General features: G+C 41.8%; 1 protein-coding gene and 4 long non-coding RNA genes across 8 annotated transcripts; 2 read left to right on the forward strand and 3 right to left on the reverse strand.

Annotated features, from left to right (window-relative positions):
- Positions 1 to 13,591: 13,591 nt before the first annotated feature.
- Positions 13,592 to 28,280, reverse strand: LOC119119523. 3 transcript variants are annotated; one of them, XR_005097318.1, is made up of 4 exons: positions 27,593 to 28,280; positions 14,679 to 14,767; positions 14,348 to 14,580; positions 13,592 to 13,950 (listed from the first exon to the last, which is right to left on the reverse strand). It is a non-coding gene; the product is annotated as an uncharacterized LOC119119523 (long non-coding RNA). The 3 variants fall into 3 exon arrangements; XR_005097317.1 differs by lacking the exon at positions 27,593 to 28,280 and having other exon boundaries at positions 14,348 to 14,381; positions 14,473 to 14,580; positions 14,679 to 14,990; XR_005097316.1 differs by lacking the exon at positions 27,593 to 28,280 and having other exon boundaries at positions 14,679 to 14,990.
- LOC119119530 lies at positions 20,541 to 21,484 on the reverse strand. Its single transcript, XR_005097325.1, has 3 exons — positions 21,463 to 21,484; positions 20,932 to 20,950; positions 20,541 to 20,830 (listed from the first exon to the last, which is right to left on the reverse strand). It is a non-coding gene; the product is annotated as an uncharacterized LOC119119530 (long non-coding RNA).
- Positions 21,794 to 22,131, reverse strand: LOC119119533. Its single transcript, XR_005097328.1, has 2 exons — positions 21,890 to 22,131; positions 21,794 to 21,827 (listed from the first exon to the last, which is right to left on the reverse strand). It is a non-coding gene; the product is annotated as an uncharacterized LOC119119533 (long non-coding RNA).
- A 3,675-nt stretch (positions 28,281 to 31,955) lies between the features above and the next one.
- Positions 31,956 to 43,886, forward strand: rps21 (ribosomal protein S21). 2 transcript variants are annotated; one of them, XM_037245951.1, is made up of 6 exons: positions 31,956 to 32,108; positions 34,056 to 34,135; positions 36,079 to 36,142; positions 43,566 to 43,637; positions 43,720 to 43,775; positions 43,842 to 43,886. In XM_037245951.1, the coding sequence occupies exons 2-6, from the start codon at positions 34,086 to 34,088 to the stop codon at positions 43,849 to 43,851; spliced, it is 252 nt and encodes an 83-aa protein (XP_037101846.1). In that variant the 5' UTR covers positions 31,956 to 32,108; positions 34,056 to 34,085; the 3' UTR covers positions 43,852 to 43,886. The 2 variants fall into 2 exon arrangements, with proteins under 2 accessions (XP_037101846.1, XP_037101847.1); XM_037245952.1 differs by having other exon boundaries at positions 43,720 to 43,886.
- Positions 43,887 to 67,634: 23,748 nt separating this feature from the next.
- LOC119119550 lies at positions 67,635 to 70,349 on the forward strand. The gene is made up of 2 exons (XR_005097344.1): positions 67,635 to 68,599; positions 69,546 to 70,349. It is a non-coding gene; the product is annotated as an uncharacterized LOC119119550 (long non-coding RNA).
- The last annotated feature ends 1,740 nt before the right edge of the window (positions 70,350 to 72,089 follow it).

The raw sequence follows: 72,089 nt of genomic DNA on the forward strand, positions 1-72,089 counted from the left end.
TAACAAATGGTATAAAAAAATCCAGGACTTTCTTAGCAATAACTGGATACTTGTTCATTTGTCGACACCAAAACGTTGGGAGCGTTGTTGTTCTGAAGAGTTGCTGTTGAACCTGGCTCTGCTGAATTTCAATGATTTCGTCGAGGAATTCATCATTGACATCTGCTGTTTCAACAGCAAACGTGAACGGCTGTCTCACCCATGCTGGATATGACTCTATTGTAGAGAAATATCCGTCGAGAGACTTTGCTGGCTCATCTAAGTGCGTGGCAATTGTTTGCTTCAGTTCCGTGGATACAGAAATATCTCCGATTCCAGATACATCTTCGATCTTACTTGCACAGTCGTCCAGAAGCGGGAAGTTTGCGAAGTTATTGTTCTCTGTTCGTCGTTTCCATAACGGTAGCTTTTTTTGAAAAGATTCAAGATTCAAGAGTTTTTTATTCGCCATGTTTGAGCGTGCCAAACAAGGAATTTGACTTCGGTAAATCACAGCCTCTGTTCAACATTTAGGTGACTAACAACACTCAGGACATGTGAAAAATGGCAAATATTCTCAAACATCCCCTGATCTTAAACTCCCAAGAGGGCAAGGAAGAACTCAAAACTCCAGCTAGGGGAACTGAGAAACCTTGAGAAGAGACCACAGATGGGAAGGTCCCTTATCCAGGATGACCAGGCTGCAATGGATGCAGAGAGGACACAAAGTACAAACAGTGTAGACAAATTCAAAAAAGGTGTGGAGAGCAGGATGTTATTGCACAGTAATGACTCTGAGACTCTAAGAGTGGTGTGAGTTCATCAGAGCAACAGCCTGGGGGAAGAAGCTGTCTCTGTGTCTGCTGGTTTTGGCGTACCGAGCTCTATAACGCCGTCCGGAGGGGAGTAGTTCAAACAGACTGCAACCTGGGTGAGAAGGGTCTGTAGAGATGTTCCTTGCACGTTTCCTGGTCCTGGAGAGGTACAAGTCTTGGGTGGATGGGAGGTTGATTCCAATTATCTTTTCTGCAGTCCTGATTGTCCGTTGCAGTCAGCCAACTCCTATCGAGAATCCAATGGGAATGCTAACGGTTAGCATATACGAACGAACTCAAAAGATACAGGTCTAATTTTGGTCATTAACCTATGTTTACATCAGACACAGTCTTAGTAGTAATCTTATACAGCAGTTGGACATAAACTACTTACAGGCATATGTCTTCCTAGCCGTAAGATAGAGAACAGGAAAATTGTGACGGCAGTTTCTCCATACATTCCGAACTGTTTAACTACGGTAACAATTTAGGGACAAAATGCGCATAGCGTTGCTATGACAACACTAGAGATCCCTGTCTAACCAGAGTTAACTACAGAACATCACAAGTATAATGCCAAGAAGAGTATGGTCTTGATATGTAGAACCAAGTATGATCTGGAACTCAAGTTTCCTGCTTTTTACCTGTCTGGTCAAACTATGTGTGTGTCTAAAAGTACAAAATATCTTGGGCACATTATTACAGATACCTTAGATGATGATGATGATGATATGTCTAGACATAGGAGAATGTTCTATGTCCAAGCAAATATGCTGGTTCGTAAATTTCACCACTATACTACTGATGTTAAAGTAAACCTGTTTAGAGCTTACTGTACCCCTCTCTACACAGCCCCACTATGGGTGAAGTTCAAGAAGGAAAGTTTGCGTAAGTTGAAAGTTGCCTACAATGACTGCCTTAGGATACTGTTGGGCAAGCCGAGGAGCAGAAGAGCCAGTGGGCTCTTCTGTGATCTGGGTCTCACTACATATATGGCTCTGCTGAGGAACTTGACATTCAAATTTATGTGCAGGCTGGACCGCTCACCGAATGGTCTGATTAGACAGATGACAGACCCTGGATGTAGTTCTATAAGTGGGCCAAGAGCCTGTAATAAAGTTTATTATTAAAAGCTGCAGGGTTCAATATTTGAGAAAAAAGTAGCGGCTTATAGTCCGAAATTTACGGTACATCATTTTATCTGAGGTGAGCGAAAATGTAGGGTCTATCTAGTTGCTAAAAGTCTCGAGGCAAGAGACTGAAGCCCGATACACACAACTAAAAACAATGGTTTTCTTTTTTTTGTAACAGATTTCAATTGAAATGCACGCCAAAATATTTTCGATAGCGGTTGACATTCTCTTAATGATTTTATATTGATGAGAGCTCTCAATAAATAGAGCAACACTTCCTCCCGATTTATCTGGTCTATTAATATATTGTAATTCATAACCATCCAAAACGAAATCAGTCCCTCTCTCCTCATCCATTTATGTTTCTGTCGCAGCTATTATGTTGAAATGTTTAGCGAACTGGTGAAGATATCCTTTAATATGGGTAAAATTAGCATACATGTTTCTGCTGTTGAAATGCATTAGACATTTTCCCTTCTATGTTTATGCTTTGATTAAGTTCATTACTAGAGTAGTATGCACATTTATTTTCAGAGAAAAAAAGTTGATATCAGGGTCTATGTTGTGTTCAAAGTCATTAGGGTTCCTCCATCCATCATCCATCCATTTTCTTCCGCTTATCCAGGGTCGGGTCGCGGGGGCAACAGCTTAAGGAGGGACTCCCAGACTTCCCTCTCCCCAGCCACTTCATCCAGCTCATTCCAGGGGATCCCAAGGCGTTCCCAGGCCAGCTGAGAGACATAGTCTCTCCAGCGCATCCTGGGTCGTCCACGGGGTCTCCTACTGGTGGGACATGCCCGGAACACCTCCCCAGGGAGGCGTCCAGGAGGCATCCTGATGAGATGCCCGAGCCACCTCATCTGGCTCCTCTCAACGTGGAGGAGCAGCGGCTCTACTCCGAGTCTCTCCCGGATGACCGAGCTTCTCACCTTATCTCTAAGGGAGAGCCTGGACACCCTGCGGAGGAAACTCATTTCGGCCGCTTGTATCCGGGATCTCGTTCTTTCGGTCATTAGGGTTCCTAGATGCGGCAATCTTTAGATCCAGTTTATGTTCTGACTGCTGAATGTTTGTTGAGAAGGAGATACATCTTTCAAATTCTACTTTGAAACTCTGACCGTTTTAAAGCTTAAGGTCATTAATTCTGAAGATATGAAAATATGAATTTTTAACTTGTGATTTCTCAGTGGCGTTTTCCCCTTATTTCCGGTCTTTAAGGGGAAAATAATGAGTTTGTGTGTGTGTCTGTGTGTGTGTGTGTGTGTGCGTGTGTGTGCAGACAGTAAATTCATGTACCGTATTTTCCGCCCTAAAAGGCGCACCGGGTTATAAGGCGCACCTTCAATGAACGGCCCATTTTAAAACTTTGTCCATATATAAGGCGCACCGGATTATAAGGCGCATAAAATAGAAGCTATACTGCATCAAACTGAGGTTGACTAGGGTTGCGGTATGCATCCACTAGCCAATAACCAACGAGCCCTCTGTAAACAATCGCGTTTCTCAAACGATCTCCTATAAAATGATCAGAACTGACTAAAGTTCGATCTAACGCATTGGTACTACTTACCTATGTTTCCCTTCCATATCGATCCGTAGATTTACTCGAAACATTAACAGAGCAGCCTATTTTGACATGAAATAGCCTGGTACGTATAGCAGCTATCGCAATAGCATTAGTCATCCGCAAAGTCTCACGAGCCTCAGCTCGCAATCTCCCATGAGCCTCAGCAAAGTGTAAACAATCGCGTTTCTCAAACGATCTCCTATAAAATGATCGGAACTGACTAAAGTTCGATCTAACGCATTGGTACTACTTACCTATGTTTCCCTTCCAAATCGATCCGTAGATTTACTCGAAACATTAACAGAGCAGCCTATTTTGACATGAAATAGCCTGGTACGTATAGCAGCTATCGCAATAGCATTAGCCATCCGCAAAGTCTCACGAGCCTCAGCTCGCAATCTCCCATGAGCCTCAGCAAAGTGTAAACAATCGCGTTTCTCAAACGATCTCCTATAAAATGATCGGAACTGACTAAAGTTCGATCTAACGCATTGGTACTACTTACCTATGTTTCCCTTCCATATCGATCCGTAGATTTACTCGAAACATTAACAGAGCAGCCTATTTTGACATGAAATAGCCTGGTACGTATAGCAGCTATCGCAATAGCATTAGCCATCCGCAAAGTCTCACGAGCCTCAGCTCGCAATCTCCCATGAGCCTCAGCAAAGTGTAAACAATCGCGTTTCTCAAACGATCTCCTATAAAATGATCGGAACTGACTAAAGTTCGATCTAACGCATTGGTACTACTTACCTATGTTTCCCTTCCATATCGATCCGTAGATTTACTCGAAACATTAACAGAGCAGCCTATTTTTAAATGAAATAGCCTCGCGGGTACAACAGCTATTCGGTGACGCCCCCTGACTACAGTTGCCGTAATGTTGGGAAGCGATGCGACCTTGTAATTTACTAGTCGTACTAAAACGTACTGAAACATTTTGGCAGAGCACTGTGTACAACCAGTATGGATCAACAAATTCATCAATTGATCCATATATAAGGCGCACTGGCCTATAAGGCGCACTGTCGGCTTTTGAGAAAATTTTAGGTTTTTAGGTGCGCCTTTTAGGGCGGAAAATACGGTATATAAACACTCATAAGTAGATGTAAACAATCATGGCGGAGCTCGGATCAGACGTGGCAGAAAAGCACACTTGGAGTGAGGGAGACAGACTGCTTCATTCCTGTGGTGAGTGACATGACTATGTGTTTTATTTCTTGTAGAACGCGGCAAGCGGAAATGACACCTAATTCCAATTGTCTCAAAAACTGGGAATTTTGACCTCAACCCGAATATTGACTGCATGTAAACTAAGTGGCACAGTGGGTTGCCCCCGTAACTTTGGATCTTGTTTTTTTTCTGTGCTGAGACTTTTGCAACCCTGAAGTTTTCATCTCCAAGTTGTAATCACTGTCAAACATGGAAACACTGCTTGGAAGCCAAACTCACCTTTTAAACCAGTGGTGTCAAATATACGGCCCACGGGCCGGAACCGGCCCGCAAGGAGGTTCGATCAGGCCCGCGTTCGATCAGGCCCGCGGGATAATTTAAAAGTGAAAAAATGCATGAAATACACGGGATTAATATTTTTAATAATATGCAATTCATGGATTATCCGCTGGCGAAGAAGGCCCAGCGCCGCCTGTACTTCCTTCGGAAACTCAGGCGAGCGGGGGCTCCTCCGGCCGTCATGACTACTTTTTACCGCGGCACCATTGAGAGCGTCCTCTCCAGCTGTATTGCTGTCTGGGGTGGCAGCTGCACTGACCAAGACTTGAAGGCCCTGCAGCGCGTAGTGAAAACGGCTAGTAAGACTATTGGTGCTTCTCTCCCCTCCTTGAAGGACATTTACACCTCCCAACTCACCCGCAAGGCGACCAAGATTGTGAGTGATGTGAGTCACCCCGCTCACTCTTTGTTTGAACTTCTGCCCTCTGGGAGGCGGTACAGGAGCCTGCGCTCCCGCACCACCAGACTTTCCAACAGCTTCGTACTCCAGGCTGTTAGGATCCTGAACTCGCTCCCCCTTTCAGCGTAGCGTCCTGTTCTTGCTGTATGCACACTGGCTCGGTTTTGCCCCTCATATCTAATGGGTTGTTGGTCTGTTATTTGTTCATCGCTCATTTTATTTTATTTTATTTATTATTTGTTATTTATGGTTTGGGCATTCTTGTTTTTGTTTTGTGTCGCCTACTTGTATGTCTCGTCACCGTGGGATGGAGGAAACGGAATTTCGGTTTCTTTGTGTGTCTTGACATATGAAGGGATTGACAATAAAGCTGACTTTGACTTTGACTTTTGACTTTGACTATGGGGCACACTGTTTTGATCAGAGTAGAAGACAACATTGTTTTGATCAGAGAAGACAGACCCAACACAGCAGACGGTAACAATGCGCCCATTGCTGCTTGCTACGATGTTGTTTCTACCCTGGTCTCTACCCCCCCACACATTCGCCAAAACGTCATTAACCAAACGGAGAAAAGTAGATACGGAGTGTAGAATTTTCAATGAAAAATGGACCACGTCCTATTTATTTATAGATAAGCACGGAAAACCTTTGTGCTTGGTGTGTTTGCAACAAGTTTGGTAGTGAAGGAATATAATATTCAACGCCACTACGAGACTCTTCACAGCAAAAAATATGACGGCTTATCTGAGAAGAGATAAGATCAACGAATTGCAGGCAGGTCTGAGGAAACAGCAGTCAACTTTCATCCAGAGCCGACAAGTCAGTGAAAGAGCAGTAAAAGCCAGCTACCTGATTGCCAGCGAAATAGTAGCATTAGCATCAAAGCCGTATTCCGATGGTGACTTTGTTAAACGATGCATGATGAACGTGGCTGAACTTGTACGTCCCGAGAAGCGACAAGCTTTTGCTAATTACATTAGCCTGACGAGGAATACTATAGTAGAGAGGATTTCGGACCTATCAGCAGATTTAGACAGCCAATTGAAACAGAGAGAGTCAAGTCATTTGTTGCATTTCCTGTTGGAATTGACGAGAGCACCGACATCACAGACGTGGCACAACTGGCCTTCATTATTTGTGGAGTTGATGAGACATTGACTGTTACTGAAGAGTTTCTTGAGTTGGTGCCAATGATGGACACCACAACAGCCGAAGACATGCCGATTTGAAGGGCAAATTTGCCTTTGTAGGTCTGGACAAATTTTATCAGTATCTACTACCAGGGTACCCCAAATTAACAGCCCTGGCTGCTAAAGGTTTGTGCATGTTTGGGACAACCTACCTTCGTGAACAAATTTTCTCAGTAATGAATATCAATAAAACAAAAATGCGTTCAAGGCTCACAAACAAGCACTTAAATGACATTCTGAAAGTGACAGCTAGTCAGGACATGGCACCTGGTATTGATGCACTTGTACAGGCCAAAAGATGCCAAGTATCAGGAACAAAAACAAGTCCAACTAGTCTAATGCCTTTAAAATGCTGCCTTAGATACTGTTTGCGTTGAAAAAATACAGCTCTGTGAAGATGAATCCTTACTGTGGTGATTAAAAAAGTGTGCAGTTTAATGTTAGTCAGCAACTTCACTACAAAAAAGTATGGTGGATTTCTACTGTTCATGCAACTCCACGAATGTTCAATATGTATTGTATGTGTATGTGTGTTTCATGTATGAAGTTTCCACATTTACAGGACATGCGAATACTTTCTTCTTTACACACTTAATAGCACTCTTCTTAGTTTGTAAGGTGTAGGCAGGGAGTAAATTTAGATTTTATATGCACATGTGTAAATGGTTTAAAAATTCCTTTCTTTATAAATCTCGTTTAATCTTAAAGTGCATTACTGTTAATGTTTTAAGTTATGTTAATGTTAATGAAATGCTATTAATGTTTTGTAAAATGAATGTTAATTAAATTTCAACATTTTCCTAATGTTCTTGTGCGTCTTTACACACACAAAAAAAAGGAAAGACATTATATTTTGGTTATTTATAGCAGAGTACGGTATAATTTCAATGGTCCGGCCTACTTGACATCAACCGAGGCCATATGTGGCCCCCAATGTGAAATGAGTTTGACACCCCTGTTTTAAACCCTCCTTTAAAACTTTTTTTTCAAACGCTAAGTCACACATCCTGACATTTAATTTTTTTGTACTCATTTTTTTTAATCACGATTAAAAATCAGAACTCTATGTGAAAGCCCAACCCTTCTATGAAACCTGAATTGCTTTACAACCCAAGATCACACATTGAACAGCTGAATTTTTCGACTCAATTTTGAGACAGCTGTCAAATATCATGATCACCTGGAGAAAGAATGCCTTTGAAACCTTAACGCTCCATTGAAAGCTTCACTGATTATGAACCAGAGTTGTCTCATGGCTCAGTGGGTCACACTTTGAACTTTGAACCCTGTGTGGAAGTCAAACCCACATTTGAAACCATGACTGCTTTAAAACCTGAGATCACACATCCTGAGAGCAGAATTTTTGTCATCTATTTTTGGTTTCTCTCATTCTAACTTTCAGTCAGCATATTTTGTAAAGAAATGAGTTTGAAGTTCGGTTTTAAACATAGGCAGATCATTTCAAACACTTGGTAATTGATTCCAGAAGTGCACAGAAAGAGAACCCCCTGCTGCCTGCTATTGTTATGAGTTTGAGCAAAAGGGAGGACGCCAGCATCTTGTGAGTGAAGGGTACAGCAAGGACAGTAGGGATGATTAGCTCAGAGAGATAAGAGATGGCTTGACGATTAAGTGATTTGTAGACATAGACTCAACTTTATTTATCCCTTAGGATTGCTCCCCAAGGAAATTCTGGTTCCAGTAGCTTACACAGAAATAGTACAAAAGAGAATATTTATTGTACATGAGTAACAAACGAAGAGAGTAATAAATAAAGCGCAGAGCAATAAAGTGTTGAGTATGAAATAAATAATAACAATAATAATAAATAATAACTGTGAAGTAATAAATAAAGTGTTGAAGACTGCTGCTTCAAGAGTGTCTATGGATTTGAGGAAGTATTCTACCAACCAACTCGCAACATCCCAAGTCAAGGTCAGCAGCATTCCATCTCTACACAAGGTTAATGATGCCCCTTCTGAGACGTCGTATGGTGGATGAGAATTTAATGAAAGCCGTCTAAAAGTTATTTTTCATGGCCTCACCGAGCTCCTCCCATGCCCTAATTTTCTGCCTTGGCGACCACCAAAGCTAAATTCTGCTTGGTCTGCCAGTACCACCAGCTGCCTTCGGAGTCTCACAAGCCAAAAAGGCCCGACAGCTTCTTCTTCTTAACGGCATCGCTTACCGCTGGTGTCCACCCACAGGTTCAGGGAATTGCTTCCAGTAGAGGCAGATTCCATGTTACAACCACAGCTCCGGTCAGCCGCCGTGACAACGGAGGGGAACATGGTTCACTTGGACTAAATGTTTCCAGCCTTCCTTGTGACGTGAGTCAAGGTCTCCGGAGATGGGAGTTGAAACTCCTTCTGACAGGGGATTCTTCTAGATCAGGGGTGTCCAAACTACGGCCCGCGGGCCAACTGCGGCCCGTGGTCCATTTTTTATTGGCCCGCAGCAAGTTTTAAAAATATAATTGAATACGGCCCTCACATGAAACTTGCACTGGACTGTGTTGTAATTCTTAGTTTCAACACTAGGTGGAGCGCCAGTTTTCAACAAGGCAGGTTTTCCACTAAATAAAATAAATAAAAGAAAACATTTGCCACGAGAAAAATGGGAGAACCAAAGAAACGCAAGATAGCAAGTGAGTGCAGAACATTTCAGAAACGGTGGGAAAATGAATATTTCTTCATAGAAGTCAAGGGGAAATGTGTCTGTTTGATTTGCCAAGAAAGTGTTGCAGTGATGAAAGACTATAATGTGCGAAGACACTATGAAACCAAACATCAGACCTACACGTCCTACACTGGTGCTGAGCGAGAAGAGAAAGTTAGGCAAATGGCAGCTTGCCTGCTAGCTCAACAGCAGTATTTTCTCCGTGCTAACAAAACACAAGAAACCGCCACAATAGCAAGCTATAAGGTAGCTCAGCTCATAGCGAGGCACAGGAAACCTTTCTCAGACGGTGACTTCATAAAACAGTGCCTCACCACAGTCGCAGAAACAGTGTGCCCAGAAAAGATGCAGGAATTTAACAACGTGAGCATGTCCAGAAACACAGTTGTGCGGCGAATCGAAGATCTGTCAGCTAATTTAGAACATCAAGTGTCACATAAAGCTTGCGCTTTTGACTTTTACTCAATTGCATGTGATGAGAGCACAGATGCTACAGACACCGCACAGCTGCTGATTTTTCTGCGAGGAGTAGACGATAACTTTTGCGTTACGGAGGAGCTGCTTGATCTTAGGAGTCTAAAGGGCACAACAACGGGAAAGGACATGTTTGAAGCTGCGTCAGATGCACTTGACAAGATGGATCTTAAATGGGACAAGCTGTGTGGAGTTACAACGGATGGGGCTCCGGGTATGACAGGCGAGCGCAAAGGAATGGCCTCTATGGTGTGCGCCAGGGTGCGAGAGAGTGGAGGTGATGCTGCTAAAATGCACTGTATCATCCACCAAGAAGCCCTCTGTGCCAAGACAGTCCAGCTTGGCGATGTGATGAATACAGTTGTGAAAACGGTGAACATAATTCGAGCACGAGGGCTCTATCATAGAGAATTTCAAGCTTTCCTATCTGATGTCGATGCTGAATACGGGGACGTACTTTATCATTGTGATGTGCGCTGGCTCAGCCGTGGCTCCATGCTGCAGCGGTTTTATTCCCTGAGATCAGAAATTGATCAGTTTTTGAAAGAGAAGGACAAACCTCTCCGTGAACTGAGTGACCCTCTGTGGTTGGCAGACCTGGCATTTCTAGTTGATCTTACTGGTCATCTTAACACACTGAGCAAGAGCCTGCAAGCCAAAGACCAGCTTGTGCCACAGCTGTATGCGCACATGAAAGCATTCTGCGCGAAGCTCCGTCTCTTTGAGTCACAACTGCACAACTTCAATGTTGCGCACTTCCCCACGCTGTCCGAAATCAAGTGTGGTTTTCCAAAGAGCAACCTCTCTGCTAAAAAGGAGAAATATGTGTCTGTGGTCACATCTCTTAAGAAAGAATTCAGTCAGCGTTTCCAAGATTTCTCTATCATTGAGAAAGAAATCAAGCTGTTCTCGACTCCCTTCCTGATGGATGCAGAAAAAGTGGAAGAAAGTCTCCAATTGGAACTTATCGAAATGCAGTGTGATGATTCTCTGAAGAATCAACATCAGCTTCTCTCCCTACCCGACTTCTACCAGAGCTTGGAAAAGGCCAAGTTTCCTCTGATGCGACGTCACGCAAAAAGGATGATGAGTCTGTTCGGCTCGACATACATATGTGAGCAAACGTTTTCTCTGTTAACTCTGAACAAAAGCAGATTGAGAACCAAAATGACCGACAGCCATCTGCGTGATGTCCTTAGCATCTCAACCACCAAACTCACTCCTGACCTGCCAGCGATCCTTCAGTCCAAAGCGCAGCATCACTGCTCCCACTAAGTGCAACGCTGTTCCTATTAAAGGTGAGTTAAAAAAGATATTTTACAGTATTCATGTGTTCACAAGCTCAATTATTTAATAACTTATTTGCATAAATATCTTATTTTCTCCCTTTATACAGGGCTATGAAGAGGGATCACCATCCTGACTAAGAGGCAATCTAAGACTGCTGTTTTGAAAATGAGCTGCCAATCCTTTTTGAAACAAATATAAATAAAAATCCATTAATGGAAAGTTGTGATGTAGGTTTTTTTTTCCTTTAAGCATATTCAATTATTAAGCATAATTTACCTACCGTAATTTTCGGACTATAAGTCGCGGTTTTTTTCATAGTTTGGGTGGGGGGGCGACTTATACTCAGGAGCGACTTATATATGTTTTTTTTCACAAATTTTTACTTGATCATTAACACATCACTTACTTACAAGTATAGTTGACCACTTCACATGTTATTTTTAGTATAGTTGATCACTTCACATGCTTTGATATCTTTATCTTGAACATATTCAAAACATGAAAAATAGAGAGAAAAAATCAAATAAAGTAATTAACACTTTAAAGCGCCATATCCTCTGGACATGTCCTCTGTCACCAGGATGACATAAAGGACGAGAAATTTGATCGATGGATTTAATGATTTGGAGTGACACAAATGGTATGATAATATTGTTGTTTATGTGATAGTTATTTAAAATATTGTTTATATATCGTTGTATGGGCCTGTGGAATAATTTGAACTGCGGCGCGGCACACGGCATTGTTGACAAAGGACGATCGATGGATTTAATGAATTGGAGTGACACAGATGGTTTTATAAACGTGTTATTTATGTAATAGTTTTATTTAAATAACTGAATGTTACGTCAGGCCCGTTCTCAGCTCCTCGTTTGTGTTTGTCACGTTAGCATACCGTATCGTTTAGCCTGTTGTTGCTCGTTCATGTCTGTTCTTGGTGTTGGATTTTGTCGAATAAATTGCCCCCCAAAATGCGACTTATACTCCGGAGCGACTTATATATGTTTTTTTTTCACATTTTTGGGCATTTTATGGCTGGTGCGACTTATACTCCGGTGCGACTTATAGTCCGAAAATTACGGTACATTTGAAATTTGATTTTGTTAACTTTAATACACTAGAAAACCTCATCTCTAGTGAGTGGCCCAGCCTTTCATATATTTTTCTGCATGTGGCCCTCCATGAAAAAGGTTTGGACACCCCTGTTCTAGATGTTCACAGGAGGCCCTCACAATATAGTATTTGGGTCTGCCAGAGTAGACTAACATCTTCAAAAACATGGGAGCCAACAAAACACAACACCTCAAAAGTCAAAGTCAAAGTCTGCTTTATTGTCGTCAAACATCTGTCGTTAGTTTGCTGCCAGCCTCTCTAGGGAGTAGCAACAAATGAAGGGAGTTTCCCCTGGAGAAATCAGCTCCCCAGCTAACTAGCTTATCTACAGGATGCAAGGTACATAATGTAGCTGATCCCAGCCGGCAACAAGATTTTACTACGTACAACACCAATAGGCACAATGACCTATCCTGATTCTATTAGATAAGCGAAAATTCATCATCAATTGAACTGTGCATGTTGTGCATATTCCCAGCCATATTGGTTCATTCCTTTGCCACATACATTGTAACGTTTATGCAGTAGAGACAGCAAATAATGTGAAAATGTCGTAGAGCAATCAAGGTATTGGAGTTAGGCGTGCTTAGTGAGTGAGCGGCATTATGAGACTGTGGTGGGTACACAATTCAGGTGAGTGTATTATTAAATCATCATCAGTGATTTATAGTATCAATTGTGTGAAGAAATACCAATGTTGAATTCTTTAGATTAGGGTTCCCCAACCCCCGGTCCACGGACCAGTACCGGTCCGTGGGTCACTTGGTACCGGGCCGCCAAGCCGCACAGAAAAATAAAAAAAATTTCATCGATGATCGATTAATTCAGGTCAAGACGCTCGTCCCGGTCACGTGACATGTTTCCCCAGTCGAGCCCGCGAAGCAAGCAAATATGAGCAAGAAACAGAGGTGTTTGGAAAGCTTCTTCGGAAAGGGAAAAAAGCCCAATGAGGAGCCGGAAGAAGAAGAGGCTACGACTTCTAAGAAAAGGAAAGCTGCTTTTAAAAGAACATTTCTGGAGTCCTACTTAAAATATGGATTTATCGCCACAGGTGACTCTGACGCGCCAAGCCCACTGCATAATATGTGGCGACAGGCTAGCTAACAAGGCAATGAAGCCTTCAAAACTGCTTCGGCACATGGAGACCAAGCATCCTGTATTAAAAGACAAACCTTAACCACTTCGGGTGTCATTGTCTCCGATTACGCCAGGATGGGACCGGCTCGTTTCTGAGAAACAAGCTCAGTGCTCCCACTAATTCAACGTAATAGTGAGTTTTATTTTCATGTCCTTTATACTTGTTTTTATGCCAGTCGTATCATTTTATTTCACCGTATTTATATATTTATTATGAATGTATTATTTATTCATATAAATGTATTATTTATATGTATAAAGGCCGGTCCGCGAAAATATTTCTGACACGTAACCAGTCCGTGGCGCAAAAAAGGTTGGAGACCACTGCTTTAAATGATAAATAAAGACATTAAAATGATAAAGAAACAATGGAGTGATTTTGTTAGATTGACTGATGGGAGCAGGATGTCGAGCAGGGACTCCACGGCAGGGGCTCCTCCACGGCATGACCACAAGCTCAATCTTGCAACAGGAAGCTGTCAGCCTGACTTGACTTTTGTAGGTGAGAGGAGGCTCGTAGGGAGACTTGTTACCGAGGTGCATGAAGCTGTGAGGCAATCTTGGTGAACCGGAAAGGATGTGGTGACAGTCATGCTTAAATAGGCGATGGCAGGGTCTTATTGGTTTCTAAGATGCACGTGTTGATGTGCAGTTTCTGAAAGAAAGAAAGAAAGAAAGAAAGAAAGAAAGAAAGAAAGAAAGAAAGAAAGAAAGAAAGAAAGAAAGAAAGAACGAAAGAACGAAAGAACGAAAGAACGAAAGAAAGAAAGAAAGAAAGAACGAAAGAACGAAAGAACGAAAGAACGAAAGAAAGAAAGAAAGAAAGAAAGAAAGAAAGAAAGAACGAACGAACGAACGAAAGAAAGAAAGAAAGAAAGAAAGAAAGAAAGAAAGAAAGAAAGAAAGAAAGAAACAAACAAAGAAACAAACAAAGAAACAAACAAACAAAAACAAACAAAAAGAAAGAAAGAAAGTGTCATTCTGTCCTTGCGGACTAAGGCTGAGCTGTGTTTTGGTGCACACAAAAGATGCTTGCCTATATATGTAGTTACTTATCCCCTCACTTCTTCTGTAGTCAGGAAGAAGCTAAACAAAGATAATGAACCAGTTGATACAGAACGGTCTTTGTCCTGAAGTATAGCACAAGGCAGGGTTAGTGTATGTTGTTCGTACTCACCAGTGGGCATGCTCCAACATGCTCTGGTGGTCCACGCCGCAGGCACGGAAGCTGTAAACTTGAGTGGCTGCATTGCACAGACAGGTGAGCTCACTCATCCCTGCAAGGCTTCAGAGAAAGGAGGGGAGGCAGCAATTACTTGAGGAGGAGGACATGTTGGAATGCAAACGCTCAATGATGACAGCAGAGTACAATGGGAAAAGCACCTACTTCTCACTGCTGCCCAGTCATTCCTGCTCAAAGCAGATGTCACAGCTGGAAACAACCACTCCGTTTGGACAGAGGTATCCCCGTCCTAACATCAGAAGACTATGCACATGTCACTGGGTGTCTGCCAATCATAGCTCCGTTTCATGAAGCAACTGTGGAGCTTTCGGAGCAGAAAAGTGTCTGGCTCGAAGGTTATTCGTCTCCTGAAGATAATAGAGAAGATGGTCCAAGAAGGGTCCAAGAGGGGCATTAATCCTATCGCTAGAGAGCTCGGAGAGCATTTTATTAAACATGTAAAGGAAAAGCTGCACATATAGAGGCTTTGCAGCTGACGTCATCAGCCGCGCACATTAGCCTGGCGGCCATCTTGCCGGTCAACATTTCAGTGCCGGTCAACGACTCACACACGCTTTCTTGTTACATCTGCTGCTATTTGAGCTTGAAAATGCCGGAAACCTGCTGTGCTGTTGGATGTAGCAATAGACGAGGCGATAAACCAAATCTTAGCTTCTATAGATTTCCGGCAAACATCAAAAACGCGATAAATGGATCGCGGCGATTCGTCGTGAACGATGGAAACCTACGATTTACACAAGGATATGCAATGAGCACTTCATATCAGGTATGTAAACAAACTATTCACCCCTGATTTGTTTCACAAAATGTGAAATAATACAATATGGGATGATACAAATATGATTGTTGAAAATGCTGGGTGCATTTTTAGAAAGGCAGCAAGAGCAGCAAGGCAGGGAATGGGATGATTTCTTCAGTTCTCCCCCCCGCCCCTCCGTTTTTATTTTTTGTTTATTTTTTCATGATGCTTCATCTGATTGGCTTGAAAACTTTATCAATGTAAATATTGAACTTCATATTGGAATTGAACAATTAATTCTCATGAGTGAATGCATTAGGACATTTCAAAAGAAATTATTATGAACCTTGTGAAACAATTTTTTTTTAATGAAGCATTTTTGAACAAGAGGCTTTTTGTTACTTCATTACGAAACAAACTGAACTGGGTATATCCCCTTCAACAACGTGCTTAATTATTTATGGTAGTCATTATGAATAATGTGATTGTTTAATTGTTTCAGGTGCAAAAAGCGAAGATCCACTATCCCCAGACTATGTGCCAAGTATATTTGAGCATACCCAGTCACCTCACAAACGAAAACTCAAATGTTCATTGAAGATCTTTGAGAGAAGACAAAATCTCAAGCAGCGCAAGAGAGACCGCGAGAGGGCATTGGCAGCAGCAGCAGCACTTGTCAATATTTCCCAGTCTGTCCCTTGTGAAAATGATCTACCCGCTGGTGAAGATGTGGTGCACGCTGAGATTCGAAAAGAAGGCATGGTGACTACTGCCACACAGACGGATATCACTGGGGAAGCAATGGATTCCCTCACTGCAGAGTGTAAAAATCTGCGTGCAGAACTTGATGAACTGAAGGACAGTTTGAAACGCTGTACATGGAATGAAGAATCTTTCAAGGGTAATGATGACAAAGTAACGTTTTTGACTGGTCTGCCATCATACATGATTATGATGACAACGTTTAATTTTATTGCACCTCATCTTAGTCAAAATATGAAGTTGAGTCCTTTTAGTCAATTTCTTGTGACATTACTCAGACTGAGGCTGAATCTGTGCCTTCAGTACTTGGCTTACACATATGATGTTTCCACTGCTAGTATTTCCAGGAGTTTCAGAAATGTAATCCATGTCATGCATAGTATACTGGTTCCAACCCTAGTGGTTTGGCCTGAGCGTGAGCAGTTTAGACTGAGTTTACCAATGTCCTTTCGTTCTAAATTCAGCAAGTGTGCATGCGTCATTGATTGTTTCGAGATATTCATCGAGCGGCCGAGTGATCTGAAAGCCAGGGCCCAAACTTATTCAAACTACAAGTCTCACAATACAATGAAATATCTGATTGGCATTACTCCACAAGGTACCATATCATTTATCTCCAAGGGCTGGGGTGGTCGTGCCAGTGACAAGTTTGTTGTCGAACAAAGCGATTTTCTGACCCATCTACTGCCAGGCGATCTGATCTTGGCTGACAGGGGATTCGATGTCGGTGACACGCACGCACGCACGCACGCACGCACGCACGCACGCACGCACGCACGCACGCACGCACGCACGCACGCACGCACGCACGCACGCACGCACGCACGCACGCACGCACGCACGCACGCACGCACGCACGCACGCACGCACGCACGCACGCACGCACGCACGCACGCACGCACGCACGCACACCCCTCTGCTCAGCCAAATTTATTGTGTGACATTATTATGTCACGCACCAACATGATAATGACAAATTGACTCCTACAGTACTAAAACCACAGACCAAAGACCACATTTTCAACAATGAACATTGTGTGCATTGTCTCACACAGACAAACTCTCAGTTCAACAAATTCCACAAACAAAAACATAAGTTTTTTCACTTACTATGTGTGGCGGGACAGACCATTCGTTTTAGTTTGTCGTTTTCAGGAGACAAGATTTCAATAACGTCACTGAGGCATATTTTAACGAACTCCACTTCATTGTATGGCTTTTTAGCCCGTGCAATGTTCCAAGCCAGTTGAAACAATGCAAGTGTGACAGTCTCTGAGTGCTTCGTAATTTTTTTGAAAAACTGTACCTATTTTTCTGCCTGACTTTTCAAAGTCTCCAAACTTGTGCTTGCGAAATTCAGTCCCTTTTGCAAAGTCCTTATCGATATTGGCATGAAGTGAGCTGAAGTGGCGCTGACCATTTGAAGCTTTTAAATGCGCCAATGACGTCCGACATATCAGGCAGAATGGCTTGCCATAGCGTTCAACAAAAAACAACTTTAAGCTTTTCTGGACCTAATGGGCCCCCGTAGTCACAGTCGCCATTCATTAAAAAGCCAGCAAAACCAATCGCTCTGTTTGTCCCTCCTCCTTTGCGGGATTTCACCTCACGCGCATGCGCGTTTGACCAAAATACCATATTGAACTCAAGCGAAGCAAATACGCACGAAAAATAAACACAAATGTTGATATGAACGTAAAAGAGCCGCATGAAACCAGCCAAAGAGCCGCATGCGGCTCGCGAGCCGCGGGTTGGCCACCGCTGCACTAGATGTCGAGGGTACCAGAGGATTAGCTGCTGTCCGTATCCATGTAGAGAGAGTTATTGGACTCGCAAGACAAAAGTATACCATGATGGAAAATATCATACCCATCTCTTTATTGTCATCTGATGACAGTGGTTTCACTACATTAGATAAAATTGTACAAGTGTCATGCGCACTTACAAATTTATCTGACCCAATTGTACCATTTGAGTAATGATGTTGCATCCATATTTTTTCTGTAATAAATACCAGGAAAGAATCTTACAGAAACAACTTTTTGTGTTTTATTTCCAACTTCTTACAGTTAGGGCAAAACCATCGTTGTGGGACTCGTTTTATGCCAAGACATTTCATGTGGAATGCTTTGATGCTGCAGTTCTCGGATTTACAAACCAACATATCCTCAGTGGGAGGGTTACGGCAGTAGCAAACAGACTCTTCCGAAGCGGATGCAGTGGTAGCAACAGATTGGCCTACCGTGTACACTTTAGCTAATAGCTCTGGCATAATACAACGGAGATAGAAATTGTCCATCTTGGCCAGTTCGTTTGCCAGGAAGGAATCATCAGGAATGATGCGCTGAATAAACAGTAGATTCTCCTTCCATACGACAAAGTCACAGTACTTCCTGCCAGTACAATACAGTTGTGATTGTACTTGGTAATAATACTGGTGGTCTTCACGTAGCACGTAATTGCCGTTCGATTTCTGCTCCAAACAGAACGCCTTGGACTCACCAGCAACCTCTTCCACTCCTTTATCTTTGATGCAGAAGGGACACTTAATTTCGAGGCACCCTTTGCCACAGCAGTCACACGAGAGTAGCCCATCCGGTGATGCGCCAAAATATGGACAGCCGGCAGACATGTGGAATCCGGTTTCGTCAACGTTTAGGCCAGTGTGCCGCTGGGTCATTATCATTTCGTACCGCTTCCTTGCGTCCGACTCGTGATCGCAACCCCATCTAAAAATAAAATGATGAATAGAATATAAACGTAGATATGAAAGGTAGTACTTTGGTTATGAGCAAACATAGTAAAGCGATTTGACAAACCATTTCACTAGGCAGAAAGAAGAAAAATTTAATTTAATTATATTGCAATGCAAATTACTGTTTTTTCCCATGTATAATGCACAAAATGTAACTAATTTATTGTCCTAAAATCTGGGGTGCGCATTATACATGGGTACAATTTTTTTTTCTTTTTCTTTTTTTTTCTTTTTTTTTTTTTTGTGAAGAAAATCATGGTACAACAATTTTTGAAGAAAATCTTGTCACGGATGGTTCTTTACAACGTCACTTTCCTCTCTTTTCATTTTAACCTAACTGATTGCGGTGGTGCCTTTCTGGGCAGTCGGAGAAATCAACGCCAACAAAAAAAATACATCCAGCCTAGTTAAGAAATCACCAGAAAGATCACCATGACAATTGTGAATAATAAATAAATAATTATATATATTATATATATTATTATTATAATAATAAATAATTGTGATAAATAACTGGAACATCACTCAAATATTGGTGATCCCGTTGAGAGTCTCACATATTTCTTCGCTATCGAGTTTGCTACTGCATGCGCAGTGATACTGACCGGCAATATAACATCCGGTTGTTCCCAAAGATGATCTTTTTTCTGAAATAATTTTATGTTTACGGACTTAAGTAACCCGGCCGGGTCATACCAAAGACTATAAAAATGGGACCCATTGCCTCCCTGCTTGGCACTCAGCATTAAGGGTTGGAATTGGGGGGTTAGATCACCAAATGATTCCCGAGCGCGGCGCCGCTGCTGCTCACTGCTCCCCTCTCCCCCAGGGGATGGATCAAAATCACACGGGGATGGGTCAAATGCACAGGACAAATTTCACCACACCCAGACGCGTGTGTGACGATCATTGGGACTTTAAAAAAAAATAATGTTGTGAAATAAAATATTACCTGTAATACGTATTTTGTTATTTGCTGATTGTATGTATTAAACTATCACATTCATTGTCAGTCAAGAAGAGAAGAGGACTATTCGCATCGGATCCATAGTGCGCATGCGCAGTGATACTGCCTCCGTATGACGTCCAGTCCGCGATGGAGATTAAAAAACAAACAATATTTGACAATAACAGGTTTCTGTTCCTGTCTTTGGTAATGTCCCCCTGTCTTTTTGTTCCACGTCTTTGTCGGTCAGTCCTGTTGTTGGTTTTGTTCGAGTTATGTTAGTTTACCAAGTCTGTGTTTTGAGTTCCTCCAATGAACCCTGGTTCAAGCTGCACTTGGTCGCCCTCTTCCTTTCCACACTCCATCCGTGACAAGATTTTCTTCAAAAATATAAATAATAAAAAAAAAATTGTACCCATGTATAATGCGCACCCCGGATTTTAGGACAATAAATTAGTTAAATTTTGCGCATTATACATGGAAAAAAACGGTACTAAGTGCGAAAAAAATACAAACCTGCTCTCTGGTAATGGAATGTAACTTTTCCAGCTCTGACCGGCATTTTAGTGCAAGTTCATCTGGGCTGAGTTTCATATTGCCAGAATCGTACAGCTGTGAGAGAGGTACAGGAAGCTTTCGCTTCACTGCCCTTGGCACAAAGTTGTCAGCATAGTCAGGGACAATGCTCAAAATTGCTGGTCTTCCACCGCATTCAGACAAAGCCTTGTAAAAGGCAGCTTTCTGCTCTTCAGTTGGTGGAGGAACATTCAGCAGTTTTCTCGCAGCACTTTCCAGTTGAAACTTCTGACTTTCGTTTCTGGGCTGGACGGGCAAAATCGATATTGCATCCTTCAGCATATTCTATGTGCGATGCTGATGGTTTCAGCCACTGACAAGGTAGTGATGTGCATGAAGTGGCCGTCTTCATACGTATTAATGTCTCCAGGGCGAACAGGGATGCTGCTGAATGTGAACATGTTTCACCCAATCCAGCCATGCAGGTACAGTGGCAGCACAGGATCTGACCATCTTTCGCTATTGCTACCCAAGGTCTGAGGGGAGGATCATTCATCCGTTGAGAGTGTTTTACCTGAAACAGATAATGTGACATACCTTATATTATTATCAGTCCCTAATTTGGATATAATATACAAGGCTAGACCTCTTACTGTCCATTTATGCATATTTTACCTGGCATTTGGTAAATTTTCTCATGAATCATTCATTAAATTAGCTTGAAAATTTAAACCTGGTTCATTTTGAGCAAGAGACCAAAAGGAATTATCAAGCATGAATTCTAAAAAGTATTTCTGTAGAAATTGTTGCATAAGCTCTATACTGAATAGTTGGAAATTAAGTAATGTTGTATTGTAGGAATTAATTTCTCAGATTTCAATATGATATTTTCCTTACCTTGGTCATGAGAAGAAATCGATTCTTGTTTGGAATCTGCCATATCAGCCCATCATGCACAAAACCTGCTGTAAAATACTTGTAGGCATCCAGACTCTTGTATGCCTTAAGGTCCTTTCCAGTGTACGGAGATGCTGAATCGACGAGGTAATTATAAATATCTGGATATGAGAGATCAGGCAGGTCGGCTGTTGCAAAATGCTCAGGTGATTTTAGCATGCTTCTCGGTAAAAGGTACGGATCCGTTGTGCCAACAAGGTTCAACTTCTCTCGGTAACGTTTCTTGGATTCTTCATCCAAATGCCCAACTTCATTGGATAGCAAATCAGCCATAATTCGGATGAAAACGGTGAAAATGTAGCGCAGAAATCAAACAATCTGTATGAACACGTAGGAACGAGCTGACCGGTTGACCGCCAAGATGGCGGCATAACACAAAATCACGTGATAAAATCACGTGACTGCAAAGCCTCTATTACAGAGCTTCAATATAATGTCACTTCCAAAATTACTGGATCCCAGATTGCTTCAAATCAAACCGGAAGTGACCCCTAATAAACCGGAAGTGACCTCAGGTAAACCGGAAGTGACCCCAAATCAACCGGAAGTGAGTTTAGGTAAACCGGAAGTGCCCCTAATCAAACCGGAAGTGGCCCAAATAAACCGGAAGTGACCTTTTTAAACCGGATGTGGCCCCAAATAAACCGGAAGTGACCTCAGCTAAACCGAAAGTGACCTAAATTAAACCGGAAGTTCCCCAAATAAACCGGAACTGACCTTATTTCAACAAGAAGTGCCCTAAATAAAACCAGAAGTGACCTAAATAAAACATTTGCTCTAACTTTTACAATTTTTGTCCGATTCAACCCGTTTCAACTTTTGAACTCCAAGGTGAACCTCTTGAACCTGTAGTTTTCATTTTGTTCCAAATTTCAAAATATTTTGGTGCAATTTTTTTTTTTAATTCCCATTTATAGTCTTTGCCTTCACACGCAATTTCTCCAGAAATTGCATTTTCTAGTTAGTTATAATCATATTAATTTTATTATTATTATACAATTGGCGGCTTGGTGGCGCACTGGTTAGCACGTCCGCCTCACAGTTAGGAGAGTGGGTTTCCTCCCACATCCCAAAACATGCTTGGTAGGCCAATTCAGCACTCCAAATAGTCCCTAGGTGTGAGTGCAAGTGCAAATGGTTGTTCGTCTCTGTGTGCCCTGGCAACCTACTGCCTGAGGACTGGTGGGATAGGTACCAGCACGCCCGCGACCCCCGTGGGGACAAGCGGTGTAATAAATGGATGGATGGATTATTATAAAATTAAATTTCTAAAATATATATATTTTTTGTTTTTCTGCTTATTTAGACATTGAAAAGGGCCATTCTTTTCTTTACAAACGACACATTGCCACCTTAAATTGCCAGCCGGGTCATACCAAAGACTATAAAAATGGGACCCATTGCCTCCCTGCTTGGCACTCAGCATTAAGGGTTGGAATTGGGGGGTTAGATCACCAACTGATTCCCGAGCGCGGCACCGCTGCTGCTCACTGCTCCCCTCTCCCCCAGGGGATGGATTAAAATCACACGGGGATGGGTTAAATGCAGAGGACAAATTTCACCACACCCAGGTGTGTGTGTGACGATCATTGGGACTTTAACTTTAACTTAACTTAAACATGTTCCATGAAAACTAACAAAATTTTGTTTGAACATCATGAAAGCCCAAACAGTCTTCTGAGCAATTAGGAGGTGCTATAGATGTAGTTAACCCTCTACAACAGGGTTCATCAACTGGCAGCTGAATCCAGGCCGCCGACCCGTCCAATCCAAACTGCAACCGGAATCAATAAAGACCAAATATAATTTTACACAGATGCATTTACAGGCCACTGTGTATGTAAATGTCCGTGAAGGATCGTTGTTGTGCTCCGGCCAGCACTCACGCTCTCGTGCTGTTGTAACTGTAGGCGGGGTAAAGTACAGCCATGGTTGCCAGGTCCTTGTTTCATCGGTTACTTCATGTTTAGAAAAACGCTTGAAATTTTAGACAACTGTAAGTTGAGGTTTACAATTGCTTGTTCTGAAAGTGCAGCCCCCACTTTGCACTTTTTCTGCTCTCAAATCCAGGAGAGACCAGGAGTTGGCTCCTTTATTTTTCACTTAATTTAAGGTACACAACTGGCAAAACGTACTGTAGTTAAATTCCTTCATTTCATCTAAAGATGGTCATGATAAGAAAATGATTAAAAAAAATGCTTTTGTCCAACACTTTTGGTGTGGAAAAACGCTGTTTGCTACAAAAAAGGCAAATTTTGATGGTTTTAACAATCATGAAAACATGAACCACATCACACTTGGAAAATTAATTATTACTTTATGAGTTTATTGGACCTTTAAAAAATGTATTGGTTGCATCTTTTACAGGTGATTGAACAAAACAGCCCTTGCTTCACCAAGATATACCAAAAATTGGAGACATATGTGTAACAGCCTACAAAAAGCTTCTGGAGCTGTACTTTATTTAAAAAAAAATCCAATTCCAATGTATCTCTATGTGCCAGTACCCCAACGTTGCAAAGGCCATTCCCATTTGCTTATTGAAGGAATGGGGTCGAAATACAAAAAGTCCTGCCTAGGTACAAAAACAGATATGCTCGAACTTCATTGAATAAAGTACATAAGCAGAAAAGTATATTCACATATTAAATCAATAAAAGAAACATTTTAAGCATATAATTATACCTACACACCAAATCAATAAAGAAGACATAACTAGACATTTTTGATAGGTGGTAATGACAAAGGTTTTTATAACTTTATGATCTGATATATATTTCTGAGCACTTTGAAATAACAAATGTTTTTTGATATATTGCCTGAATAGCTTAATGACCCTTAAGGAACTGTTTAATGCATGCCTGATGGTTCTCTAAATCAGTGGTCCCCAACCACCGGGCCGCGGACCGGTACCGGTCCGTGGGTCACTTGGTACCGGGCCGCCAAGCCGCACAGAAAAAAAAAAGAATTATCGACGATCAATTATTTCAGGTCAAGACACTCGTCCCGGTCACGTGACATGTTTCCCCAGTCGAGCCCGCAAAGCTAATACCGTAATTTTCGGACTATAAGTCGCACCCGAGTATAAGTCGCACCAGCCATAAAATGCCCAAAAAAGTGAAAAAAAAAACATATATAAGTCGCTCCGGAGTATAAGTCGCATTTTGGGGGGCAATCTATTCGACAAAATCCAACACCAAGAACAGTCATGAACGAGCAACAACAGGCTAAACGATAGGTATGCTAACGTGACAAACACAAACTAAGAGCTGAGAACGGCCCTGACGTAAAATTCAGAGTTATTCAAAAAACTATTACATAAATAACACGTTAATAAAACCATCTGTGTCACTCCAATTCATTAAATCCATCAATCGTCCTTTGTCAACAATGCGTGCGCGCCGCTGACGGCTCTTGCACTTCAAAATATTCCACAGGCCCATATAACGATATATAAATTATATATCAAATAACTATTATATAAGCAATAATGTTATCAAACCATCTGTGCACTCTAAATCATTAAATCCATCGATCAAATTCCTCGTCCTTTGTCAACAACGGCGCGCGTGCGTGCGCCCTGACGTCAGCCTCGTCGTTATTCCACAGATCTACTATATAACTATATTGTAGCGTTAACAAAGTTCAAGGAAAGACGTGGGTTTGGTAAACGGCTCTTTATTTAACAAAACAAACTTACAGGCGTGTGGCGGCGTGGACTTCCAGCCACGGAAATGGAAGAGAGCTCCATAGACGATAGGTATGCTAACGTGACATAAACACAAACTAAGAGCTGAGAACGGCCCTGACGTAAAATTCAGAGTTATTAAAAAAACTATTACATAAATAACACGTTAATAAAACCATCTGTGTCACTCCAATTCATTAAATCCATCAATCGTCCTTTGTCAACAATGCGTGCGCGCCGCTGACGGCTCTTGCACTTCAAAATATTCCACAGGCCCATATAACGATGTATAAATTATATATCAAATAACTATTATATAAGCAATAATGTTATCAAACCATCTGTGCACTCTAAATCATTAAATCCATCGATCAAATTCCTCGTCCTTTGTCAACAACGCCGCGCGTGCGTGCGCCCTGACGTCAGCCTCGTCGTTATTCCACAGATCTACTATATAACTATATTGTAGCGTTAACAAAGTTCAAGGAAAGACGTGGGTTTGGTAAACGGCTCTTTATTTAACAAAACAAACTTCCAGGCGTGTGGCGGCGTGGACTTCCAGCCACGGAAATGGAAGAGAGCTCCATAGAATAGGACCGGGCGTGCGTAAAAGCCATGACCAAGCCCCATACACCGTCCCCGGACAGCCACCCGGCCGAGCGCCGGCCCTCGACTTCCATCCACGGAGGTGAAAGACAGCTCGGTAGAGTACGACCGGGCGTGCGTAAAAGCATTGTCCGAGCCCCATCCACCGTCCCTGGACAGCCACCCGGCCGAGCGCCGGCCCCCGACTTCAATCCACGGAAGTGAAAGAGAGCTCCGTCGAGTCAATCTTTGTCCTTTATGTAAACAACAACACGTCGCGCTGCTGACGTCGCGCTGCTGACGTCGCGCTGCTGACGTCACTTGAAATTCAAATTACAGTAATCCCTTGCTACAGTGCGGTTCGTTTATCGCGGTTTCATTTTTTTTTTTTTTTTTTGAAAATTTTTGAAAAAAAACATATAAGTCGCTCCTGAGTATAAGTCGCCCCCCCACCCAAACTATGAAAAGAAACGCGACTTATAGTCCGAAAATTACGGTATGTGGCGACAGGCTAACTAACCAGGCAATGAAGCATTCAAAACTGCTTCAACACATGGAGACCAAGCATCCTGCAATAAAAGACAAACCTTAATCACTTCGGGTGTCATTGTCTCAGATTACGTCTAGATGGGACCGGCTCGTTTCTGAGAAACAAACTCAGTGCTCCCACTAATTCAACGTAATGGTGAGTTTTATTTTTGTCATTTGTACTTGTTTTTATGTCAGTCGTATCATTTTATTTCATCGTATTTATATATTTATTATAAATGTATTATTTATTTATTTATATAAATGTATTATTTATTTATATAAATGCCGGTCCGCGAAAATATTTCTGACATGTAACCGGTCCGTGGCGCAAAAAAGGTTGGGGACCACTGCTCTAAATCACGGACACTGCCAAAGTCGTCTAAAAATGTTCAGTACTTGATTGTATCTTATGTTTTGACTAATGCTAGACGCCAGCTTTTCGATTACTACTGAACGTTCTGCACAGAGGGAGATATTTTGCCTAACAAAGAAAAGATACGGTTGGAAGCATGATTATACTAAGAATATAATGACGTAAGCAAAGACATGGAGTATCAAAAGAACAAACAAACAAAAACATGGTAAGTGGTGAGAACAAACTTTGCATAGTCAGGGAACATTAATAAATTGATGATGTCACGGCCAAAAGCTCACATAATTCCATACAAAATGACAAAATTGAAAGAATGACGAATGGATGAGGTGCGACAGTGTAAGAATGGAGCAGAATGTTTACAGGAAGGTCACTTGGAGATAAAACCAGCAGGTGCCAGAGGGAGACAGCCAAGGACTTCGCCAAAGATGATCGCCAAGGCCGAAAGACAAGATGGAAGACAACAGCCCCCACACACACCGAATCGCCCATAATCAGCACCCAACCCCATGGAACCAGCTCTCACCGAACCAGCACCCACCCCCATTGAATCAAACTCTACTGCGAACTTGCCCCACCCCAAAGACTCATCACCCATCAAACTCGGCCCACACCAGCATGTGCAACTGAATATAAGCTGACCAAAGAACCTTGAATATTGCCTTTTCTGAATGGAGACTTTCTGCTCTTGAAAGGCTCAGCGCTGTATTGTACTTTCCTGAAAACAGAGCTTTCTTAACAAGAATTGTGATTGAACTCAACCAACCTGTGTAAGTCTAATTTCTGCTTCAGTGTCTTAGCATTTTCCTAAATCTGAAGAAATTAAACGAGCACGCAGTGAGTAAATTGGATAACAGGTGCTTGGCAATGGCTTTTGCCGTGAGGCGCAGATAGCGCGCTCCCTAAATTGTGGACAAAATCCAACATTATAAATCTATATAGTGTTATTTTATTTTATTTCATGTGCAAGTGGAATGTAATGGTAGATACCAGGGTTCAGCAACCCAAAAAGTTCAAAGAGCCATATTGGGCCAAAAAAAACAAAAAACATACCTGTCTGGAGCCTTAAAAATCTAAAGCCTTTTATAATGCAACATAGACTGTCAATACATAAGTTGTATGCCTACTATTAAAATAATTTAAAGACAAATAGTGGTGTCAATTTGATCATTTCTTCTTGCGGCCCATTAGAGTTCACGTACCTGTATAGCAGCGCTGTCTGTTCGATATCGGTCACGTCACACGACTCATCCATCACAGGCAATTGAGAAAGTTGGAGCTGAATTGATGTCCTTGATCTGCTGATCGGTTATATTATTTGTGCGGAGAAGCATGTCTTTAATTTTCTGAATGATCTCGGTTTTGTTTTTGAAGTCCGAAAATAGGCGCTGATATTTTAATGAATGAATCCTTCATGTACTTGCCATCGGTGAATGGTTTTCCGCGCTTTATTATCTCCGGGGCTGCAACAAAACTTGCAGCAGTAGTAGAGTTTGGAAATGCAATCCACTTCTTGAAACTGTTTTTCGGTCCTCAAGTTTCTCCACCAGCCCTGCAATTGCACCTTTCCTCTCAGTTCCAACTGCGTGATCGGCAGCAAATTTAGCATGCTTTAGCTGAAAATGTCGCTCCAAATTGCTCCTGTTATTTGACTTCTCATTGCAAATCAAACATGCAGGCAATGCTTCAGCATTGGCAATGAAAGCAAATAGTTCAGTCCATTCTTTCTTAAAGCCTCTGTTCTCATCAGCAATCTTTCTCTTTTTGCATTTTGAATCCATGGCTCATCACTCACACATCTGTTTGTTTATAACTCACCTGTTCTGTGTCGCAGGCTATGACGCAATTTTGCTATTTGGCGTCATTCTTAAATTCGGTATTTTTAATATATTTACAACCAGTGACGTGCGGTGAGGGTTGGGGTTGGTGAGGCACTGACAGAGTCAGATTTACAAACGTACTGTATGACGCTAAGGCACTGACTCACAAGTCAGATTTACATGCATACATGGTTGTTATCCCATTCTTGATTAAATTTAATAACATTTTAAACACACCACTGTACATTTAAACACACCACTGCAGTATTCTTACCTTTACTTGTAAATGAAGTCCATTCTCCTGTCCTTCTGGACGAAGATCTCGATGACAGGGAAAGCAATAAAGTCGATTTTTGGCAGCACAACCACAAAGCCAGTCTTTTTTAGAGTACCAATCCTTTTGAAGCTAACGTGTTGTAGTCCGTCCCGGGAGGCCCGTAGTTTGAATTAATCCTCGCAAATCTGGCGTTAGTCTTCCCTTACTTATGATTTCTTGCTTTGACTGAAAGTCAAGTTTTGAAAAATTTCTTATTTTCGAGATTATATCCTCCATTTTCAGGGAAAATAAAGCCAAACAGCAACGCGTTAGCACCGAATGTTGTTGGTTGTTTTTCTTTTCTTTTTTTTCTTCTTAATTTACTCTCGCATTTACTCGTGTCGTGAACTATTAGCCGCAGGCTCACTATCGCCCCATCTTCTAGGCAAAGGTACTGGCTGCCTCACGGCTCGTATTTTCCCGCTGACTGCAAGCACGCGCCGTTTGCACGCGCTCAGTACAGTGTGTGAGTGGTGCACACTCTCACACGCACGCCCTGAGAGGCACAACCTGTCACTGCCTTAGCCTCCATGATTCTCGTCTCCCGTTGTTATTTGAACAAGACATACAGCTATTTTGACTATGAAAATGATCCAAATGTATAGGAAACACACCAAAATTGCATTAAAAGCATAGACCACAGGACAGATCAAAGTCAAAGTCAAAGTCTGCTTTATTGTCAATCTCTCCACATGCCAAGACACACAAAGAAATCGAAATTACGTTTCCACTATCCCACGGTGACAAGACATAGTACACGACATACATACAAGCAAACAACACAAAATACAAACAAGAAGGCACAAACAATGAATAATAAGAGTGATGAATAAATAATAAATAAACAAATAACACAACAAATAAGAGGAGCAAAACGGAGCAAGTGTGCATACAGCAGACAGTCAGAATACAGCGCAAAAGTACAGGACGCTACGCAGAAGGGGGGAGAGAGTTCAGGATCCTAACAGCCTGGAGGAAGAAGCTGTTGGTGAGTCTGGTGGTGCGGGAGCGCAGGCTCCTGTACCTCTTCCCAGAGGGCAGAAGATCGAACAAAGAGTGAGCGGGGTGACTCACATCACTCACAATCGTGGTCGCCTTGCGGGTGAGATGGGAGGTGTAAATGTCCTTCAAGGAGGGGAGTGAAGCACCAATAATCTTACCAGCCGTGGTCACTATGCGCTGGAGGGCCTTCATGTTGTAGTCAGTGCAGCTACCACCCCAAACAGCAATACAACTGGAGAGGACGCTCTCAATGGTGCCACGGTAAAATGTAGTCATGACGGCCGGAGGAGCACACGCTCGCCTGAGTTTCCGCAGGAAGTACAGGCGGCGCTGGGCCTTCTTCGCCAGTGATGCGGTGTTGGTGGACCAGGAGAGATCCTCACTGATGTGCACCCCCAGGAACCTGGTGCTGCTCACTCTCTCCACCACAGCACCGTCGATGGTCAGCGGCAGGTGTTGGGTGTGACCCTTCCGGAAGTCAACAACAATCTCCTTGGTCTTGTTGACGTTCAGCAGGAGGTTGTTGTCCTTGCACCACGTGGTCAGAAGGTCAACCTCCAACCTGTATTGAGTCTCGTCGCCCTTGGGGATGAGACCCACCAGAGTCGTGTCGTCAGCAAATTTCACCATGCGGTTGGTGCTGTAGGTTGCAGCGCAGTCATGCGTCAGCAGGGTGAAGAGCAGCGGACTGAGCACGCAGCCTTGGGGGGCCCCCGTGCTCAGCGTGATGCTGGCGGAGATCTTGTCGCCAACATGTACCACCTGAGGTCTCTGACTGAGAAAGTCTAGTAGCCAGTTGCAGAGGTAGGTACTGAGGCCCAGCTTGGCGAGTTTGCAGATGAGTCGTTGTGGCACAATGGTGTTGAAGGCAGAACTGAAGTCCACAAACAGCAATCTCACATACGAGTCCCTACTCTCCAGGTGGGTGAGGGCCGAGTGGAGGGCCGAGCAGATGGCATCCTCAGAGGACCGTTTGGCTCGGTACGCAAACTGGAAGGGGTCTATGGTGGGGGGTAGAATGGATCTGATGTGCTCCATGACAAGCCGCTCAAAGCACTTCATGATGATGGGCGTCAGTGCCACGGGGCGGTAGTCATTGAAGCAGGACGGGGCAGGATTCTTCGGCACAGGTACGATGGTGGCAGCCTTGAAACACGAAGGGACGACGGCTTGCTGCAGGGAAATGTTGAAGATGTCCGTGAAGACACCCGTCAGCTCCCCAGGGCAGTCCTTCAGCGCTCGACCCGGGATGTTGTCAGGGCCCGCCGCCTTACGAGTGTTGATAGCGGCAAGCGCCCTCCTCACGCTATCAGCAGAGAGGCACAAGGGCTGCTCTTGTGGAGGAGGAGGGGCCTTCAGCGGGCAAGTGTTGTTCTGAGCGTCGAAGCGAGCAAAGAAGCGATTGAGATCGTTGAGCAGACGGATGTCGCCCTCACAGCTCTGCGGCGCGGGCTTGTAGTCCGTGATGGTCTGAATGCCCTGCCAAAGGCTCCGTGCGTCCTTGCTGTCCTTGAAGTGGGCGGTAATCCTGCAAGAGAACGCCCTTTTCGCCTCCTTGATGCCCTGGGACAGGTCGGCCCTCGCTGTCCTCAAGCCAGCCTCATCCCCCGCTCTGAAGGCTTTGTCCCTGGCCCTCAGCAGCCTGAGGACAGCCCCAGTCAGCCACGGCTTCCAGTTAGCCCGAGTGACGATGTATTTCGAGTGGGTCACATCATCAATGCACTTCGCGACGTAAGAGGAAACAGAGTCAGTATACTCCTCTATATCCGTCCGATCATTGCAAGTGGCCGCCTGCTTAAACATTTCCCAGTCAGTAGAGCCAAAGCAGTCTCGAAGCACATCAGAGGCACCCTCAGGCCACACTCTAACCCGCTTGCGAACCGGCCTGGATGCTTTCACCATTTGTCTGTATGCGGGCAAAAGCATAACAGTGATATGGTCAGAAAGATATTATGTTTATTATATTATTCATTTTTTAACAACTTATGGTGACAGCTGAGGAAACCATGTTGAGCCCTTTACCGCCCCTGGTGGCAAGGTGAGGCACTGCCTCACCTGCCTCCTATGAGTGCACGTGCCTGTTTACAACTACATACATTTTTACAGCACAAGTATGGTTGTGTCGTGATTACCATCTAAAAAACACATTTAAAACAACAACAACAACAATAAAAAACAACAACATATTTTTCCATTTTCACGCATTTTTGCAGAAATCCCAGGGAGCCGCTAGGGGCGTGCTAAATGTTCTGAAATTTATTAGGGGAAGGACAAAAAATAATTGAACGAATGTGGACAAATATGATATAATATCTACACTTTTATCATAATCGTCAACTTCACCAGATTCTTTTATTGGACCGTGGTATAATGTAAGTGTAGTGTAATAAATATTTAAAAAGAACTTGACTTTAGTCAGTAATTTGATAACAGAAACGTAGATCGGGAATTAATAGAGCGCAACGGAAACAACAGATGGCGGTAAAGCGCCGCAACGGATGCTAACTGCCGTCAACCGTCATACCATCAGAGAAGAAGAAGAGGTGGCCTGTCCTTTCCGTCGTCCATTTGTCGGTTACGGTGAGTGTCTGCCTTGCTCTCTTTCTGGAAACCGCCTTAAACGAGCACATGCGGTGATATTACCGTGTATTTTACCGATGTTTATCGTCGTTAAACAGATAGCGTTACTGTGTGTGTTTGTTTAGAGGAGAAAAAGTTAAAATGCAGTTTAATTGCCAGTTTCCACGCCGGTACGCGTGGACGTTCCACATGTTAGTTGCTATGCTAAGAGTCTTCTGCTCAGTTTTACACCCCCACGCATTGGCACATGGCATTCTACGAGATTGCGATTTAGCCGAGAAAGGGGTTGGGGTGGCACGGTGACGCACTAGTTAGCACGTCCGTCTCGCAGTGCAGACGTTCTGGGTTCAATTCTGGTTTTAACGGTTCGACTCGCTTCCAGGTAACATTGCGGTCAAGTCACTCGCACGGGAAGCGTGCCCATATTATAGGCTTTACATTAAAAGAGAGCGAAGGAAAAGCAGGGCAGTGCTATCGTATGTAAGCGCCGGTATAGAGAGCGAAGGGAAAGTATTGCAGTGCGATAGCATGTAAATGCCGTTAAAGAGATCGAAGGGAAAGCCTGGCAGTGCGATAACATGTAAACGCATCCGGTTTTCAAAATAAAAGAAAGCAAGTTTAAATATGCCTCGCAATGTTGCGTTTTTTCAAAATGATAAATGTTACTGACATGCAAATTTAAAATAGCCTCATCAGTGTATATCAAAATGATTTTAATATTTCAAAAAACATCACATAAGAGCGATTGAACTAAAACGCTAATATTTACAATCACAAATTCTTTAAAAAATCTGAGGAGAATTCACATGGGACTATCATCCTGCAATGTTTGCGGTCAAAACATCACATGACCTGTGAGCTATTGAGTTAAAATGCTCATATTTACAGTAATAAATTCAATAATATAACAAGCATTCAAATGAAAATATAAGATGTGTATCTCAACCAGGCCACGTGGGACGACCATCCTGCAATGTCACGGGCCATTAGGTCACATGACCCAGGAGCTATTGAGCAAAAATGCAAATATTTACAGTTATAAATTCATTTAAAATATTTGAAGCATTGGAATGAAGTTCTAAGAGGTATATCACAACCAGCCCATGTGGGACTATCATCCAACACCGTTTGGGGTCACTAGGTCACATGATCTGGGAGCTATTGAGCTAAAACTCTATTTCCAGTAATAAATTTCAATTTTAAAACAAGCAGGCATTCAAATGAAATTCAAAGAGGTGTATCTCAACCAGCCTATTTGGGACTATCGTCCTCCACTGTTTTGGGTCAATAGGTCACATGACCTGGAAGCTATTGAGCTAAAATTCTAATGTTTACAGTAATAAATTCATTAAAAATATTTGAACCATTGGAATGAAATTCTAAGAGGCTGAATAGCTCCCAGGTCATGTGACCTATTGACTCCAAACTGAAGGATAATAGCCCCACATGGTCTGGTTGAGATGCACCTCTTAGAATTTCATTCCAATGCTACGAATATTTTGAGTGAATTCATGACTGTAAATATTAGCGGTGTAGCTCAATAGCTCTCAGGTCATGTGACCTATTAACCCCCAACTGTGCAGGATGATAGTCCACATGGGCTGGTTGAGATACACCTCTTATAATATCATTCGAATGCTTCAAATATTTTTTGTGAATTTATGACTATAAATGTTAGCCCTTTAGCTCAATAGCTCCAGGTCATGTGACTTTTTGACCCCAAACTGTGAAGGATGATAGTTCCAAAAAGGCTTTATGTGATGAATGCTTAAATTCTTTTCAATGAATTAATACTGTTAATAGCGTTTTAGCTCCCAGGTCATGTGAGCCAATTATATTAAAATGGACTGCTGTGGCTATTTTGAAAGTGCGCGTCAAGATGGATGGATGAATGGAAGTATTGTAGTTGTGTGTAGTGAAATTGTTGACATAAAATATTCTCTGCAGCTTTGCTTTGTAGACGACCTGCTAATCAACATGCAGAACGACGCTGGTGAATTTGTGGACCTCTACGTCCCTCGTAAATGGTGAGCAAATGTAATGATTGTGGTACTTAAAATACGCTTGTCGAATGTCAATCCTTGAAGGGGACAATGGTTGAGATATTTCGAGGCCAGGGTGGGAAGACTGCCATCACACAATTGGCACACTGTCAACCCCCGCGGACTAGCAATTTGCCCGTTGACATTATATTTATGTGTGTGTGCCAGGGTTGTCATGATACCAGAATTTCAGTCGTCGGTACCAATACCTGTGATTACACAATTCTCGATACTAATTTGGTACCATGGTAAAAAACAACAGAACCCACTTACTTTTAAAATCACTAATCCATCTGCTATAGCCAAGAAGGCTTGCGCACATACCCTCAACATGTGCCCAAACATAATTTTGCATATTTGAGCCTTTGTATGCGCACTTTGTGTTTGACATTAAATACATTTGGCAACCAAATCACCCCAGCTGACTCGTGCCAAAATGACGACATTTAGGCATATTTGGGTTAACGTATTTATAACGTAACATGGCACAACAGTGATAGTAAACGGGCGAATCTATAATTGCTCCGGTTGCATCCGCCTTGAATGCAAAATCTTTCCACACACGACCCTTGGAGCGACCTGGCTTCTCAACGACCCGCCGTGTTGGACTTCCACTGCCACTTGCTGAAGCCATTATTAGTGTTAATAATTTCGCATATTAGTTGCTCCTGATTATAAGTCGCACACTCGGCCAAACTATGAAAAAAAACTGCAATTTATAATCTGGAAAATACGGTTCTCAGAATACCGTGTTTAGACTTGTGTGGCCACATAGAACATATTGATTTAGAACATTTTCTAGTAGACTATCCTTTTAGGTTGAGGTTCTGGGGTGGTTATGCTTGGTGGAATTCTTACATAAAAAAAAACCCCCATCACTTCTGAACCCTCCAATCCCCAAAAAGGCATGTTTGTTGAGCCATTAAAATTTAATTGTCCATGAAAGCATGACATTTTCAACACTTAGTTGGTCAATTTGTAAAAAATAACAAGTCGGTAATTTGTAAATAATGGGAATAAGTAGATTTGTTAAAAATTAAATTGAAATCGACCAACTTCAGGCATTTGAGATTTTCAGCCGACTATACAGTAATGCTCCAGAATAATTCTGTTCACAAATGCATGATTTCTGGGTCATTTTTAAGGATGGCCCATTTGAGCGATCTGAGGACAGTCAAACCTCGGTTTTCTAACGTCCCGGTTCTCGAACAAATCGGAATTCGAACGAAGAATTCGAATTTTTTTTGCTTCGGTTGTCGAACAAAATTCTGAGGCCGAACCTCGTGAGATGAGCCGAAAGGACCTGAGAAAACCCGACCGCGCGGCCCCGATGCCGACTGACTTCATTCGCTATTGTATTTTCGTTACTTTGAGGATTGTATTCACCCCTAATCATGCCTCCAAAGAAAGCAAGTGGGAGCAGTAAAGCCATCCTAAAACAGACGCTCTTAAAGCAATGCGACAGTGAGCGCCCGGTGCGCTGAGGTTGCGCGATCGGACCAAATTAAGCTCCCTGCGCACTGAGGTCCACTTAAATTTTGGTAATAAAGTACATCAGGACTTTAAAAATATTTTCTAAATTTCAGCGACGGCTCTGTCATAATAATGCGACCAGCGTGGTGCAGTTGCGCGGTGCAGTTGGGCGGTTGGCGGCGCACTACGGTTGGGCGTTTGGCGGTGCGCTGCAGTTGCGCGATCGGACAAAAATGTGCAAATGAAAAAATGCTTAAAGGCGTTTTTTTTTAGTCTTGGAACGGATACATTTTTTTTCCATTATTTGTAATGGGAAAAATATTCGGAATTCGACCGATTGACTTCTCGGACCGCCTTCTAGAACGAATTGTGGTCGAAAACCGAGGTTTGACTGTATTTTTATTAATGAATGGAAACACAGTTTTTTTTTTATTATTATTATTATTTTCTTAAAGCTCTGCGAGCAACCGGATCATCGGAGCCAAGGACCACGCTTCAGTACAGATCAACATAGCAGAGGTAATCTTTTTCCAACTTACCGTATTTTTCGCACCATAAGGCACTTGGGGTTAAAAGGCACAATTGCGGGGTCTGATGACTTACGGTAAACAAAAAGTTATAGGAGCAAGACACTGAGATTAATTGTACTTTATTCTACTGTTTAACCATGTACTCTATGTACTCACATTATTGTTAATAGATATTTATATGCAAATCCGTCCAAGTCCATGACTTCTGTATCCAAATTAAACGATTGGGTAAGTTTGCCATGAAACATGCCAAGTTCCATCTTGTCATTGTCTTGTCGTCACGTTGCTCTTCTGCAATGATCCTGGCTTTCCAGAAAGCTCTAATTGTGCCTTGTAAGCAGTGTTCCCTCTAATTTTTCAAGTGTCTGTGCAAACACACAAGCTCCCTGTGCACACTGTGGACCACTGTGCAACACCAGATTAAATAAATAAATATTGTCAATGAGAACTTTAACTTGCTCGGGGTCGGATTTTGTTTTGTGTGACAGCTCGTTCCTTTTCTGTCGATCTTTTGCGCTCTCTCGCAATAATGTACCGATCCGCTCTCCCATCTTGAGTCGTTGTACAATTCCAACAGCTTTCAAATGACATTTCTGCTGAAAGTGACGCTTGAGGTAGTCTAACTTCCATTCCTTCCATATTTTCCCCTCCGTAAACTCGCCCGCCACTTTGGCTTCACTGCATGTTTTGCAGAAGAGACCTTTCTCATTCAAAAAGAGAAAATCTCACCCAGTTTCACCGTTTCCTCTTGTAGTTGCACACACTCCGACAGCCATCCAAACTTAAAAGAACTGCCGCATCTCTTATTTATTTTGGCTTGGCGAGTGGATGTGTCGCTGCTCATTCGTTTCGCCATGATTAGCTAATTTAGCATTTGCATCGCTTGACTCTGCCGCACTGCATGGATGGGCAGGACACATATGTGTCATACATACAGTGCCTTGCGAAAGTATTCGGCCCCCTTGAACCTTTCAACATTTCGCCACATTTCAGGCTTCAAACATAAAGATATAAAATTTTAATTTTTTGTCAAGAATCAACAAGTGGGACACAATCGTGAAGTGGAACGAAATTTATTGGATAATTTAAACTTTTTTAACAAATAAAAAACTGAAAAGTGGGGCGTGCAATATCATTCGGCCCCTTTACTTTCAGTGCAGCAAACTCACTCCAGAAGTTCAGTGAGGATCTTTGAATGATCCAATGTTGTCCTAAATGACTGACGATGATAAATAGAATGCACCTGTGTGTAATTAAGTCTCCGTATAAACGCACCTGCTCTTTGATAGTCTCAGGGTTCTGTTTAAAGCGCAGAGAGAACCATGAAGACAAAGGAACACACCAGGCAGGTCCGAGATACTGTTGTGGAGAAGTTTAAAGCCGGATTTGGATACAAAAATATTTCCCAAGCTTTAAACATCTCGAGGAGCACTGTGCAAGCAATTATATTGAAATGGAAGGAGTATCAGACCACTGCAAATCTACCAAGACCCGGCCGTCCCTCCAAACTTTCATCTCAAACAAGGAGAAGACTGATCAGAGATGCAGCCAAGAGGCCCATGATCACTCTGGATGAACTGCAGATAACTACAGCTGAGGTGGGAGAGTCTGTCCATAGGACAAGAATCAGTCGTGCACTGCACAAATCTGGCCTTTATGGAAGAGTGGCAAGAAGAAAGCCATTTCTCAAAGATATCCATAAAAAGTCTCGTTTAAAGTTTGCCACAAGCCACCTGGGAGACACACCAAACATGTGGAAGAAGGTGCTCTGGTCAGATGAAACCAAAATCGAACTTTTTGGCCACAATGCAAAACGAGATATTTGGCGTAAAAGCAACACAGCTCATCACCCTCAACACACCATCCCCACTGTCAAACATGGTGGTGGCAGCATCATGGTTTGGGCCTGCTTTTCTTCAGCAGGGACAGGGAAGATGGCTAAAATTGATGGGAAGATGGATGGAGCCAAATACAGGACCATTCTGGAAGAAAACCTGTTGGAGTCTGCAAAAGACCTGAGACTGGGACGGAGATTTATCTTCCAACAGGACAATGATCCAAAACATAAAGCCAAATCTACAATGGAATGGTTCACAAATAGACGTATCCAGGTGTTAGAATGACCAAGTCAAAGTCCAGACCTGAATCCAATCGAGAATCTGTGGAAAGAGCTGAAGACTGCTGTTCCAACCTCACTGAGCTCGAGCTGTTTTGCAAGGAAGAATGGGCAAGAATTCCAGTTTCTCGATGTGCAAAACTGATAGAGACATACCCCAAGCGACTTGCAGCTGTAATTGCAGCAAAAGGTGGCGCTACAAAGTATTAGCGCAAGGGGGCCGAATAATATTGCACGCCCCACTTTTCAGTTTTTTATTTGTTAAAAAAGTTTAAATTATCCAATAAATTTCGTTCCACTTCACGATTGTGTCCCACTTGTTGATTCTTGACAAAAAATTAAACTTTTATATCTTTATGTTTGAAGCCTGAAATGTCGCGAAATGTTAAAAGGTTCAAGGGGGCCGAATACTTTCGCAAGGCACTGTATATGTAGCGTAAGTGAAACATATCATTGGCTGGACAACTGTCAATTACTGATTTACACTACAAAAAGGCACAGAAAGAAAATCATTCGTCAACTTAATTAGATTAGAGTACGTCTAACAGTAGATCTTAATCAATCAGTTTATGCAGAATTTTATTTTGTGCGCAGCATGGAGTTTCTTGTGCGCAAAGACTGCGCGACCAGTGCGCAATTGCGCAGCCTCGAGGGAACACTGCTCGTAAGCATGTCTCTGTCTATGCCAGGGTTCGGCAACCCAAAATGTTCAGAGCCATATTGGCCGAAAAAAACAAAAAACATTCCTGTCTGGAGCCTTAAAAATCTAAAAGCCTTTTATAATGCAACATAGAGTGTCAATGCATAAGTTGTAGGCCTACTATTAAAATAATTTAAAGAAAAATAGCGGTGTCAATTTGATCACTTCTTCTTGCGGCCCATGAGAGTTAACGTACCTGCATAGCAGCGCTGTCTGTTCGATATCGGTCACGTCGCACGACTCATCCATCACAGGCAATTGAGAAAGCTGGAGCTGAATTGATGTCCTTGATCTGCTGATCGGTGATATTGTTTGTGCGGAGAGGCATGTCTTTAATTTTCTGAATGATCTCGGTTTTGTTTTTGAAGTCCGAAAATAGGCACTGACATTTTAATGAATGAATCCTTCATGTACTCGTCATCGGTGAATGGTTTTCCGCGCTTTATTATCTCCGGGGCTGCAACAAAGCTTGCAGCAATAGTAGAGTTTGGAGATGCAATCCACTTCTTGAAACTGTTTTTCGGTCCTCAAGTTCACCAGCCCTGCAATTGCACCTTTCCTCTCAGTTCCAACTGCGTGATCGGCAGCAAATTTAGCATGCTTTAGCTGAAAATGTCCCTCCAAATTGCTCTTGTTATTTGACAACTTCTCATTGCAAATCAAACATGCAGGCAATGCTTCAGCATTGGCAATGAAAGCAAATAGTTCAGTCCATTCTTTCTTAAAGCCTCTGTTCTCATCAGCAATCTTTCTCTTTTTGCCTTTTGAATCCATGGCTCATCATTCACACACCTGTTTGTTTACAACTCACCTGTGCTGTGTCGCAGGCTATGATGCAATTTTGCTATTTGGCGTCATTCTTAAATTGGATATTTTTAATATATTTACAACTACATACATTTTTACAGCTTAAGTATGGTTGTCGTGATTACCATCTAAAAACCATATTTAAAAAAAAAAAAAAAAAAAAACATTTTTCCGTTTTCACGCATTTTTGCAAAAATTCCAGGGAGCCGCTAGGGCAGGGGTGGCCAACCAGTCAGAGACTAAGAGCCACATTTTTTTACTGTGTAGCGCAAAGAGCCACATCACATTATTGTCCCAATATTTATAGAGCTAGTCTAAAACAGTCATGTTGATTCTTTTGGATTTTAATCACAATCACTTTCAATAGTGTCTAAACCCTGTTTAAAAAACTGTCACTTTTATTTAAAAAAAGAAATACATTTAAAAGAGTATTTAGTATTTATTTTTATTCAATTATTCGACTCTCCATACATATTTAGGAATAGGACTTTACGTCTTTCGTTTCAATTGAACTGATTTTAATATAGAAGCTGGTGTAACACTTAACAGATTTTTGTTGGTGGTGTGCCTCGAGATTTTTTCCAATGAATAGATGTGCCGTGAATGAAAAAAGTTTGGGAAACATTGCTCTACGTGTTACGTGCAGTCCTCTGTTTGGTTTACCGCACCGATCTACGTAAAACGTAATGTCCTGTGATTGGTTCACCGGGTCTACATATTACGCCTGTATATTACGTCTGTATGTGGCGGAAGCCACACAAAACAACTTTACAGATTTTGGAATTTGGTCCACACAAAGGCGCACCTTATTGAAAGGCGCACCTTTGTTTTTTTTTGTTTTTTTTGACAACATTAAAGACTTTTAAGAACGAATTATGGTGGTGAAAATACGATACTAGCAACACAAATACACATAACATGGATTAACGTCTTGACTCGAAATTAAATGTATTGCGCCATGCAATGCATTATGGGGGACCAAGTAGCATGCATTCATACCAAATATGTTTTCAGGGTTTCTGGCGATGTGATTCAATCACAGTCGATGTATTTCCCGTGTGCAGGCGTGTATTAAGTGGGCATTTTTAAAGGCATTCATTGTTGCATTTTTCCACAATGAATGGATGAATTAAAAGATGATAGCTTTTTTCATTTTCCTGATTGAAAAAAATAGATAAACTGAGATAGTTGGTGAAAAATGAACCATCCTCGGTTTACCCTCTCTTTAAGAGGGAGCAGGTGCGTAGCTGGCTGCTGCACCCCCAGTGTTTGGTGTACCCATAGCGTACAGCGTGTCTGCTTGCGGTGAAACGCTAGCGTTACGTTCACCCCGTGTTTGGTGTGCACATGGCATAAGGCTTTTTTTTAAAACACATGAATTTGCTATGGGAACATTGCCGCATGTAAAAAAACCGCTTTGTTGCACCTCAGCTAGGCAGTTGGGCACATTTGATGGCATTAGTTTCACAATGGGCGGAGGTTGCTGTCTGGAATTGTGTTGACATCCATGTTTGACTGCTGCGGTATGCTCAATAATCAGTCCTCACATATTTGCACATAAGGCATCATCGTTACGTAGTGAAATAGAAAAACTACAGTTGAAAACGGGTTAAACAGTTAGAAATCCAAACATTACTTGGACCACTGTTATTTTCTTTCTAGAACTTTGTATCATACTAAATGACATTAATGATTCAATTATTACTGTCATATGCATATTCCAACAGGAGGAACAGGAATATGCTCCCTTTGAATACAAATGAAATTCCATTCAGATTTCCCCTGTGATGACTATTGAAATTGGCTGCATTCTGCATTCAAAACCAGCATTGCTTTACCACTTGGGGGCACCGCTAACAAGTACTCTAGTCCTCGCATCAATATACGCTGGAACATGAGGTTGGAAAAAAGAAAGTTTAGCCCATTGTCGTATCCTTTGGTAAATTGGTTTCATTCTGATTGGAATACTAGGCTCTCTCTAAACCTGACTGGTGATTATCTTGTTTAATCCACATCTGACATTTGCAAACAGGTGCTTTTACTGGGGGAAAATAAGCCGCATTACCGTAAATCTTCTGACATATTACAGATCAACACAGTAACCGAATTATAATTTATTGGGGCATTTTCTGCACTCTATTTGAAGCCTTGTCCTGTTCTTGAAAAATAAAGACATAGAAATTAAACAATTGTCTTTTAAAATCTGATTAAATAATTGAGAAATCAGGAGCACAAAATACTGATTGGAACGTCCCAAGTTGAGGTACCTGTTGAGGTCTGACTGCAACGAAATCTCACTTTGAAATTTATTTGCAGAATAGACCTGTATAAAATTGACATCACAGCTCTATGAAATCCTACACAATGGATCGGCAGGTCTGGTCCTAGGGTGCTGCTGTCCTGCCCATTTTCCAGTTCTCCCTGCTCCAGCACACCTGATTCAAATAATCAGCTCATCACTATTTGAATCAGGCGTGTGAGGGAAACGTTTTAGACAGGCAGGACAGCGGCTCTCTAGCACAGGACTTTCCTATACCCCTTAGACCAGGGGTCTCAAACTCCAGTCCTCAGGGGCCGCATTCCTACATATTTTCCAAGTTTCCCTCGTTAAACACACCTGATTCAATTATCAGGCTCCTGCAGAACGTGAGGATGAACTGATCATTTGAATCAGGTGTGTTTAACGAGGGAAACTTGGAAAACATGTAGGGATGCGGCCCCCGAGGACTGGAGTTTGAGACCCCTGCCTTAGACACACCTCTGTCAGGTTTGCATCTAGACTGGCGCCACGAAAGTTCATTTCTACAGTCCCTGACAGAGGTTCTGTTGCTTATCCATGTTGTAGAGACAAAAGTTTATAACCTGACTGTAATTCATCCATTGGTTTTAGAAAAGACTCGTATGAAAGCTAAAATCTCCTGAATGAGGTGTAATGTATGAAATTGTATTTAATGAACACAGAAAGGTCAGATTTCGGCAAGACAAAATTTGTCACCCACAGAATTTACTGTTTTCTTCAAATAAAATGTTTCATAACATTGGTGACTGAAGTTGTACTATTAGAGCCATAATTTAATGTGTGACTTCCATGAGCTTGAAAGACTGCATCCATGCGGTTCGACAATGATTCATACAATGTATTGATGAAATCATCAGGAAAGAATGCAGTCTTGTGTGCCTCTCAGAGTTCAAGATTTTTTGGTTTTGTCTTCCAAGCGTCCGCCATCATTCTACCCCAAACATGCTCAATGATGTTCGTGTCTGGTGACTGGGCTGGCCAGTTCTGGAGCACCTTGATCTAGAGGAACGTTGTTGTAGAGATAATGTATGAGATGGAACACCATCCTGCTGCAAAATTTAACCCCTTTTATGATTGGGAAGAGGTAGCTAATATTTCTTGACATTTTAGTATGTTGATATTGCCTTCTAACTTGCAAAGGTTTTGCTAGGATTGGGTGTATTGTATGACAAGGCGAAAAAACTTTTGTTTTGCCAAACTCTGACCTTTCTGTGTTCATTAAAAGATCAATATTTCTGCAGTGAAGCAAATTTATTTTCATACATTACACCTCATTTGGGTGAGTCTCAGCTTTCATTTAAGTCCAATGGATGACTTTAAAGTCAGGTTATAAGCCATTGTTTCTACAACATGGACAAGCGACAGAACTTCTGTCAGACACTGTATATAGTTTGTCCTATTTCAAGCTCTATGTACGTTCGGTATTATATGTAATGTGGACGTATTTCTATGTATGAAATAAAGCTCATTCATTCAACTGTCTGCTACAGGTGGACAAGGTCACGGGTCGTTTCAACGGTCAATTCAAGACCTACGCCATCTGTGGCGCCATCCGCAGAATGGTGAGTGATCCTGGATTGTGTTCAATGGTTCAAATGCTTGTGGTTTTTTATATGTGCGTGTTCTCTCCTAAATGCAAAACAGGGGGAGTCTGATGATTCCATCCTCAGGCTGGCAAAGAATGATGGCGTTGTTGCCAAGTAAGATGACATTTTTATGTCATCAGCACGTATCTTGTGTTATAATGTGCATTTTTCTCTCCATAGGAACATCTGAGTGATATCTTTCAAATAAAATTAACAAAATCCAAATGCTTTATTGGTCCTGGTTTTTTTTCTTTTAGTGCATAGAGCACATTTGGTTTGTTTGCTTTTTAAAGTCCATTAGATTACAATTACAAACTGAATAATTATCCCAGTAAAAATACAGAATTTTTGTCCTGTCATCTGTCATCCGTACATACATCATCTACCGATTATCTGGAGGTTGGGCCGTAGAGGCAGCATTTTCAGCAAGAAAGCCCAGACTTCCTTATCTCCAGTCGCGTCTTCTAGTTCTTCCCGATGTATCCCAAGGAGTTCCCAGGCCAGCTGGGAGTCAGAAGCTGTGTCCAAATTCACAGGGTGCGTCCTCCGAAGGCCATTTTTTTGGCCGTTTTTTAGGATGCATGACGTAACTTTCGGCGTGACCCAGCTGCCCAAGTAGTCGAAACGCAGTGATATTTTTTCGCTTGTTGAATATGAACTTAACAGTCAAAATCCACCTCTTTTTCACCATCTGAACGGGTGGCCATTTTGCTCACCAGTTTTCTAAAGCTGAACTGCGATTTTTTTTGACCTGAGACCTGGCATGTGATGTCGTTTTTAGTCTGCAGCGAGTGGAAACATAGTTGCCCCCCTGTGATGGATAAGAACGAGTGAATTTTGTTGCTTATCTCATTCCACGGACGCAATATTAATCAGAATGATGTATTTAGGCTCGTGGTAGAGTGTCCGCCCTGAGACTGGAAGGTTGTGGGTTCAAACCCCGGCCGGGTCATACCAAAGACTATAAAAATGGGACCCATTGCCTCCCTGCTTGGCACTCAGCATTAAGGGTTGGAATTGGGGGGTTAGATCACCAAATGATTCCCGAGCGCGGCGCCGCTGCTGCTCACTGCTCCCCTCTCCCCCAGGGGATGGATCAAAATCACACGGGGATGGGTTAAATGCAGAGGACAAATTTCACCACACCCAGATGTGTGTGTGAAAATGTTGGGTTGAGTTACCCTTTAATAGACGCGGAGCGCACTCTCGCTCTCTGAACATACCTACTCACAGAGTAGTGCTACTTTGCTGGAGCACATCCTAGCACGCTTTGGGCAGTAGTCATGGACACCCTGAACTGGTTGTTACCCAGTCGCGGGACACACATGGACGAATAACCATTCACACTCACACCTACGGACAATTTATAGTCGTCAGTCGGCCTACCATGCACGTCTCTGCAATATTGGAGAACAGTGGAATACCAGGAGGAAACCCAGGCAGGCATGGGGAGAACATGCGAGCTCCACTCAGAAAGTCCGTAGCCGAAATCGGACCCACAACGTTTGCATTGTGAGGCAAACATGCTAACCAGTGCTCCACCGTGCTGCCAAATAAACAGTTTTACTGGGTTAATTGTAGTTGAAGGAATAGGGGCAAAAGACACAAAACCCGCCTAGCCACAATACCAGATACGCTCACATCTCTTTGGATAAAGTATACAAGCAGACAAGTATATTCATGGAATCAACCAATAAAGCAGACATAACTAGACATTCTTTGATATAAGATAATAACAGAGGTTGCTACAACTTCATGATTCAATATGTATTTCTGTGCACTGCAACATAAATGTCTTTTGATATGTTGCTTAAATAGCTTAATGACCCTTAAGGAACTGTGTAATGCATGCCTGATGTTTGTTCTCTACATCATGGACACGGCCAGAGTCGTCTTGACCGTTCAGTACTTGATTATATCTTGTGTTTTGACTAAACGTCATATGTCGCCTAATGCGGGACGCCAGCTTTTCGATAAGTGAAAGAATGAGGTACGACAGCATATGTGCAAGGATGGAGAAGAATGTTTACAGGAAGGTCACTCGGAGATAAAAAACCAGCTGGTGCCAGAAGGAGACAGCCAAGGACTCGGCCAAGATGATCACCAAGGCCGAAAGACACACACACCGAATCTTCCATAACCAGCACCCACTCCCATGGAATCAAACTCTACTGCGAACTCGCCCCACCCCAACGACTCATCACCCATCAAACGCGCCCCACACCAACTGAATATAAGCTGACCAAAGAACCTTGAACGTTGCCTTTTCTGAATGGAGACTTTCTGCTCTTGAAGGGCCCAGCGCTGTATTGTACTTTCCTGAAAACAGAGCTTTCTTAACAAGAATTATGATTGAACTCAACCAACCTGTGTAAGTCTAATTTCTGCTTCAGTGTCTTTGCATTTTCCTAAATCTGAAGAAATTAAACGAGCACGCAGTGAGTGAATTGGATAACAGGTGATTGGCAATGGCTTTTGCCGTGAGGCGCAGATAGCGCTCCCTAAATTGTGGACCAAAATCCAACAAATGGTGACCATCCGACGTGATTTCTTCAGAAGGGAAAGTACATGCTCCAGGAAGGATTCTTCCATCTCCGCTCTTGCTCAACAATATTGCAGTCCGATCAACACAAAAGGTAAGGGGGAACTTTTTTTATAAAAATCTCCCAGTTCAGCAATGTTGTGGAGTGAAAGCGGAGTAAAATTAAAATTAAATATTAATAATTTTAGCTCTGTGTTCAGGAATTGTGGTTGTATGTATATACTACATTTATGCTTGTATGGGAACTGGTGAAAAGTGACGTTTTGTGGAAAAGAAAAGGAGAAAGGTGGTGAGGACTTCGTCTGATCAGCGAAGGAAACTCACACCGTGGAACTTGTGGGATGCCAATGGCTAGCATATGGGCACCGGAGTGGCCTCAATAGTAGACGCTTAGGGACTTTGTACTGTTGCCTAAGGTCAGGGTCGATTGGATCGGCCAGGCCACCAATACGAGTCGGGGACTCGTGAAAAAAAAAAAAAAAAAAAAGGTAAAGGCATCGCTGATATAGCAGAACGGATGCCTGGCGACCTCAATAGTGCGACCTTAGAGACTTATATTGTTGTCTAGGGCGAAGGGTAACTGGTTAACCAGGTCGCTACATAATTGTTGAAGTGTGTCTATGATGATATTGTGTGGAAAGCAGGCTGGGCTGTCAGATGGGACAGCGACGCAGCTGGAGAAGTGAGTGATTAGTTGTGGTGGTGCTGTTCGTGGGGTGGAAGTGATGATTTGTGGTTCATGAAGAACAATAAGTTGATTTGTATAAAATTGTTGATTTTTATTTGTCATGTGAGTTGGAGTCAGAAAAATGGCTTAAAAATAATTTGATAAAGAATATATATATAATTAGCATGAAGGTTGTATCCCATTGTGTGGTGGGGTTTAAACTGTAACCATTTTTGTTTTCAAAAGGGTGCGGCTCTAAAGTTTGGGCCAAACGGTCAGGTGGGCACAAATGCATATTCTGGACAGAGGTGGGGGGTTGCATTGTGCGACGTGGTGGTGGCGAGGCTCTCCACACTTCGGTTGCCCCCCCACTTGTCATCAACTGGGAAGATTGTCATGTCTATGTTGTGGGCCCGTGTGTTATCTATGTTTGTCTTTGTGTATCAGTTTGTTATAAATGATGGAATTGGGCTAAAATGTTGCACGAAGATGGTGTGCTAGACAATGGTTTATCAGATTGGCATTGTGAAATGTAAACATTAGAAATTATAGAATAATCTGAGGGTTGTGGGCAGAAACAGGTCCAAAAAGGAGCGTGCCCAGCCCTCATAAAAAATGTGAGAGTAAAAGAGAACATACATTGTAGAATTGGATAAAATTAAATCATGATTGCAGATGTTAAATGTAGGAGGAATTATTGATTGGTTATGACATAAGTCAAAGATTTGAATCACTTAGAGTAAATAAACAACAAAATAAAAACGACATTGCAAGGGGGCACTTTTTATTAAAAGAACACCAAGTAAAGTATTAAGCAGGGGCATTCGTGATTGGGATTAAATTAAGGATAAAATTAGGTCAATGATGAGAAATAAATGGTGCTCTGCACAAAAAGGCTAAAATTTTAATGAGGAAACATTTGGAGTACTTGGGTTTATTTTGTTTATTGTTATGTTTTCTTTGTGTTCTTGGGTTAGGGTTCAGGTGTTCTTTGTTATTCTCTTATCGCCTGCATTGTAAATGTTTTCTTTATGCAGATAGATTAACAGGCTAGGAATTTAGTGAGGAGATAATTGATCAATTGAGGGGGGTTAATAATTGTCCTAATTCTAGTCACATGTTTTGAGGGACCATTATTTCGTACGTGGTGACAGTGTCTAGATAAATAGACTGTTTTATCAAAAATGTGAGAGTGAAGGAGGTTTGATTTGATTTGTAATCTGGCATTTGGGTGCCACTTTTAAGAGTCTGTGCAGGAGCATAGATTGTTTTTGTTTGTTTTTAAAGATATATTTAACAGTTTATCTCGGTGCAGTAAAGATATAGCAATTTTGAAAGACTTAAAATTAAAAGCAAAATTACATTTTAATTCTGACACATGCCAGCTAACATGAGGATGGCAAATAAATAAATGAATAAATACTAGCTCAAATGTGGCATGTGTTTTAAATTGGGCGATAAGATGTTCACTTTCAAGCACTATCATTTAGCGCTGCTGACAACAATAACATATGAGATGGTAAATCAAGGAGGAGTGTCATATTTGGAACACAGGCGCTGTATGACCTATAGATTGAACAATAACATTCACCGCATATACAACCATGTTGGTAGGTTGTTAAATTACATTACAGTTTATTACAAAGGATTTCGGAACTTTATTTGATGATAAACACTGGAACGAGGATTTTAGCTGTGTTAATGGGTCGGGTGGATGGATTACTCAGAAAAAAAAAAAAAAAAAAAGCATTTGATAAGGGCGGCTTGATAGTAAGATGATGAGTGTGCGCAACTGATAGGAGACAAAATGTTAATAGGAAGATTTGGGGTGTAAGGAACAAATACTACACAGGAAGACTGATAACACGAAGATAGTTTTGTGAAATTTGTGTCCCAGTGTGTTCTGCCCTAGCGTGTGGCACAAGTCCTGAACTGAGTCCTCGTACTCCACTGGCTGTCTCAAAATCAACAGAGGACTGTCCCTGGTCATGAGACACCTTTGACCTTTGGGAGAACAACGGGAACTATTATCATGCTTGAAGGGGGCAAGCACAGCTCTTCACAGGACAAGAACCATACAGTTGGTGGAATACACACAGTTGCAGATCAAAAAGAAAATGGACTGAAAGAACAAAGACAAGATGGACGCATTTGAGAATGGCGGACAATCCAGCCCTGAATCATCATCATGAGAATCTAAGAGGAGAGGCTGCTAAAGACTTGCATGAGGCACATGAAGTCAAACTGGACACATTGCTAAAGACTGCTGAAGCATTACAAAGTTGGTGGAGTAGGGGACAAAAGGGATGGAAGTGTGTTTGGGTGCTGGGGCGGACATATCTGAGGAGTTTTGATAAAAGAGGGAATAATAAGGCTGCTTATTGACACTGAAACGGGGATAAAAAACAAAATACATCGATATGGACAGTGAAGATGCACTAATAATAACAAATCATACGACAGCGTGATCAGAATCTTTGCAAAGTGTACATTGATCGATAAAAATTAAATCATTTGAATCATAAATTTCTATATGTAACAGAGCATTTCGAAGACATGATGAATCTAATTGAAATAATGAAATTTTATAATTGGACCGGTGAAAATTTGGATTCGGGCAAAAGAAGGCTGAATTGCTAAACTTAATTGCCCTTTATCGAAACGACAGAATTTAATTACACATCAATTGCGACTGATTTATAGGATGCATATTTGAGCTTGAAGGGGTGAGGGGCCATAAGAAAGTTGGAATTCTGTATAGTCAGCAAAATAGTAATACAGGACACTACTTAATTAAAAAAGAATACAGTAGGGCTTTAAATAACAAATACAGTGACATGACCCTTGCGACAATGGATTTAAATGGCAATTTATGATAGGTACTTGGGGTTAGGATTAACAATCCATCCATCCATCCATTACTGGTGCGGCTTGTCCTTACGAGGGTCACGGAGGATTAACAATAATAACTAGAATTTGTCATTTCTGTAGAAATTGCGTGTGAAGGCGTAGAGGCTGAATAAAAATTCGGGGAATGCTACAAGATTATGTTTAAATGTGGAACGTGTTGAAGTGGTCAGAAAATGGATGAAAATATAGAAAGAATTCTGTAAAATTGGGCGTGAATTTTAAAGTTGAAAATTTGAAATTTTTCAAAAGTGGGAAGTTTTGGAATAGGTAGGCATAAGATGAACAGTTCAAAAATTGAAATGGGTTGAGTCAGTGAAAAAACTTAATTAGAAATTATAAGGGAAAAAGGAAATTTTGCAAAGTTTTACCGCAATGTTAAAAGTGAAAATGTGAAATTTTAATCTAGGAAGTTAAAGAAGGCGAATTGGAGGAATTATGAGGAAGAAAATGAGAAATGTTGAATGTGCCATGAAGATTGAATGGTGAAATATTGGCTTAAAATTTGTAAATTTCTCGAAAACCGTAAATATTTAGAATATTTGGCATGAATATTGGAATGTGTTAAAAGTGTTAAAAGTGGAATGAAGTGAATCAGATGAATTTGTAGAAGTAGTTAAGCTAAAAATAAATAATTAAAAAAAAAGAATAAAAAAAAAGAATAAATAAATAAATAAAAAAGAGGCAGAAGAATGCAGAAGAAGTTGAATAATAATAAAGTCAAGGCAAGTCAAGTTTATTTACGTATATAGCCCATAAGCAAGTCTCAAAGGGCTTCAAATGTACAAAAATTGACAATTTAAAGTACAGGAACAATAAGTGTGAAGGCCACAATGATGATCATGACAGTAAAAATATTTCTAATTGGTTTTGATAGGTACAAAGGGGGAACATGGAAGAAGGTTTCAAAATTTGTGATTTAGCGTGACTCCATTATCAAGAGTAAGCATTTCTTTTTGATTCTAAGAATTGGCATCAACAAAAATGAGAACGATAATCTTCAAGGTGATAGTGTAAGTGGCAGGAAGAAGCTGTGTATATTGTTTTTTAAACATTATTTTTAGTATCATTATTTTTTAGGAGGGTCAGTTATGCTTGTGAGGAGATGAATGAAGGAACAAGGTAACAGTAAAAGGGAGTGCTCTATAATTTTTTGGTTCTTTGCCAGAGGTAGTTATTTGGAGGGATGAATTTAAACTAAAAGCAAAATGGAACTGTTTAGTGGATGAAATATGGGAAGGTGGAAATATTGAAGTTACAGCTCAACACGAAGTGTCAAATAGTCTAAGTGTGACATGTGAGCAAACTAAATGGGGAGTTAAATCATGTTCCAGCATGCTGCATATTGGCAAACGATGAGAGGACAGGAGACCAGACAATTAGATATTAATTTTGGATTTAAAATAAAAAAGGGAAATTTTAATTGAGGAGAAAATTTTGCGTAGGGATGGTTCCTTTTACAATTTAATATTGTATGTTTTTATGTGTGTGTTGGGGGATGACAGTTTGTCTGAAATGGTGTATGAATGTTAAGTCTGTGCTTATGGTGTTTGTGTATTGTGAATGGTCAACATGATTCAAAGTTGGGGTGATGTGATCACAGCAGAGGATAACATTCCTCTCACCTGAAAAATATAATAATACTACAGATTTGAAAAAGCAAGATTGATCGGGGCTAATTTTGGACTAAATATGGGTTTGGGATTACTCTGGGGCACCATTGACAACAAAAGACTTCAATGGAGAAGGCCCAATTCAAGATTATGACCAGACGTGACAATACCAGCATTGACAATCAAGACTCTGAGTCAAGACAGTGTATGACAACAACTCTGGACTTACCTGACAGTGTGACGAAATGTACGTGACGGAATTTGTGATGACTTGCTTTGTTTTGATGTTTTACCTAATTGTATTGCAGCCTCTAACAGCAACCCAGGGAGCAGATTGTGCTTTATTTGTTAAACTCGTGTTTACTTTGCAGGTTGTCAACTGCAGTCTTGGAGAATTTTGTGTCATGTCTGTGAACATGCATTAACAACTAACCCCTTACTTTTCATAATGAGTTTGTAAATGTGATCGTTTTCAGGACAGGCTCGGCAGGCTCCAGTTTTCAATTTCATACGTTTGACATGCACCCGTGTGTGGATTCTTTTTTGTTTAGCATTATGAATTTTATTTCTTGGTATTATGGATGTTTATTGTCCGGAGAGCTGCATGCACAGCTACAGGAGGGTGATGGCTTTTGTTCATACAGCCATGTGAGATGCTGCCAGTCGAGTTTCAGGGACTGAGAATTGGTGATTCCAGGCCAGGATGGCATCTGGAGGTACACCGAAGTCCAGCTGGCGATGGGTATGTTACCATGGAAATTGTTATTTTTACTTTTAACCATAGTGCCACATTTTTTAGAATGTGTCAAAAGGGGAAAAAAAAAAAAATAATAAAATAAAATAAAATAAAAAAAAATTGAAAATAATAAAAAAACAAAGGGGGGAATTGTGAGATTTTAAGTGTTTTCAGAATTGAGTCTTCAACATGCGAGACGGAGGAGAAGAAGCAGCTTGGCAGAAATGAAGTGAATGGGAGACAACATCGTGAAATGGAGCCAAAGCCTGGTAACAAGTGTGGAGAGTTTTAAAATAGCTTATAATAAATTGTTGACCTTTCAAAACAGGATCACATAGGTGGGAGAGTATTAAATGTAAAAAATTGGAACAATAACATACAGACTCCAAACGAATTTGGAACAGGTGGATAACTTATGAACGTTAAAGTTTGAATAACACATTATTCACGTGATTCATTTGCAGGATAAACAATGGAAGGGATTGATAAATTGAACACATTTAAGATGACTGCAGGAGTATTATGGCGAAAACAAATAGATTCAACAAAAGTTTTTCCCTATAAAATGGTGGCGTTTGGTTTGAAGTACATAGTCGCTTCAAAGGAGGAAAAGCATGAATTAAGATACGTGATTGATCAATGATTAAATGTTAGTCAAACAACAGATTGAATAAATTACGATGACTATGCTTTGACAAGGCTATCCCTTATACCAGGGGTGTCAAATTTTTTCCCTGGCCGCATTGTAGTCATAGCTTCTTTTGGAGGGCTGTTATGACTGTCACCCCAAATAAATGTATGAGCATCTCATATTATATACAGTAAAAGCTACAAAATAAACTGACAAGTAATTCGTTTTCAAATCAGACAAGTAAAAACTGGTCTAATAGTTAAAAATAAAATATTATTAAAAGTGAAGACAATTTGCAATTCGAGTAATGACACATGAATATGAAGCACAATTTGTCTTCGCGGGCCACATAAAATGAGGTGCCTGGCTGCATCTGGCCCCCGGGCCTTGAGTTTGACACCTGTGCCTTATACAAAGGTAAAGAAGGATTAGAATTTGATAGAACAGATATGGACATTCACATATTCCAATAGAGTTTAAACTGCTTGCAATACTATTACAAATTAATTAACACTTGTGAGTGAGTGCGGGATTGATTGATTGATTGATTGATTGATTGATTGATTGATTGATTGATTGATTGACTGACTGATTGACTGAATGACCGGGTGACAGAATGGGCGATCGTTCGATGTCTGTCTGTCTATGTGCATGTATGGATGTATGTATGTATTTCGTTATTTGTTTAAGTATTTTTCTCTCACGTTTTCGTTTTCATCTTCCACTTCTTTCGGGAATCTTCTCGCTTTTTAAGAATCTCCCCTGCCATCTCTCCTTGATAGTTCCATGCTGTCACTGGAATGTCGTCTAGGCCAATTGCCTTTCCCCTCTCCATCTTTTACAAATGTCTGGGTATGAATTTTATCTATATTTATTTTTCTCACTCATTGGCGGCCCCACAGAGGGACTTGAAGCGGCTCCACAGAGGGACGTGGTGGGCCGACAGAGGGAGTACGAACACATATGGGTTTTTGGTGACCTCAGTTTAACTGAGGTCAACAGAGGGTGTGAAGGAATAGGGGCAAAAGACACAAAACCCGCCTAGCCACAATACCAGATACGCTCACATCTCTTTGGATAAAGTATACAAGCAGACAAGTATATTCATGGAATCAACCAATAAAGCAGACATAACTAGACATTCTTTGATATAAGATAATAACAGAGGTTGCTACAACTTCATGATTCAATATGTATTTCTGTGCACTGCAACATAAATGTCTTTTGATATGTTGCTTAAATAGCTTAATGACCCTTAAGGAACTGTGTAATGCATGCCTGATGTTTGTTCTCTACATCATGGACACGGCCAGAGTCGTCTTGACCGTTCAGTACTTGATTATATCTTGTGTTTTGACTAAACGTCATATGTCGCCTAATGCGGGACGCCAGCTTTTCGATAAGTGAAAGAATGAGGTACGACAGCATATGTGCAAGGATGGAGAAGAATGTTTACAGGAAGGTCACTCGGAGATAAAAAACCAGCTGGTGCCAGAAGGAGACAGCCAAGGACTCGGCCAAAGATGATCACCAAGGCCGAAAGACACACACACCGAATCTTCCATAACCAGCACCCACTCCCATGGAATCAAACTCTACTGCGAACTCGCCCCACCCCAACGACTCATCACCCATCAAACGCGCCCCACACCAACTGAATATAAGCTGACCAAAGAACCTTGAACGTTGCCTTTTCTGAATGGAGACTTTCTGCTCTTGAAGGGCCCAGCGCTGTATTGTACTTTCCTGAAAACAGAGCTTTCTTAACAAGAATTATGATTGAACTCAACCAACCTGTGTAAGTCTAATTTCTGCTTCAGTGTCTTTGCATTTTCCTAAATCTGAAGAAATTAAACGAGCACGCAGTGAGTGAATTGGATAACAGGTGATTGGCAATGGCTTTTGCCGTGAGGCGCAGATAGCGCTCCCTAAATTGTGGACCAAAATCCAACATAGTACATAATGGTATAATGTATGTCAAATGCTTAAAGTAGCTTTTTACTCACGCATGCACAATGCAATGAGGCATTATGGGAAAAATGCTACGTTTGTAGCATAAGACTCCAAGTTTGAGCGTACTCGCAAATACGTTTGAACGTGTTTTAGACAAGAGTTAGGACTAACGACGTTAGAGGTAACAACGTTTATAACGCCATTATATTTTTCCAGTGCCGGATAATCAATTAATCTAGTAATTCCTATAACGCCGTTACCGTTTCTAAACATGAAATGTGGCGCGTTACTTATCTGCTTGGGACTCGTCAACACGCAATGTAAAAAGGCTTACGCCTCTCTTCAAATTAACTTTTGACTCTACGCCTCATGTCAGCCAATCAGCTTCGGGAATGTGTCGTAACATTGTGTGCAATGGAATGCCGAGCCTTTTATTCGGGGAAAACAATGAAATCGAGGAAATGATCTTCATCGCCTTCCGTCCTCATCCCTAGCTGTGTAATACTTCTCTGTGTCTATACCGGGATAAAACACAACCGGAGTAGGCTCGCAGGTCTTTTGAGTGAGGAATTTGGCATCCCTGGTATGTTTTTACTTTTTGCTTCGTTCGTTTTTCTGCTGTTGGACTGTACGAAGACCCAACAGTGTTTACATTACCATCAGTGTTCTTATTTTTCAAGTGTCTGTGATAAGACACAAGCTCCCTGTGCACACTGTGGACCACTGTGTGCAACACCAGGTTAAATAAATGAATAAAATACAGTCAAACCTCTGTTTTCGAACGTCCCGGTTCTCGAACAAATCGGAATTCGAACGAAAAATTCGAGATTTTTTTGCTTCGGTTGTCGAACAAAATTCGGAGGTCGAACCTCGCGAGATGAGCCGAAAGGACCCGAGAAAACCCGACCGCGCGGCCTGGATGCCGACTGACTCCGGTCGCTATTGTATTTTCGTTACTTTAAGGATTGTATTCACCCCTAATCATGCCTCCAAAGAAAACAAGTGGGAGCAGTAAAGCCATCTTAAAACACAAAGACGCTCTTAAAGCAATGCGACAGTGAGCGCCCGGCGCGCTGCGATTGCGCGATCGGACCAAATTAAGCTCCCTGCGCTCTGAGGTCCACTTAAATTTTGGAAAGTACATCAAATATTTTCTAAATTTCAGCGACGGCTCTGTCACAATATTGCGACCAGCGCGGTGCAGTTGCGTGGTCGGCGGCGCGCTGCAGTTGCGCTGCAGTTGCGCTGCAGTTGCGCGATCGGACAAAAATGCGCAAATGAATTTTTTTTTAAAAGGGGCGTTTTTTTGTTTTTTTTGTCTTGGAACGGATTACATTTTTTCCATTATTTGTAATGGGAAAAATAGATTCGGGATTCGACCGATTCACTACTCGAACCGCCTTCTGCAACGGATTGTGGTCGAAAACCGAGGTTTGACTGTATTGTCAATGAGAACTTTAACTTGCTCGGGGTCGGATTTTGTTTTGTGTAACAGCTCGTTCCTTTTCAAAGTCAAAGTCAAAGTCTGCTTTATTGTCAATCTCTTCACATGCCAAGACACACAAAGAAATCGAAATTACGTTTCCACTATCCCACGGTGACAAGACATAGTACACGATATACATACAAGTAAACAACACAAAATAAAAACAAGAAGGCACAAACAATGAATAATAAGAGTGATGAATAAATAAACAAATAGCACAATAAATAAGAGGAGCAAAACGGAGCAAGTGTGCACACAGCAGACAGAATATAGCGCAAAAGTACAGGACGCTACGCAGAAGGGGGGAGAGAGTTCAGGATCCTAACAGCCTGGAGTATGAAGCTGTTGGTGAGTCTTGTGGTGCGGGAGCGCAGGCTCCTGTACCCCCTCCCAGAGGGCAGAAGATCGAACAAAGAGTGAGCGGGGTGACTCACATCACTCACAATCGTGGTCGCCTTGCGGGTGAGATGGGAGGTGTAAATGTCCATCAAGGAGGGGAGTGAAGCACCAATAATCTTACCAGCCGTGTTCACTATGCGCTGCAGGGCCTTCATGTTGTATTCAGTGCAGCTACCACCCCAAACAGCAATACAACTGGAGAGGACGCTCTCTGTCGGTCTTTTGCGCTCTCTCGCAATAATGTACCGATCCCGTCCCATCTTGAGTCTTTGTACAATTCCAACAGCTTTCAAATGACATTTCTGCTGAATGTGACGCTTGAGGTAGTCCAACTTCCATTCCTTCCATATTTCCCCCTCCGTAAACTCGCCCGCCACTTTGCCTTCACTGCATGTTTTACAGAGACATTTCTCATTCGAAAAAGAGAAAATCTCACTCAGTTTAACTGTTTCCTCTTGTCGTTGCAGACACTCCGACAACCATTCAATCTTAAAAGAACGGCTGCATCTCTTATTTATTTTGGCTTGGCGAGTGGATGTGTCGCTGCTCATTCGTTTCGCCATGATTAGCTAATTTAGCATTTGCATCGCTTGACTCCGCCGCACTGTCGTTAGCTAGCTAACCTGCGCGGCACGGATGGGCATGACACATGTTCAGGCACTGTCAATCCTACTTTTTTTGTTTGTTTGTTTATTTTCACATACAAAAACATTTAAAATGTACATAGATTAAATAAATGTGATGGAGAATGTCTAAAAACCCTCCAGGGGCTTGCGAAGTGGCATTCTCCAGAAATACGAATACATTTAAGTTAAAATTTCAATGGATAGAGAAATATGCATCCTAATACATGTCATACAGATAAAAAAAAAAAATTATTAACAGGGATAAGGCATACAACATACAACAATAGGGAAAAACACACCAAAACTATAACTAAAGAGAATAACGAACGGATCCAGGTTCATTTAGCATACTGTATGGAAAGTATTTAGTGTCTAAGAGTGTTTTCAGAGCCTTCTTAAATTGGCGAGAAGTCCCATAAAAATAGTGGCAGCGAATCGTAAATCTTTGACCCTCTAAATTGAGTTTGGGCTGTACAGGCTATTGGTGGTCTGAGGTCATTTGAGCTGCGTGTGGGGTAATTACGGACCTGAGAATCGCCCTGGGCGATAATTAGAGAAGGTTTATGTCCAACAGGGGGGTGGGCAATTAATAGAGAACACTTTTTGTCCGATCGCCAAGGGGCACTGAAATGGGCGATAATATGTATAGTTTCCTTATGTAGTATGCAATACCTGCATCTCACTGGTGTTCTTAAGGAACGCAGCATACTTCAAACGCGCAACGACTGCGCGCAATGGCCGATCGGAACGGCCACTCGCAATGGCCGATCGCAACGGCCGCTCCAAAGCCGCACACTTCCTCTCGGTTGAAACTGCAATGGCCGATGGGAGTTGCCGCGCGCAACGACCGCGCGCAATGGCCAATCGCAGCAATTTTAGCAGCGTGGGCGATAATTAGAGGTATCAATGTTTTTTATTTATGTCATGGCTAACACACACTGGGAGATTATTAGAATATGGGCGATAATTAGAATAAATACGGTATGTCTAAATAAGTTGTGAAAAAATAGGGGAAGGGTTCTCCCCAATGAGCCATGAACAAAGAGACCAATTTGAAGATAATTGACTTGAAAAACAGTGAGGATACCTAGCCGAGTAAAAAGAGGCTGAGATGAATGTTTCGGATGTACACAACATATTACTCTTAGAGCTCGTTTCTGCAGACGATATATAGGCTCAAGTTTGGTCTGGTGAGTACTAGCCCAAGCGATATTACAATAGTTAATATACGGATAGATCATTGAATAGTATAGCATAGTGGCTACCTCGGAGCTGATTAGATGACGGGTTTTACGTACAATTTTTGTGGAAATAGTCATGATATGAGATTTCCAGGACAATGATCCATCAATCATAATGCCAAGGAATCGTGTAGAACACACGTTAGTTATAGGGAAGTTATCAATATATATTGCTGGTGATTTGTTAAATATATGAGATTTGAGACCAAAACATATGAAGTTTGTTTTTTTAATAAGTGATAATTTGTTGCACCGAAACCAAATGGACAGTTTACCAAGTAATTAATTTAAGACCCTTATAATGGTGTTGGGATCTTTGTGAGAGTACAGGACACTGTCATTTGCAAATAAAAATTTGGACAGTTTATTTGAGACATTTGACAGGTCATTAAATATATAAAAAATAACAAAGGCCCAAGAATTTATCCTTGAGGTACTCCGGATTGCATATTAAGTAAGGAAGAATTGGTTCCATTGTAGGATACAAACTGTTGTCTGTCTTGAAGATAACTCTTGAACCAGAGAAGCGCATTATTTTTTACTCCAATATGAGACAGTTTTTGCAATAGAATATGGTGATTGACCGTGTCAAATGCCTTAGATAAGTCCAGAAAAATACCTATTGTGTTTTCCTTTCTATTCCTCGCACTATATATTTAATTTACTAAATGTAAGAGGGCCATGTAATGAATGTTTTTTCCTGAACCCATACTGGTGTGTATATAAAATATTGTATTTGTTGAGATGTTCAATTAATCTATGGTAAACAAGTTTTTCAAGTATTTTTGATATAGCAGGCAAAACAAAAATAGGTCTATAACAGGGGTGGGCAAACTTTTTGACTCGCGGGCCGAACTGGGTTCTAAATTTGGACCGGAGGGCCGAACCAGGAGCAGATGGACGTAGTGTTTGTGTGAAGTAATATAAGCGACCTGTAAAGGTCATTGCATAAAATATTTTGGCCTTTAGTAGGTAGTAAAGCATGGATATTCCAAACAAGTTTTTTGAAAACAAATGCATTTATTAACAGCATTAAAAAAATAATAATAATTCACAAAAAAACTGCTATCAGTGATTCTCATAAAATACGACACTGTTATTATGAATAACAGTCTCCATCACTTCAGTGCCTGCAGGTCAGATTAATGAAAGATGTTTATCTTATGAGATCACATCAAACGGCAAACATTCTGACCAAATATATCATCTTGAAGAATCGGTGAAAGCATACATCCAAATAAAGTAATCAAAACGGCAACACGGTGAGGGGTATCTGAACATCAGAGCAGAGTTTTAACTCACAAACACCTGGTAACAGAGGTGAGGAAATGGGAAACACTTCCTTAAAGTAAGCCTTAAGAACTTTACAGGTTAAGATTAGTCGCAAACAGGTGGTGCATCAATGTCCTTGAGCATCCTGCATTGTTTGAAAATGAGAATGGTCGCTAGTTTCAATCCCTGCTATGTGTACAAATCATATTCAAAATGCATTTTTTTACAACAAACTTGAGAGCCTCCCCTTCATTTTCAGTGGGAACAGTGTTGTTGGTCTCCCTTTTTTGCTAGTGCGTCATAGTCTGGAGTCAAATTTGTTGTGGCAATTCTTAGGAGAGATCCGAGGTGTTGGTCCGTTTACCTCGATCTGTGACGGGTTGATGTTGATGTGGCTGAACGTCACGTCGCGTACGTCGAGCCAAATTGGCCACTCTTTTTTAAACACTCGGCACTGTGTCCACCTTGCTTTTCCTTGGGCGACTCATTTTAATAGAAGGATTCCAGGGGAAGGTTTGTGGGTGGCTTTAGCGTAAAACTGTATCTGAAAGCTCAGCGCGCGAATTACAAGAATGCTGTCGTCACAGCCCACGCTCTAAATTCGGGACTGATATAAATAGAGCGCGAGTGCGCCATGTCCGTACTACTGAGTACGTACTGGCACTTGTGAGTGTGCACCGAGCTTTCTGACACGGCTTCCGGTAGTAAATGGGCAGGCGAGCGGTTCCCCATCTACTGGGGAAACGCAGTCATTGCATGCAAAATGACCCAAAAAAATCTTTAATAATACAATTTATTCAGGGTTGGCGGGCCGGATTAAACGGTCTCGTGGGCCGGATGTGGCCCGCGGGCCGTAGTTTGCCCACCCCTGCTCTAGTGTCTTCCAAACCTCATCTTCAGAAACAGCTGAGAAATTCATATGATCTAGGCTAGGCGAATTCATGAAATCGAGGGGATTATAGTTACTATGTGGGATCTTGGAGGCCAGATTAGGACCAATTTCTGAGAAAAATGTATTGAAATTGTTTGCAATTACTTGAGGGTCAGAAATGAGCCCTCCTTTAGCCTTGAATTCTTTAGTTTCTTGCATTTTTTGTTTTTGTTGAGAATACAGTTACCGTTTTTTTCCGTGTATAATGCGCCCCCATGTATAATACGCACCCTAAAAATGGCATGTTGATGCTGGAAAAAAGCCTGTACCCATGTATAATACGCACCCAATTTTTTTTTTTTTTTTTTTTAAAGTCCCAATGATCGTCACACACGCACGGAGGCAATGGGTCCCATTTTTTTAGTCTTTGGTATGGTCTTAACTAGGCTGGATGTATTTTTTTTTGTTGGCGTTGATTTCTCCGACTGCCCGTAAAGGCACCACCGCGATCAGATGAAAAGAGAGGAAAGTGACGTGCGGACATGTGAAAAAGGCGGCTCTGTATGGGAGAGACGTTGAAGAGGAATAAAAACACCCTTGGAAACCAAAACTTGCCCCTCGTCGTGACTCGGAGCCGCAACAAATGTTTCGGATTTGTGTAGGGTACATTGTGACAGCAAACGAGCAGGTGATCGAGCAAGCGTCTGATACGAGAGCATTGCGTTCGTATGGAGCGTGTTTGAAGTGAACAGCAGGGACGAAAGGAACAAGGCAAAGTGTTGTGAAATAAAATGTTACCTGTAATACGCATTTTGTTATTTGCTGATTGTATTAAACTATCACATTCATTGTCAGTCAAGAAAAGAAGAGGACTATTATCCCTTCTTTGACGAAATGACCAGAGCACAGTACAAACACACTATTGTTCTTGTAACGTGTTTTGTATTTAAGTGCTGTCTGCCCCTCGCTCACCGTCGGATCATTGCATGTGTTACTGTCATGATGTCTGTTTGGTTTCTGTTCCTGTCTTTGGTAATGTCACCCTGTCTTTTTGTTCCACGTCTTTGTCGGTCAGTCCTGTTGTTGGTTTTGTTGTACCATGATTTTCTTAAAAAAAAAAAAAAAAATTATTTAAAAAAAAAAATTTTTTTTAAAAATTTAAAAAAATTTGTACCCATGTATAATGCGCACCCCAGATTTTAGGACAATAAATTAGTTAAATTTTGCGTATTATACACGGAAAAAAACGGTAATTGTTTTCCACAACATAGTCATGTCATTTTTATGTTTAGAAAGCTCTTCGTTGTAATAATGTTTTTTAGCTCCTCTAGTAATATGATTTAATTTGTTTCTATAGTTTTTCAATTGAGCATGATTAAATGGTGTTGGACTAAGAAGATATTTTTTGTACAATCTATGTTTAGTATTTACAGATTTGATGATGGCTGACATTATCCATGGTTTGGATGGGTTATGATGAGGTTTGGAAGACACCAATCTAAGGGAAAAACACAGGTCATAAGCTTGAGAGATACATACATTGTGAAAACAGAGTGTAAGATTTTTGTGGGTCTGCAGAATGAAGGATATCGGTCCATGGATGGTTGCTGATCACTGACTTAAATGTAGCTGTGTTTGTTACATTAACTGTTCTCTTATATTTAGAAGATTTTGATGTAAGCGCAATGTGTTTCTAGGATATTAAGAAAATTGGACAGTGATCAGCAACCTCCTTGCACAGAACCCCTGACTTACAGTTTACACTCAACTCATTCGTAAAAATATTGTCTATCAGAGTGGCAGACGTCTCTGTCACTCTGGTTGGAACTGATATCATAGGATGAAAACAATATGAATACACTGTATCAATAAATTCCTTAGTTTGATTATTCTTCATGTGGTCTATAATGTTGATATTTAAATCACCCATTAAATAACATTTTTCCCTTCTTTAGAATCAGTGTCAAGAACCTGAGCTAAGTCAGTATTGAAATCAGACAGGCTAGAGCAGTAGTGGCCAACCCGCGGCTCGCGAGCCGCATGCGGCTCTTTGGCTGGTTTCATGCGGCTCTTCAGGAGATTTCACATGACAAGCGTCAAAATGCTTGGCTGGCGCTGCCATTTATTCCCCCTAGGTGGCGGTGGTGCGCTGACCAGTTGAATCGGTTTGAGTTGAAAAGAAGAAGAAGAATGACGTACTGATGACAAATGCGCGCGTTCATTTGAGTTGTAAATAATTTGTTTCAAGTTCGCTCTCAAAATGGCAGGGAAAAAAAGCACAGCCAAACGAAAATATGAAGAAGAACACAGGACGTTTTTAACAGAGTGGTAGAGTTTATATTTTTTTGTTGAACGTAATGGCAAGCCATTCTGCCTTATATGTCAGGCATCATTAGCGCATTTTTAAAGCTTCAAATCTTCAGCGTCACTTCAGCTCAGTCCATCCTAATATCGACCAGGAATTTCCAAAAGGGACTGAACTTCGCAAGCACAGGTTGGTCACTTTGAAAAGTCAGGCAGAAAAGCAGATGCATTTTTTCCAAAAATTTACAAACCACTCAGAGACCGTAATGCTTGCATCATATCAACTGGCTTGGAACATTGCACAGGCTAAAAAGCCATACAACGAAGGCGACTTCATTAAAGGGTTAGGGTTATTGAAAATTGTTATATTTCTGTTTGTGGACTTGCTTGAACTGAGAGTTTATGTGTGTGTGAGACAGTGCACACAATGTTAACTGTTAAATAACTGTCATTATCTTGGTGTGGGACATATTCAATAAATCTGGCTGAGCAGAGGCTTGTGTGTGTCTGTCTCTCTCTGCCTGCGGGGGGGGGGGGGGGGGTGATGTGGCTGTTTGCGGGGGGGGGGGGGTGATGTGGCTCTTTGGGATGACACAGTCAAAAATGTGGCTCGGGGGGGGGATGTGGCTCTTTGGGATGACACAGTCAAAAATGTGGCTCTTCGCCTCTGACTGGTTGGCCACCCCTGGGCTAGAGCTAGGTGGTCTGTAGATACATGCAATAATGGACTGGTCAGTTTTAACAAAGACAGCTTCAGCAGAAGACACAAAATAGTTTTCAATGTCAGATCTTTCTTTACATATATACCGTAATTTTCGGACTATAAGTCGCACCGGAATATAAGTCGCACCAGCCATAAAATGCCCAAAAAAGTGAAAAAAAACTTATATAAATCGCTCCGGAGTATAAGTCGCATTTTGGGGGGCAATTTATTCGACAAAATCCAACACCAAGAACAGTCATGAACGGGCAACAACAGGCTAAACGATAGGTATGCTAACGTGACATAAACACAAACTAAGAGCTGAGAACGGCCCTGACGTAAAATTCAGAGTTATTCAAAAAACTATTACATAAATAACACGTTAATAAAACCATCTGTCACTCCAATTCATTAAATCCATCAATCGTCCTTTGTCAACAATGCGTGCGCGCCGCTGACGGCTCTTGCACTTCAAAATATTCCACAGGCACATATAACGATATATAAATTATATATCAAATAACTATTATATAAGCAATAATGTTATCAAACCATCTGTGCACTCTAAATCATTAAATCCATCGATCAAATTCCTCGTCCTTTGTCAACAACGCCGCGCGTGCGTGCGCCCTGACGTCAGCCTCGTCGTTACTCCACAGATCTATTATATAACTATATTGTAGCGTTAACAAAGTTCAAGGAAAGACGTGGGTTTGGTAAACGGCTCTTTATTTAACAAAACAAACTTACAGGCGTGTGGCGCCGTGGACTTCCAGCCACGGAAATGGAAGAGAGCTCCATAGACGATAGGTATGCTAACGTGACATAAACACAAATGAAGAGCTGAGAACGGCCCTGACGTAAAATTCAGAGTTATTAAAAAAAATATTACATAAATAACACGTTAATAAAACCATCTGTGTCACTCCAATTCATTAAATCCATCAATGGTCCTTTGTCAACAATGCGTGCGCGCCGTTGACGGCTCTTGCACTTCAAAATATTCCACAGGCCCATATAACGATATATAAATTATATATCAAATAACTATTATATAAGCAATAATGTTATCAAACCATCTGTGCACTCTAAATCATTAAATCCATCGATCAAATTCCTCGTCCTTTGTCAACAACGCTGCGCGTGCGTGCGCCCTGACGTCAGCCTCATCGTTATTCCACAGATCTACTATATAACTATATTGTAGCGTTAACAAAGTTCAAGGAAAGACGTGGGTTTGGTAAACGGCTCTTTATTGTTTATTTATTTATCTACAAGTGCGGCGGGCTGGTTCTGCTCGACATCGGCGAAAGCGAGTTTTGTGGCGATCTGGACTTTGAAGCGGGGACATTAAAGGCGCTCGGTCTGCTCCGTCCTGGAGCGTCGCCGGACTCGCCTGCTATTCCTCCCCCGGTTGGGCGTCCGGGCCAGGCTGGCGGCCAACCCAGCTCGCCCAGCCGTGCCTTCCATTCTTCTGGCGAACGTTCGATCGCTGGACATCAACATGCCTGCTGAGTTCTACGGACCGGACAGTGCGTAACTGCTGTGCATCTGGAGCGGATGGCGTGCTATCGGGCGGACCGGGCCATTGTACGAGGGGGAACATCGCGAGGAGGTGGGCTGTGCGTCTACATCCGTGACGAATGGTGCCGGGACTCTGTTGTGGGATGCTAGCACTGCTCGCCACTGGCGAAGTTTGTGATCTCCAGGCTGTTGGGGTCCTGAACTCTCTCCCCCGTTGTTTTACTTGTAAGATTAATTAGATTAAGATTAAAGTCCCAATGATTGTCACACACACATCTGGGTGTGGTGAAATTTGTCCTCTGCATTTAACCCATCCCCATGTGATTTTAATCCATCCCCTGGGGGAGAGGGGAGCAGTGAGCAGCAGCGGTGCCGCGCTCGGGAATCATTTGGCGATCTAACCCCCCAATTCCAACCCTTAATGCTGAGTGCCAAGCAGGGAGGCAATGGGTCCCATTTTTATAGTCTTTGGTATGACCCGGCCGGGGTTTGAACCCACAACCTTCCAGTCTCAGGGCGGACACTCTACCACTAGGCCACTGTATGTTAATCGTGTACTGTGTCTCGTCACCGTGGGATAGGGGAAACGAAATTTCGGTTTCTTTGTGTGTCTTAGCATGAAGGAATTGACAATAAAGCTGACTCTGACTCTGACTTATTGAACAAAACAAACTTCCAGGCGTGTGGCGGCGTGGACTTCCAGCCACGGAAATGGAAGAGAGCTCCATAGAATAGGACCGGGCGTGCGTAAAAGCCATGACCGAGCCCCATCCACCGTCCCCGGACAGCCACCTGGCCGAGCGCCGGCCCTCGACTTCCATCCACGGAGGTGAAAGACAGCTCGGTAGAGGACCGGGCGTGCGTAAAAGCATTGTCCGAGCCCCATCCACCGTCCCTGGACAGCCACCCGGCCGAGCGCCGGCCCCCGACTTCAATCCACGGAAGTGAAAGAGCGCTCCGTCGAGTCAATCTTTGTCCTTTATGTAAACAACGCCGCGTCGCGCTGCTGACGTCGCGCTGCTGACGTCGCGCTGCTGACGTCGCGCTGCTGACGTCACTTGAAATTCAAATTACAGTAATCCCTTGCTACATTGCGGTTCGTTTATTGCGGTTTCTTTTTTTTTTTTATTTTTTTTTTTTTTGGGAAAATATTTGAAAAAAAACACATGTAAGTCGCTCCTGAGTATAAGTCGCCCCCCCACCCAAACTATGAAAAAAAACGCGATTTATAGTCCGAAAATTACGGTACCATGTTAGAGTTAAGATATAAGGAGACGCCTCTCCCCACTTGGTCATTTCTGTATCTATAAATATGGCTATAGTTACTCAATTCATACAATCCAGCAGTTTCATCATTCAATCAAGTTTCAGTTAATCCAATTACTTTGAAAGAGAAATCAAGACTAGTCAAACATTGAGCTAAAGTACCATAATTTGCCTTCAGGCTGCGAACATTAAAGTGAATGATGGAATAATCACTATTCATATTTTGGTGGGTGACAGTGGATTTAAATTCATTCTCAGAATAGTAGTCAGATATACCAATAGAACCTTGTTTAAGCTGGGAAAAACAGTTTTTGACCGGGTCAGTATTATATAAAATGTTTGATGTCATGTTAACCTGTTAGGGAGAAAAAATAAGTTAAAAAATAAATCATTGATATTTGGATACATAGATTCAGTCCTGCTGTGGGTTCCGTGGTTCGATTACCAGCCAGACATAATTGATGACAGCATAGTTTCCATTTTCCCTGGCTTGTTTCATTGCGGGAATGAGGTCAGTTCTCTTCTTCCTTAACAGATCAGAGAAGTCCTCATTTAGGTAAATTGAAGTGTTCTTAAGATGGGCTCTCGCTTTGGTCATGATGAGTTCTTTGTCTTTGTATCTTGAGAATTTCACAACCATTGGCCTTGGTTTCCCAGTGTTCTGTTTCACAGATCCAGTACAGTGGGCTCTTTCAATTTCAATAGATTTAGAGTCAATTTTCAATTTGGTGCAGAAGAACTCTCTGACCTTCTGCTCACTGTCTGCCCAGGACTCATAGGTGTTGTCCTGTTGTAGACCATCAATAATGACATTGTTTCGTCGACTCTGATTTTCTATATACCGTAATTTTCGGACTATAAGTCGCGGTTTTTTTCATAGTTTGGGTGGGGGGGCGACTTATACTGAGGAGCGACTTATATACATATATATGTTTTTTTTCACTTTTTTGGGCATTTTATGGCTGGTGCGACTTATACTCCGGTGCGACTTATAGTCCGAAAATTACGGTAGTCAATTTTGGAAATTATGTCATAGTCTGTAGACTGAGAAGGGAGAGCCTGCAGCTGTGTTTCAAGAGAGCCATCTTTCTTCTCAATCTCTCTCAGGTCATCAATTTGGCCTTGAGAAAACTGAAGACTAGATTTTACCTCCTGAAGCTCTTTCATGAGTCCGTCGATTCTAGTAGTTGTAGTGAACTTCATCTTGAAGTTCGTGAAGGTTGCTTCTTGTCTGTTGAGCATTTCCACATAGAACTCCTTCTGCTGATCCATCATCTCATTCAATGCCTCCACGGTGACTAAATCTCCATCACTACTGATGTTTTTTCTGTTGCCCCGGGACATGTTTATCCGCTGGTTCGGGATGAGATGAACTTAGTGCAGTGGGATCCTCGGGTATTCTCAGTCAGACTGCCTTTGTCTCTGGTTCAGGCTGGTTCAGCACAGCAGGTGTGTAGGCCGAGGAAGAGTGAATCCACCAAATATCAGGAATCACAGAAATCATCCACCAACATTGTTTGCATATGCTCTTTGCTAGTTACTGAATTGTTGAATAGTCCTTTAAACTAAAAACATTAAAATCCGTAGTATAGAGTTATAGTTAAAAAACAGGTGGAAGTGCCAGGAGCCAAACTTTTCAGCAGCTAGACAGGAAACAGGAAACCAAGTAGTCGTATGAATAATCCTATGATTGGCTCTGTAGTGTAAGTGAACCATATCATATCATTGGCTGGACACCTGTCAATTACTGATTTACACAACAAAAAGGCACAGAAAGGAAATCATTCGTCCACTTAATTAGATTAGATTACGTCTAACATTAGATATTAATCAATCTGTTTATGCTGAATTTTATTTTGTGCGCACCATGGAGTTTCTTGTGCGCAGAGACTTCGCGACCAGTGTGCAATTGCGCAGCTTAGAGGGAACACTGAACATATAGTGAATTATTAACTTTTTTTTCCTCATCAGAGGAGTTTTGCCGTAACAAAATGGGAAAGTGCTTTTTGCACATCCGGCCGATATTTGGAAGTTGTGTGACAATTATTTATTGTATGCATTGTTGTTCAATAAATATTAAGTTAAATGGAGTACTGGTCTATGTTCTACTCTATGCAACTGTATTGACACTTGCTCAAACATTTTAGATAATTGAATGTTTTTCAAATGGTAATGCAATAATTACTTTTCCTAGTAGGTAGTTACATTACTTCTCTGGTTCTTCTATATCAAACAAATTATTTTAGGTGTATTTACCTGACATGTTTTGGCGGGTTTTTCCGCCTTCATCAGTGTCACTGATGTGGTTGTGACGCGTCTTTATCAGCTGATGGATGAAGGCGTGGCTCACCTGTCAGATTTGACAGGTGAGTCACGCCCTCTGCTGTCAGTTCACCTCTCCAAAATGCTGGTCCAGGTTGTAGAGAGCATGTAGGCTCCCTCGTCCCTGTTGATGGTCCTCGGGCCCCGCTTGCGGATCTCAATGGCCTCCCTGATCCAACGCTGATGTTCGTTTTCTTCAGTGCGGATGACTCTGGCCTTTTCCCAGTCCATGATGTGGTTTTCTCTTTTGCAGTGGTTGGTAATGGCTGACTTGTAGTGTTCCTGTTCTGCTTGTAGTTTTATTGCTCTTTGTCTTGTTGCTGACTCCTTCTCACATTCCTTCTTGTGTTCCGTTTTTCTTGTGATGAAGTTCCTCCCTGTCTCCCCGATGTATGATTTATTGCATGATTTGCATGGAATCTCGTATATAGAATTGCATTCATTTTCCGGGTTGACTCTGTCTTTTGCGTGGACCAGTATCTGACGGAGTGTTGTATGTGGTTTGATAGGCGTGCTTATGTTGTATTTTTTCATGGCTCTTTTGATGCGTTCCGTAATTCCTCTCACATACGGCAACGTCACCATTCCACTGGGTTCTTGTTTCCGTCTTTGTTTCTTTCTTTTCTCCTGTGTTTTGTATTTTTTGTTTTTTACCTGTTCTGCACCTTTGGTTATTGCCCATTGTGGATACTGACACTTTTTGAGTGCGTGTTGTATTTTTCTTCCTGTGTCAGGTAAATACACCTAAAATAATTTGTTTGATATAGAAGAACCAGAGAAGTAATTGAAAAGGAAAAACAAGATGAACTTAGTACAACTAGGTAGTTACATTTATGATGGAGTAATTCAATTAGTAATTCAATTACTTTTCTGGAAATGTAACTGTAACTAATTACATTTTGGAAGTAATTTGCCCAGCACTGGTTTTAGAGTACGTTTGAACGTACAGTTAGGATTGCAACCCATTTTTCCCAGAATTCCCGAGACACAATTTGACTTGTTTAAATTACTATGATTTCCTGAGCTTCTGTTGTATTTAAAATTGTCTCTGTTTGCTTCCCATCTATGCGTACTCCACACACACAATCGAAAGAGAAGTTTTGTCGACTTGAAATGGAAGGAGAGATGATAGATGAGGAAGGAGCATTGAAGTCACCTTCATAAAAAACGATATACGCGTTATAACTCACTGGGTGACGCTTTCACAGTTTGAATGGGTACAGCTAACTGTTAGAATAGGCCTCTTTGGCACATGTGATTAGCTAGGTAGCTTGAGCTATGCCGTTATATCGCTGTAACCCTTCTCTTGCTTTATTAGCTTTCTCTATGACACTCTTTGCACATATGTAGAAGTCACTCTCAGTTAAGACTACAAGGTCACACATTATCACACAAGCTAGGCAGAGTCGCCTCCTTGCAGGAAGGCGGCCCAGAGTAGTATAAGAGCAGGAACCTTGGCGCTGGGAGTTAGACCTTCTTCCGCATCTCGCAGAAAGGGCTCCACAGCTGTGCATCGATCATTCTGGCATACATTAAATAGTTAAACTGTGAAGGCTGCCTCTTGGTAATTACTGTTAGCATATCGAGCATTAACGATAAAGAACTGGGAACGAACCTAACATAACCCAGAAAGACAATATTTCCGCCACGTGTTCTGTGTTTGGTAAAAAATCATGGTAAAATGTAAAGGTGTGGTGGGCAGTTCCGGGCCTCTCACCCAGCAGGCCTACATTTAGGGGTGGAGTGATGTTTGTCCTTTGTGATGTCATGCTGTCTTTATTGCTTTGATGAATTGTCTCTAGCCACTGTTGTTGTCAGACACTGTCTGAGGCTTTCCAGTCAAGCGGTTTGCAAATAGGTTCATTTCTCGAGGCATCGTGCACACAAACTGCTGGTCAAAGATGCTAATTCATTTCATTAATGAGAATTACATTCACCTTTATATATTGGTTCATGTAGCCTGAATAATATCAAGTTTAAGATTAAAATTTGTCTCTTCATGTGCATTCACATGTAACAAGTTATGGGGATTTTTATACAAACCGGATTCAGTTGAAGTTGGGAAATTGTGTAAAATGTAAATAAAAACAAAATACAACGATTTGAAAATCCTTCTAAACCCATATTTAATTGAATACACTACAAAGACAACATATTTAATGTTCAAACTGATAAACTTAATTGTTTTTGCCAAATAATAATTAACTTGGAATTTCATGGCTGCAACACATCCAGCAGAAGTTGGGAAATGTGGCAAAAAATACTGAGAAAGCTGAGAAAAGCTCATCAAACACCTATTTGGAACATCCCACATGTGATCAGGCTAATTGGGAACAGGTGGGTACCATGATTGGGTATAAAAGGAGCCTCCTCAAACATGCTCAGTCATTCACAAGCAAGGATGGGGCGAGGTTCAGCACTTTGGCCACAACTGCGTGAGAAAATAGTTGAACAGTTTAAGAACATTTCTCAAAGCAAAATTGCAAGGAATTTAGGGATTTCAACATCTACGGTCCATAATATCATCAAAAGGTTCAGAGAATCTGGTGAAATCACTGCACGTAAGCGCCACGTCCGGAAACCAAGACTGAATGACCGTGACCTTCGATCCCTCAGACGGCACTGCCTTAAAAACCGACATGAGTGTGTAAAGGATATCACCAAATGGGCTCAGGAAAACTTCAGAAAACCACTGCCATTAAATACAGTTCGTCACTACATCCGTAAGTGCGGGTTAAAACTCTACCATGCAAAGCAAAAGCTGTTTATGAACAACATCCAGAAATGCCGCCGGGTTCTCTGGGCCCGAGCTCATGTAAAATGGACTGATGCACAATGGAAAAGTGTTTTGTGGTCTGATGAGTCCACTTTTCCAATTGTTTTTGGAAACACTGGACGTTGTGTTCTCCGGACAAAGCGGAAGCGGACCATCCGGACTGTTAACGCAAAGTTCAAAAGCCAGCATCTGTGATGGTATGGGGGTGCATTAGTTCCTATAGCATGGGTGACTTACATTTCTGTGAAAGCAACATAAATGCTGAAAAGAACATACAGATTTTGGAGTAACATATGCTACCATCCAAGCGACGTCTTTTTCATGGACGCCGCTGCTTATTTCAGCAAGATAATGCCAAGCCACATTCTGCACGTGTTACAACAGCGTGGCTTCGAAGTAAAAGAGTCCCAGTTCTCCCCTGGCCCGCTTGCAGTCCAGACCTGTCTCCCATTGAAAATGTGTGGCACATTATGAAGCGTGAAATACGACAGGGAAGACCCCGGACTGTTGAACAACTGAAGCGGTTCATCAAGCAAGAATGGGAAAGAATTCCACATGAGAAGCTAAGAGAATTAGTCTCCTCTCTTCC

The sequence above is a fragment of the Syngnathus acus genome, chromosome 2 (genome assembly GCF_901709675.1).
Source record: "Syngnathus acus chromosome 2, fSynAcu1.2, whole genome shotgun sequence".
Classification (NCBI taxonomy): Eukaryota; Metazoa; Chordata; class Actinopteri; order Syngnathiformes; family Syngnathidae; genus Syngnathus; species Syngnathus acus.

Bases quoted from the DNA above. Each gene is read 5' to 3' on its own strand.
- rps21 (XM_037245951.1), top strand. From the start codon at position 34,086: ATGCAGAACGACGCTGGTGAATTTGTGGACCTCTACGTCCCTCGTAAA. The intron at 34,136-36,078 runs GTGAGCAAATGT...ATTTTCTTAAAG, and splicing joins CTCTACGTCCCTCGTAAATG to CTCTGCGAGCAACCGGATCA. The intron at 43,638-43,719 runs GTGAGTGATCCT...AATGCAAAACAG, and splicing joins GTGGCGCCATCCGCAGAATG to GGGGAGTCTGATGATTCCAT.